The following is a 72,089-nucleotide window of genomic DNA, read 5'->3' on the forward strand; positions in this document are numbered from 1 at the left end:
AGGACTACAGTTACATCGCAGACCTCCAGAGTCTCCTCCTCCTCCTCCTCCTCTGACGGTTGTCCACTACTGAGGAGATGCCTAGAAGCAGAACCAGGAGAACCCGATGATCCCCGTCAACATGGGGTTCAGTCAGGTGTTCCTGCCCCAACTGTGTTGCTAGATACAGAAAAACGTACAACAAAAAGTAACATGGTTGGACCTTGTCTCTTCCTGTATATTCTTATTTTTAATGATTTTAATTAATGAAGTATCTATTTGTGATAAAGGTTGTAGTTTTAGTAGTATTTAATAACAATAAACAAGTCTTATAGCACATTTGGATGTTATTATAGGAGACATAAGACATAAATGTAGTTGCTTGATTGTTTATGCTGCAGGTGTAAAGAAAAGGCATTTATCATTTTCAATGTTTTATTTAAAAAAGAATGAAAATATCCAGAACAGGCAAAAATATATTTGTATTTTCTCTACCCTCCTGGGAATAAAACAAAAACAAAGTACAGGTTTTCATCCACACAGTGGACGGGATTATTTGTGTGTCAGTTAGTGACATTACATCTTCCACCCTGCTAGGATTAAACTCTGTATTGTCCTGGTGGATCAACAGTTGCATATCTTCCAGAAACAGCAACTCAGTATCACGACTCTGTGACCAAGTGCTCCACACTGCCACACTACAAACTGTCTGTATGCTGCCTGACTGAACTGTCTGTTACTCTGTCCTGGGTCTGAAGATCAGCCTTGTGTGGTGCATGGAAACACTGTAGTCTGGATGTTGTCCACAGTCCTCAGATTCTGGCCTGGAAAAGGAATATATAGTTGTTAGAACCCTAAATAGGAAAGATTGGTGTAATTGGAAAGAACATTCATCAACATGATCAGATATTTTTACTGAACAGGGGCTTGTTGTTCTCTAACAGGACTTCTGTGTCCACATTACACAGCAGGTCAATGTACATGACTCAGATGAACCGATGGCTGAAGCAGAGCTGCAGTTAGTTGTTGTAGTCAGTAAACGATAATAAAAAAGTAATAACAATAGTGATGGATTACATTTATTTTTGACACCCAAAGGGCTTCGGGGGAAACACCAGAGAAACTCTGAGACAAGCACACTGGGAAATAATGTACTAATATTATAATATTAACACCAATTAACACCAAGGGCAGTGCTGAGGGTGCAACTGGGTGCACACTTGACGAGTTTGTCACAGCCAGCCGTGTTTTTCGTCACTTCCGGCGCCACCGTGCACCTGGAACGCTTTGAGGCAGGAAGTCAAAGATTTCAACTCAGACATTTCACAGTTCCGAGCAGTCTGGAACGAGGCATTAGCACAGCTTCCTGTTGCTAACAGTTAGCAAACCAGCTTGGTACTGAATCAAAGTTAGTCTTTTTAAACCTGTCCAATAATAACATGCTAGCTTGACAGTGAGTACTAACAGCCGGGTTAGTTGTTTATTTTCATGATAAAGTTTGATGTGAGCAGCTGCACTGCGCTCCTCTCCGCTCGTCACACTCTGCTCATCCTCCAGCGGTGTCGGCAGCGCGCGTTCACGTGTTTTGGGGGCGTGGCTTTGGAAGGAGCCCATAAGGGAGGGGGTGGGAGTTTCTCTGTCTGATCTGTTGTGACTGTCCCTGTCACACTTTATCATTTCTTATCTAAAAAAGTCTGAAAGCTTTAAGAGCTGTGAGGAAACCTCATTTGGTCAGAAAGTGCAGGATGCCTCCCTGGTAACAGCAGGTTGGGCTTTATGTTCATATAGACAAGAGAGATTTGTCAACCAGCAGAGATTTTGTTGAACCTTCATTTGTCAGCTTTTAATTCACTGAGTTGCTCAAAGACAAACATTCACAGTTTGGTCTACAAACTCATTTTTATTGGATTTCCAGAAAAAGTACATTTTCATAGAAACTGTGGTTTAAGATTTTCTCCAGATTGCCAAAAACACAACAGCTGCTGCAAAACAGCTGCTCTGAATCCCATCCTAAACAGCAGCATGCCTACCACTAAAACAGCAGAAATTACACTTAAAAAGTACAAAGTGCTAAAGACATGTTGAGATGCTCTCCCTGTGTTAAACATCCAAACAACAGTCCAAATACAGATTTAGGAAGAAGACAGCGAGGCGGCTAGAATGAGCTCAGTTCATCTAAAATAATATCTGCTTTGCTTCTGAGATTAAAGGAGAATAATGACACACATCAACTTCCAGCTCCAAACTAATAAAACACATTTTATTTCCATGTGTTGAAGCCATCACAGTGAACCAGAGCAAGTTGACCAAAACATTTCCCAGCAGCCACTTCTCCCACAGCAGAGTCCAAACAGTGCTTCCTGTTCTCTACAGTTAGGTGTCTTATTTAAACTGAAACGTGCGAAACCCCCACACAGAAATATTAGTAATCTCTTAAGGATTAGGACAACTGCACCAACTCCAGCACCCAGAACAAACTCATTTAAAATGGCTCTCTTCAATGTGAGATCACTTTCAAGTAAGACTTTTATCTTAAATGATTTTATCTTGTCTGCAAATCTAGATTTTATGTTTTTAACTGAATCCTGGTTGCAAATGAATGACTATAGCCAGCTAGCTGAACTGTGTCCGCCTCAATATGATTGTTTTAGTCAACTGAGGGTCAGTGGTCGTGGTGGTGGGCTAGTGAGCGTGTATAGGAAATATTTAAAATGTCATCAAGTACGCTGTGATGACTTTAACTCCTTTGAAGTTCTCACTCTTAAAGTTGGAGGGCTGCAACCTCATATTTGTTATAATTTATCGCCCCCCAAAACCGCCTGGAGGATTTTTATCAGAACTTCCTGAATTTTTATCTACTCTGGTTTTAAATTATGACAGAATTGTTCTTTGTGGCAATTTTAATATTCATGTTGATGACCCCAAAAATGTTAATGCAACTAACTTTTTAAATATGGCCACTTCTTTTAACTTCAAACAACATGTCAAAGGGCAAACACATAACCGTGGTCATACACTGGACTTGGTTTTTACCCTGGGTGTCAGCATCTCCTCTGTGGAATTAGTGGACATGACCATATCTGACCACAGATGTATTGTTTTTAGCTGCGATTCGCCTGTTACTCATGCCGCCTCACCAAGCTCCGTGTGTTCTCGCATCTTTAATGAACAAAGTGTTTCAAAGTTTTGCGCATTCTTTCAGAGCCAAAGCCAACACCTGTCTGATTCCAACACCAACAATCTGGTCGATCACTTCAATCATATCTGCTTGTCGTCACTAAATATTACTGCTCCTCTAAAGGTTAGGCCTACGTCTAAAGCTAGTAAGCAACCCTGGATAAATGACAGCATTCGCAGCCTAAAAAGGGAATGCAGGAAAGCAGAGTGCAGATGGAAAAAATCCAGTCTCCAAGTCCATTACCTCAGTCTGAAGGATTTATTAATTAACTACAATAACATGGTTAAGGATGCGAGAACACACTATTTTTCTGAACTCATTACTACACATAAACACAATCCCAGGTTTCTGTTTAAGACTGTGGATCAGCTGGTAAACCCAACCCCTCCTTGTGCCTCAGCTGGAAGTATTGATGACTGTGAATTGTTTTTATCTTATTTTACCAATAAGGTGGTGTCAATCAGAGCCTCTATTACCCCCGTGGCCTCTTACTCAGAGGTTCCTCACCAGCAACAAGAGAGTTTTAACCAGTTTTATCCCATTGACTTGTCTGAGCTTTTAAAAACAGTATCACAAATGAGAGTGTCCTCCAGCCCACTTGATGTAATACCTACAAAGTTTTTATTGAAAGTAATGGATTCTGTTGGGCCCCATTTGATCTCTGTTTTCAACAGCTCCCTATCTACTGGTTGTGTCCTTGATTATTTTAAAACGGCTTGCGTGAACCCACTTTTAAAGAAACCTGGTTTAGATCCCTCCCTCCCACATAATTTTGGACCAATTTCAAAACTGCCTTTTATTGCAAAGATTCTAGAAAGAATTGTGTCCAAACAGCTGCTCACTGTGCTGGAAAATAACAAAATATTTGAAAAGTTTCAGTCTGGTTTTAGGAAGTACCACAGCACTGAGACTGCCCTGCTTAAAGTCACCAATGACCTTTTAATGTCTGCTGATGAAGGCATGTGCTCAGTCCTGGTACTCCTGGACCTTAGCGCTGCTTTTGACACCATTGATCACCACATCATGTTAGACAGACTGAGGCACTGGGTGGGGATCTCTGGTACTGCTCTAGAATGGTTTTCATCCTACCTGTCAAATAGGCAGTTTTGCGCGTCTGTAAACAACTATGCCTCTTCGTTCTGTCCAGTTAAATATGGTGTGCCTCAGGGGTCGGTCTTAGGACCCATTTTGATTTCCTTGTATCTGCTTCCCCTTGGACATATTATCCACGAAACATGGCATTTCTTTTCATATTTATGCTGATGACACACAAATATACTTGCCTGTCAGACCCACAGACCCTGGAATGCTGAGTTCACTTAACAACTGCCTTTGTGAAGTTAAAAAATAGATGTCAAATAATTTCCTCCAGCTGAACTCAGACAAAACAGAAATCCTGGTCATCGCGTCCCTCATCTTTGCAGTATAGTTAAACATTAGGAAACTGAATTATACACAACACCCTCTCTTTAAAACAAAGAACCTTTATAGTGAAGCGCTCACCCCCGGAGAGTGAAGGCAGGATCCTCTTCTTTTCTTAAGCTTTACTCCAGGACAAGGCTCAGTCCCCCCTGCACAGGGCAGCAGCCTGCTTTTGCAGCTTTGTTACTCAGTTTCAAGACACCTCTAATATCTCAGAGACACTTTAGCTTCTTCTAGTTTAACTCGATAAAACAAACATGGCACCATCTACCAGCCAGTTACTGGTAAAATATGCAAATGTCTGCTAGATTTACTTCATCAGCAGCTAAAAACAATGGTAATCTACTGAGTGGTAGACTTTGAGCGTTTACTGGCTGGTGGACAAAACAGTTCATTTAGCACCCTGCCTGTGTACAGACAGGAGAACCAACTACTGTTTTTTCTCCAGCCACGCTGTCGGGCGCCACGTAGCCTCGAGTATTCAAATACAACCTGGAACGAGTTCCTAAACTCCAGATCTAGAGAATAAGACCAGTGTGGCCCTCGGCTCAGTGTGTGGCAGTGTGGAAGAACCTTACCTTGCAGCAGGAGGAGGAGGAGAGGAAAAATAATCTTTGAGATTCTTTACTCAAAGTGTCTTTTATTAAAGCACAATCAGCAAAAAAGAAAAGAACAGAGCAAAACAGCATCGACCGGAGTTCTGCTTTTTCAAAATACCAAGAGCTGCTTCTATACAGACACAGACAGGATGTGACAGAATATCTCTTGATCCATGTTTGCTGATTGGTTGATCTCTAATGTCCATGCAGATGAGCCATGATCAGTCACCTGTAAGTGGTCTATTATTCATATCACACCAAATATAGTACACATGAACACAGAAGATATATCCGCCCACCTGTTTCTGTAAATGCATTGCATGCACATAGGGTGAAAAGAGGAGCTGACAAAAAATATGGTGTTTTTTTAAAATAAACCATGTAAAGCTGTTCTGGTACAACACCTGAATACAATGTTGAACCTGAAAATGAGCAGAATATGACCTCTTTAAGGTAAAAAACTTTTTCATGTTTTAATATCATCAAACTTCTCATACTAGGATCAAACCTTTTACACTAAAGCAAGGTCAATCACATAAAACTACTTAAACCAGATAATTATTATAAGTACTTAACATCACAGAGTACGGTCTAGACCTGCTCTTTTATGAAAAGTGCTGTGAGATAACTGTTGTTTTGATTTGGCGCTATATAAATAAAATTGAATTGAACTGAATTGAATAAATGCCCATTCAATTGCAAACAAGTCTCTTTTGCTCAGTGATTTATTTACTTCCAAAAACATGGACTTCATGTTGCTCACAGAGACTTGGCTACAGGATATGGATTAGTATAACTTGAATGAGCTCTGTCCTGTGGACTGTAATTCAGCACGCCAAGACTCACAAGTTTTTGCTGTGGTTTTTAAAAAACGTTTTATCTGCCAGTCAGGGAGTGCTGGCACGTACTCTTCTTTTGAACTACAGATGACTAAGGTTGTATTTTAGTCTACCGGCCACCTAGGCCAGCGGCCTCTTTTCTTACTGATTTCTCTGACTTCTTATCATCCATTATTAAACTGGACAGAGTGATCATTGTTGGCAATTTTAATATCCATGTGGATGATGATACTTGCAAAAATGCTTCTGAATTTGTAAATATTACTGAATCTTTTAACTTCACTCAGCATGTCTCTGGTCCTATGCACAGCAAGGGACATACGCTCCATCTTGTTCTTTATCATGGTTTAAACATTAATAATGTCTGCATCGAAGATGTATTTGTTAGTGATCGCATTTGACTCGAGCTCGGTTCTTATTTCGAATGACGCGGACACTTGTGCACAGGCGTTTTATGATCTTCCTGTTGAAGTGGTGCCTCTTAAAACCAGAGAAATTCCCTCTGTAAATACATCCCCGTGGATGAATGACACCATTCGCAGCTTGAGGCATGTCTGTCGGAGAACTGAGCGTTTATGGAAAGCGACTCAGCTACAAGTGAGCATCTTAAAGAGCTCTTAAACGAAATGATCAAGGATGCTAGAGCCTCTTATTTTACTAATCTAATATCTGCCTGTAAAAAAACCCCTAAAGCTCTGTTTGAGACCATTAACAACATTGTTTCTCCTGCTGCATGTATTGTCCCTACTGTTTTCAAATGTTGACTGCAACCACTTTTTGTCTCACTTTGTGGACAAGGTTAGAGGTATCAGGGCAGGCATTGTTCCATCAGTAAACCCCCATATAGTTAAACATCACAGACTTTCAATACTGGACTCCTTCTGCCCCGTTACCCTGAATGACGTCATTAAGTTAGTGGGAATGATGAAAATCCATACATCTACTTGGCCCATGTTTCAATTTTAAATTTATCTCTTCAGCTGGGCCAGGTCCCCAGCTGTTTTAAATCTTGAAAAAGAACAATCTTGATGCAGCTTCATTTTGAAACTATAGGCCTATTTCTAAATAGCCTTTTCTTTCTAAAATTCTAGAAAAGGTTGTTGCAAACGAGCTAAATAATGTTTTGGATTCACATAATATCTTAGATAAATTTCAGTCTGGTTTTCGTAAAAACTATTCAAACTGAGACTGCCCTCCTTAGGGTCTCAAATGATATTTTGATGGGGTAAATGTTCTGTGCTGGTCCTATTAGATCTCAGTGCAGCGTTTTATACTGTGGATCACTGCACTCTGATTGATAGACTGAAAACAACTGTGGGCATTACTGGATCAGCTCTGGACTGGTTTTCCTCCTATCTCTCCGACAGGAGTTTCTCTGTGTCCATAGGAACATATATGTCAGACTTTGCTCCTTTGTCCTGTGGTGGGCCCTAAGGTTCTGTGCTCAGCCCCCTGCTGTTCAGTCTATTTATGCTTCCTCTCGGAAAGATGATTGGTAGTTTTGAAGAAATATCTTACGATTTCTATGCTGATGACATCCTGTTATATTTATCTTTTAGGCCTGATAGGCAAGACAAACTGTCCTTGTTGCACAATTGCTTAGCCTACATTAACAAATGGATGGCAGACAACGTTTTGAAACTAAATTCAGACAAAACTGAGGTGCTGATTTTTGCCCCAGACAACATTACTCCTAAGTTTAGGCAGGCCATTGGGACTCTATCATCCTCTGACGGTAATGTTGTGGGGTTATGTCTGGGTGACAAATCTGTGTTTTAACAGTCAGGTAAAACCTGTGGTTCGTACCTGTTTTTCCATCTCAGGAACATTGCTAAGATTAGATCTTTGGTTTCTAAAGAAGAGATGGAGATGCTTGTTCGTGCTTTTATTTCTTCTCGTCTGGATTATTGCAATGTACTGTACACTTGTTTAAACAAATCCCCCATGGACAAACTGCAGGTTGTACAGAATGCAGCTGCAAGACTTTTGTCAAAGACCAGAAGGAGATGTCACATTACTCCTGTGCTTAAGGCTCTTCATTTGCTTCCAATTGGTTTTAGAGTGCATTTTAAAATTTTAACCATTACTTACAGAGCCTTGCATGGTCAAGCTCCCTCTTACATCCATGATCTGTTGCATGCACACATTTCTGATCACTCTCTGAGGTCTTCAGGCCAAGACCTTTTAACTGTTCCCAGAACTCGTTTTAAAACAAGAGATGATCGAGCTTTCTGTGTGGTGGCTCCAAGGCTCTGGAACACTCTCCCGTTAGCCTTGAGAGCCTTGGATTGAAAACTTTTAAGACACATCTTTTTAGACAAGCATTTAACTAGCCATATGGTTTTGTATTTTATGTGCTGTTGTTTTTCTTTGTTATATTTTATTTTATTTTTTACTTTGAAGCACTTTGTGACCCCTCTTGTCTGTGAAAAGTGCTATATAAATAAAGTTTACTTACTTACTTACTTACTTACTACACTGCTCAAACAAATAAAGGGAACACTTAAACAACACAATGTAACTCCAAGTCAATCACACTCCTGTGAAATCAAACTGTCCACTTAGGAAGCAACACTGATTGACAATCAATTTCACATGCTGTTGTGCAACTGGAAAAGACAACAGGTGGAAATTATATGCAAATAGCAAGACACCCCCAATAAAGGAGTGGTTCTGCAGGTGGTGGCCACAGACCACTTCTCAGTTCCTGTGCTTCCTGGCTGATGTTTTGGCGGTGCTTTCACTCTAGTGGTAGCATGAGACGGAGTCTACAACCCACACAAGTGGCTCAGGTAGTGCAGCTCATCCAGGATGGCACATCAACGCGAGCTGTGGCAAGAAGGTTTGCTGTGTCTGTCAGCATAGCGTCCAGAGCACGGAGGCGCCACCAGGAGACAGGCCAGTACATCAGCAGACGTGGAGGAGGCAGTAAGAGGGTGACAACCCAGCAGCAGGACCGCTACCTCCGCCTTTGTGCAAGGAGGAGCAGGAGGAGCACTGCCAGAGCCCTGCAAAATGACCTCCAGCAGGCCACAAATGTGCATGTGTCTGCTCAAACGGTCAGAAACAGACTCCATGAGGGTGGTACGAGGGCCCGACGTCCACAGGAGGGGGCTGCGCTTACAGCCCAACACCGTGCAGGACGTTTGGCATTTGCCAGAGAACACCAAGATTCGCAAATTCGCCACAGGCGCCCTGTGCTCTTCACAGATGAAAGCAGGTTCACACTGAGCACATGTGACAGACGTGACAGAGTCTGGAGACACCGTGGAGAACGTTCTGCTGCCTGCAACATCCTCCAGCATGACCGGTTTGGCGGTGGGTCAGTAATGGTGTGGGGTTGCATTTCCTTGGGGGGCCGCACAGCCCTCCATGTGGGACCCGATGACCAGGATTTCTGTTTTGTCTGAGTTCAGCTGGAGGAAATTATTTGACATCCATTTTTTAACTTCACAAAGGCAGTTGTTAAGTGAACTCAGCATTCCAGGGTCTGTGGATCTGACGGGCAAGTATATTTGTGTGTCATCAGCATAAATATGAAAAGAAATGCCATGTTTATGGATAATATGTCCAAGGGGAAGCAGATACAAGGAAAACAAAATGGGTCCTAAGACCGACCCCTGAGGCACACCATATTTAACTGGACAGAATGAAGAGACATAGTTGTTTACAGACACGCAAAACTGCCTATTTGACAGGTAGGATGAAAACCATTCTAGAGCAGTACCAGAGATCCCCACCCAGTGCCTCAGTCTGTCTAACATGATGTTGTGATCAATGGTGTCAAAAGCAGCGCTAAGGTCCAGGAGTACCAGGACTGAGCACATGCCTTCATCAGCAGACATTAAAAGGTCATTGGTGACTTTAAGCAGGGCAGTCTCAGTGCTGTGGTACTTCCTAAAACCAGACTGAAACTTTTCAAATATTTTGTTATTTTCCAGCACAGTGAGCAGCTGTTTGGAAACAATTCTTTCTAGAATCTTTGCAATAAAAGGCAGTTTTGAAATTGGTCTAAAATTTTGTGGGAGGGAGGGATCTAAACCAGGTTTCTTTAAAAGTGGGTTCACGCAAGCCGTTTTAAAATAATCAGGGACACAACCAGTAGATAGGGAGCTGTTGAAAACAGAGATCAAATGGGGCCCAACAGAATCTATTACTTTTAGTAAAAATTTTGTAGGTATTATATCAAGTGGGCCGGAGGACACTCTCATTTGTGATATTGTTTTTAAAAGCTCAGACAAGTCGATGGGATAAAACTGGTTAAAACTCTGTTGTTGCTGGTGAGGAACCTCTGAGTAAGAGGCCACGGGGGTAATAGAGGCTCTGATTGACACCACCTTATTGGTAAAATAAGATAAAAACAATTCACAGTCATTATTACTTCCAGCTGAGGCACAAGGAGGGGTTGGGTTTACCAGCTGATCCACAGTCTTAAACAGAAACCTGGGATTGTGTTTATGTGTAGTAATGAGTTCAGAAAAATAGTGTGTTCTCGCATCCTTAACCATTTTATTGTAGTTAATTAATAAATCCTTCAGACTGAGGTAATGGACTTGGAGATTGGATTTTTTCCATCTGCGCTCTGCTTTCCTGCATTCCCTTTTTAGGCTGCGAATGCTGTCATTTATCCAGGGTTGTTTACTAGCTTTAACGTAGGCCTAACCTTTAGAGGAGCAGTAATATTTAGTGACGACAAGCAGATATGATTGAAGTGATCGACCAGATTGTTGGTGTTGGAATCAGACAGGTGTTGGCTTTGGCTCTGAAAGAATGCGCAAAACTTTGAAACACTTTGTTCATTAAAGATGCGAGAACACACGGAGCTTGGTGAGGCGGCATGAGTAACAGGCGAATCGCAGCTAAAAACAATACATCTGTGGTCAGATATGGTCATGTCCACTAATTCCACAGAGGAGATGCTGACACCCAGGGTAAAAACCAAGTCCAGTGTATGACCATGGTTATGTGTTTGCCCTTTGACATGTTGTTTGAAGTTAAAAGAAGTGGCCATATTTAAAAAGTCAGTTGCATTAACATTGTTGGGGTCATCAACATGAATATTAAAATTGCCACAAAGAACAATTCTGTCATAATTTAAAACCAGAGTAGATAAAAATTCAGGAAGTTCTGATAAAAATCCTCCAGGCGGTTTTGGGGGGCGATAAATTATAACAAATATGAGGTTGCAGCCCTCCAACTTTAAGAGTGAGAACTTCAAAGGAGTTAAATTCATCACAGCGTACTTGATGACATTTAAAATTTTTCCTATACACGCTCACTAGCCCACCACCACGACCACTGACCCTCAGTTGACTAAAGCAATCATATTGAGGCGGACACAGTTCAGCTAGCTGGCTATAGTCATTCATCTGCAACCAGGATTCAGTTAAAAACATAAAATCTAGATTTGCAGACAAGATAAAATCATTTAAGATAAAAGTCTTACTTGAAAGTGATCTCACATTGAAGAGAGCCATTTTAAATGAGTTTGTTCTGGATGCTGGAGTTGGTGCAGTTGTCCTAATCCTTAAGAGATTACTAATATTTCTGTGTGGGATGTGCACATTTCGGTTTACTGGTCTATGCGTGATGATGACAGGAATAGAAGTCTGTGGAACAGCGCTGGGAGCAGACGGCTTTACATGCCAGCAGGTGGAGACAGTTGTTTGTGGCAGTGAGGCAGAGATCTGTTCAGTGAGTGGTGGTGTGTCCAGGTGTGCTGCATGAATTTTAAAGCCAAAGTTTATGATGAATGGCTCAGCAGCTGCCGGTGTTTGTTGTCCTCTTCACATGTGGCCGCGCGCAGCAGATGCTACGTGTTACGTGTGCAGATTATAGGTAACGGAGAGAGGGGAATAACGGCAAGCTCATCAAAAGTTTCCCGCGCCTCAAGTCCGAGTCGAGTCTGAAGTCACTGTGTGTACGATTTAAGTCGCACTCGAGTCACAGTCTCTAACTCGAGTTCCCATCTCTGATCCTGTCTCACCCCACACATCCCGGACAGCGCACTTTATCTGCCGGGATTTAATCTTTTCCGGGCAAGGTTGGTGCACAGATGTCTCACTTGAAGAAATCATACAGCCCTCATTTAGAGACATTTTTCATAAACCGTTTTATTTATGCCTGTGTTAGTGAGGCGTTAATACACCTGGCCCACCAGATAACTAACGTGGAGAAAAAACATCCAGACTCCCTGCTCGTTGTTCTCGGGGACTTTGATAGAAAAAACCTCAGCCATGAACTTCCAAAGTACAGACAGCATATTAAGTGTCCCATCAGGGACACTAATAAACTGGACCACTGCTACACTACATTAAAGGACGCCTATCGCTCTGTTCCCCGTGCAGCCTTAGGACACTCTGATCACTGTCTGGTTCATCTTATCCCGACACACAGGCAGCAGCTGAAATCTGCTAAACCTGTTGTAAAGACTGTGAATAGATGGACCAACAAGTCAAAGCTGGAGTTACAGGCCTGCTTTGACTGGAGTGTTTTTGAGGCTGCAGCCACTGACCTGGACGAACTAACTGACACTGTGACATCTTAGATCAGTTTTTGTGAGGACGTGTGTGCCGACCAAAACCTTCTGCACATACAACAACCAAAAACCCTGGTTCACAGCGAAACTCAGGCAGCTTCGTCAGACCAAAGAGGAGGCCTTCAGAAGTGGGGACAGAGTCTTGTACAACCAGGCCAGGAACACAATGACTAAAGAGGTCAAAGCAGCAAAGAGGTGCTACGCTGAAAAGCTAAATAACAACTTCACAGCCAACGATCCTGCGTCAGTGTGGAGAGGCCTGCAGACACTCACCAAACTACAGGAGACCATCTCCCAACACTGCTGGCACTCAACGACTGGCAGACGAGCTGAATGGTTTCTACTGTAGGTTTGCCACGGTCTTCTTTGCGGACCAGCTGGCCCCCATCTTCACTCAGATCACTGGAGCTGTGTGAAGTTCCCTCCTGCTTCAAACGTTCCACAATCATCCCGGTCCCCAAAAAACCCTCCATCTCTGGATAAAATGACTACAGGCCCGTCGTCCTTACATCTGTAGTCATGAAGTCCTCTGAAAGACTGGTGTTGGCCCACCTGAAGGACATTACAGGCCCACTGTTGGACCCCCTGCAGTTTGCCTACAGGTCTAGCAGGTCAGTGGTCACATCCTGCAACACCTCGACTCTCCAGGGACGTATGCAAGGATCCTGTTCGTGGACTTCAGCTCGGCGTTCAACACCATCATCCCGGACATCCTCAGCACCAAACTCACCCAATTCACTGTGCCAGCCTCCACCTGTCAGTGGATCACAGACTTCCTGACTGACAGGAGTCAGCAGGTGAGGCTGGGGAACATCACATCCAGCACCCAGACTATCAGCACTGGCGCCCCCAGGGGTGTGTGCTCTTCTCTCTCTACACCACATGTGTCAAACTCAAGGCCCGTGGGCCGAATCATGCGGCCCGACACATCATTTTATGTGGCCTACGACAGTTTTAAAGATTGATGATTGTCCTAAAACAAAAGTCTATGCTGCCATAAACTACATCTCCCACAATGCATGTCGATTTTGTGACCTGAGAATTGACGGCGTCCCGCCACTAGATTACGATGTTTCCACACCCACTATGGTAGTTTTCCAACAAGTGGAGATGAGAAATGTATACAAACAATCCCTAAATGCCCAAGACAAGAAAATTGATGCAGAAGGAAGGCAATTTTAAGGCAAAAACATGTTTGTGCTTCAAGGAGAAAAACCGGTAGGCTAGGCAAATGGCTTTTGTGTTATGAGGCAGTATCAGTGATGAAGGATCAACGTTAGTTAAGGCTCGTGCAGACTACACAACTTTCAGCGTCGGCCCATGGCCGTGCCATTCACACATCACAACTTGCCGTCTTGTGACTGGAGTGTTGAAGTCGTTGTGGCGTTCACATTACGTGACTGATCGGTGACAGGGGGTCACACACTACATGAACTGACAGTGGCTGTGTCACCCGAAGCTGGTCCAAACCACGTTTAGTCAAGAAAAAACACGTGAAATGTCAAAAGAATCTGGGTGAAAGGATGGATCAGCACACGCAGGTAGCAGGGATGGTCTGAGCTACAGAGAGAGCCGCAGGGGAGTAAAATGTGTTTTGCGGTGAAAAGTAGTAGACTGTGAAAAAGTGAAAAGTTACTGTAAAAGCTTATGTTTGATGATATTTGTTTTTGTTATTTACTTGAAATGTTTGATCTTTTCTATTGTTATGACCCCCTGTTGGTCTGGGGGAGTGGGGGCCATAAACATATAAGCAAAAACTGGTATAGTTCTTAAAAAGGTAACTTTTATTTGGTAACCGGAGATGCAGGCAGGTAACACCAAACAAAAGGAGGGTGGATGATGGTGCTGTGAAAATAACAAACCAAGTTAAAATAAAGAGGTCCTCAAAAGGAGGACTGTACCTAACTATATATTTAATATATATATTTAGTTAATTCTTACTACAAAAACACAAAGAGCACAACACCAACTACACCTGATGAAAACTAACACAAGATTACTACATGTGGCGGTCAGTGTGGACTCTGGCCCTAATTCCACCCTTTTTTTAACCACAAGCTGGTGAATGCTGTTGGGTTTTAAAAAGTTACAACAAACTTAATGTGTTCCAGTGTTTCAGTGTTTTTCTTCAAATGTAAAACTGCAGGATTTTAGGCCAGGCAATTGCATTAGAATGTTGATTAAACCATTGTTTGTATCCTCTTTGTAATGTGAAGAAAACTGACACCTTGTTTAGTGCAAGAAGGACTGTTTTGTTTTGACTGTTTCATTGACACTTAAGATAGGGTGTCAACCATTTTGGAGACACGCCCAGTTGTTCTCTATGATTAGTTTAGAGCAAAAGACTGTTTATTCCTTTTGTTCGACCAAAAGGTTGAACAGTAAGGTACACCCTTCCCAATTGGGTGACGAAGAAGTTAACCAAACGACCAATGGCTATGGACCTAAGCCATTTGGAGGAAAATGGACCCGCCCACATACCTGGAGGATATCAACAATTTATTTTGTGAGAATCAGGACTGTAAGCTGTGGATCTGAACGGAGGACCAACTTTCCAGTCCACTGCAGTGTTTGTGTTATTTGTTTGTTCTGTAATCTCTTTATTCACTAATTTTTGTAATTAAATCTTTTTGTTAATTTTCATTGGACTGAGCCTTTCTCAAAATCTGAAAAAATGCAACAATGCACACAAACCAAAAATACTCAAAGATACTGTGATTACTGGCTACTAAACATTACCACCAATAGACTATGGCAGACTTAAGGGAATTTCTCCACTAAACACAATGCAGAGCTAACTAACAAGGTACACAGTCAATACAAGCGGCACACAAGCCAATTGGTTGTGACAAGCTGCCTCAAGCAACTGGTGGGCTCTCCTTATGAGCAGGAGGTAATCCTGATGTGGTGACCCGCCATTGGTTGAGCGGGAACAGAGGGAACCAATGGGTGGGACTGAAGTCAGCACCCCAGAAACCAGGAAGTAGGCGTGTCTTCTTTCCACAGGGACACACAGCCTACTTGGTAGAGGTGAGACAGAAAAGGGGGAAACACAAAGGTGACAGCGACAGCCGTGACATTAGATTGATGGAGTAATGAGGGTTTTTAAATCTGATAAATTTATTTATTTATGTTATAATAACATAGAGAAATGTTCTTTCTATCTCACCCCGGACACAAGCTGTTCCAGCTCCTCCCCTCTGGTAGGCGCTACAGAGCACTGGATGCTAATCAGCCACCTGTTTACTGGTTTCCACTTATTATTTATTTATTCACCATTCTCTATTTCTGAGCTGTTCATACTGTTATATTGTCATATTGTAGATACTGTTTACCAAATCCACCTACCTCAAGTAAATAACACCTGCACATAATACTTATTTATTCCACGAATCCTTTTTGAATTTGTTAATCTGTCTATATTGTTCTGTTTTGTTTATAGTGTGTATATTTGTGTTCTCGATTCTGTAGCCTGTGTTTGTTTTTATTAGTTTTATTATAGTATTTTGTATGAGTAAGCATATTGTGAGCAATGTACAATCCAGAGTCAAATTCCTCGTATGTGCAAACATACCTGGCAATAAAACTGATTCTGATTTCTTGTTCCAAGCTATTTTTTAGAACATATTTAACCAATTATGCTTACCAAAAATGATGGGGATGTGTCCCCAGTGACCCTAGTGTAAATGACACCTATGGTAACAGATTTGTAACATTTCATATATGTGACTGTTACACAATGCTCACTAGTTTTTTAAGAGCACACGTTTATAACAAATTAGCACGTGCACTTTAAACAATGGCTGTCCATCTGAGTATGTTGAAGAATCTGTGAGCTCTCTGTCTGTTTGTCTGCTGTTGCTGTCCGTCTCTACTGCAGAGTTAATTAAAACCTGAACATTTGTGTGTCACTGTTTTCTTCCTTCCTTTACCACCCTCCTCCCTGAAGAGCAGCTGAGCTTTACAGTTGGGTTCCTGTTGAGGAACTCACTGTGGAGGTCGATCATGGAGTCAGTCAGAATCACTCGCTGGTGCTTTAGCTTCTTCCTTGTGATGGTGGCATTTTTATCTGCTGTTATGTGAGAAGAGTACACGAAGAACTCCTGAACAGTCTGGCTGATCCCCTGGAGAAATGTTGCCTTTTTTCTGCTCTTTGTTTCTTCTCACTGACTAACTTGACTAAGTCAAACCAAACTGGCAGATCTTATGAAGAAGGTGATATTTTTTCAGAATCTTGCCTGATAATGTCAGTTTGTGACCAAAGGAGTTCGATTGTTCATGTTAAATTCTCGGCAGAGAACACTGTGGAAGAGAAGAGCTCTCATCTTCTGTCTGTGGAGAGTCTTTTTGCATTTCATCTCTCTTTTGTTTGGGATCGGATTAGTCAATTATTTGAGCCTTCTTTTCTCACCATTTTTCTCAGTCGGTTTTGCTGTTTCATTATCTTCTTTATTTTCCATTGAATGCCTTTTTCTAGTTTTTCTTCTCTGCCTCTCATTTGCATGATCACGTCTGCTTGAAGATGGCTCTTCAGTACTCTGGTCTGGTGGACTTTCTTGGGGGGCATCTACTTGCTGCACTGCATTCTGCACTGGCCTGCTCTTTCTAGACCTTTTCTGAGCACCCTTCCAAAACCTTCTCTGATGCCTCTGCTCCCTTGTTCCCAAATCTCCTGTCTGTCTCACTTTTTTGTCTTCAACCCTCTTCTTCCACCTTTGTCTTTCCTTCTGTAGAATCTCACTTCTGCTGTCTGGGTCACTGTTTGCTTTCTCTCTTCTCTTTGTTTGATACTCCCTGTTTCTCTTACTCTGCTCTTCTGTCCTGCCACAAAACAGATAAAGGTTTTACATGTGAGTTTGTCTTTTTTGGGAGATGGACATGGAATGTTACTGTTGTATTTTTTTCATGAATGACTTGCTCACACAACATTTCTTATACATATAAATAGTTTTTGGGAGAACTTACCAACCCCATCAGCATAAACGTCAACTCCGTCAGACATAAAACCTTTTCCATCTTAACCATGTCTTGTACACTGGAGCCATCTTGTTTTTTCCACAGCTTCCTATATAACCTAAACTAAAATGCCAAAATTTATTCCACAATTCTGAACTAGGACTATCATAATGATAAGACGGTGTTGACATGTTAAAGCTACCTAGATTGTTTAAAATATCATAAAATGGAAAACTTAGCAGACCAAGTGCCCTACAGCTGCATCCAACTAGAGCAGGAAGTGGAAAAGGGGTCCTCAGGGTTATAGCTGACCATGACATTTTCCTGATTTTTTGTAGAACGACAAAAAATCTGACGAGTTGACGAAAAGTGAGGACGCAACAGTTCTTTATGGAAAACATCCATATTTTGTGTGATATCTTATATAACCATTCGTTTCATTTGATATTCATGTTTATGCATTTGTAGCATTTTTAACCACTTTTTAGGCAGTTTGACATTGTTACCTCTTGCTGAGGACAGGTTAACTTACAGAGTCTGCTTTTTAACAAATTGCAATGAAATTATTAATTTTATGACTGTACACAGGTCCTTTAAATTTAACTTTTGAAGTATTTTTATTATTATTAATTTCTTGATTTGTAACGCAAATTAAGTACAAACTAGAAGTACTTGTACTTTACTTGAGTATTTTCTGCTCATACCAGTTTTTACTTCTCCATCTCAGATATTTTTACTTCACTCATTTATCTGACAGCTTCAGTCAGATTTTTACACACAAACACAAAAACTGATATACTATAAAATCTGATGTTTAGTTATAAATTAAACTTACAGCTGGTACATTAGTGGACTGTGAAGGAGTCACTTTAGGCTCTGGGTAACCATGACAACATTTTTCACTATTTTCATTTTCCAATCGATTAAGGACAAAAGAATTAGCTGATTGATCCAGAATGTAAATAATCATCAGCTGCAGTCTGAGACTAAACAGTAGAGTATTTTTACTTACAGGACAGGAATGGCTCACAAATTCATTCATGTCTACTACTGAATCCTAAAAAAACTGTTTGTGTGATGTTTGCTAAGTGGACACACTCAAATGCATTCCTGAAAGAAGAACTAGAGATTTTAAACAAATTCAAATACCTTGGCATTTTACTGGATCCCACACTGTCCTTTCAAAAACTGTTAAATTTAATCTTTCCAACTTCAGACACATTAGACCATCACTCTCATGCAATGCAGCCAGAATGTTTCTTCATTCAATGATCCTTTCTCATATTGAATACTGTTTCACAGACTGGTCACTTACAAATGCCACAACTCTCAAACCAATAGAGCCTTAAAAATCTTCAATAGAAAACCGTTTTCTTTTCATCACTGCTTAATCCTGCAGAAACATAACCTGCTAAGCTTTGAAACTTTTTCGAAGTTCAAATATGCCTGTGCTATATAGTTCCTACGTGGACTGGCCCCACCCCCACTAAGTGAGTACATTAAATTGAAAACAACTGGAGGTGGCAGAACTGTGACCAGGGCCTCCACGAGAGGTGATTGTTTGGTGCCTTACAGACGTACAACATTTGGACAATTTGTAGTGTCAGTTAAGGGGTCAGAGATCTGGAACAAGTTACCGGCTGCCGCGAGGGAATGTCCAACCTACCCCAGCTTTAAAAACAACTCAAACAGTGGCTCAAGACACATCAAATTTGTGACCACTAACGGACTTTGTTATATGTGTATGGGTTTGTTTACTGTTGTACTGTAAGTGTGAGTTTACCATACCAGACCCAGCTCTTTAACAAAATTTATTGAACATTATTTCATAGAATGGCACTTTACTGCATAAACAGCACCTTAAATTACATAACCCTGCCTGCTAACTGTGGTGTTGTTGAACATTGTGGCATCTCTTAAACTGTGTTGTGTTGTATCCAATTTCAATGTTTCGCTGTTTTACCTTGTACTGTGATGACCTGACAGATGTAAAATAGCCTTTGGGCTAACTCTGGCATATTTACATTGCTGAAAAGCTAAGATGTCCATTAATATGCACTGTCCCTTAAAAAAACCCCAAAAACTTTAATTACATTTTCCTGAGTATTTCTACAGTGAGGTATTAGTACTTACCCTGAATGCTCCCTCCTCCTCCTCTGATAAGAACAGCAGATACTGAGAGATTCATCATCCTGCATGTTTCAGTGCAGTCCTTTCAATGAATGCTGCTTCTGCTGAGTCTAATAAAATACTGATGACTCTAAACTCTCAGAAAATATTGACTTTGATTCATTGATCACCTCTGATGAACTCTACAAACATATTCTATGGTTTATAAATTGTAGAGATCATTCCAATGTCTCTGTGTTTGTTTCCACACTGTGTTCAATCCAGATCCAGATCATTCTGCAGAAGAGTCTCCATCATCCAGTCCTGCTGATCCTCCTCCTCCTCTCTGTTATTTTAAGAAGCTGGATCACATTTCAGGATGTCGGAGGACCAGTCTATTATATTAAAACCTTTATTGATCTATCAGTAACGTATGGGCGGGGCTCAGGTGAGAAAAAAACCCTGAATGTCCGTGATAATAATAATATTAATGTTCAACACCTGCCGTGTGAGATGAAGCCCCCGGTGTGGAATGACTGGAGTTACCTGTACCTGTGCAGCTCTCCGGTAGCTTCACACCTGCTCTACGTCACATCTGAGCACCTTCCGGCCACTAAATGACGTTAGCTGCAGCTCAGGTAACCTCCGTGCTAAGTTAGCTAACAACAGCTAGCCAGGTGAAGCTCCAGCTGTTTGTATGCTGGTTACAGGTGAACAGTCTGCAGGTAAACTTCACAGCGCAGTATCATAGTCTACTGTGAGCCAGGTGACTCATTTATGACACCGCACACACCGGAGTGACTCTCTAAAGTAGATGTGTCTGTCACACACCTGCAGCAGTGACACCTTACAGACACGTCCACTCGGTATCTACGGCTGAGTCTGTTGTTTACTGTAGCGGCCAGACCAACATCCCGCCCAACAAACAGGGGACGGCCCCTCTTGGTCCCCTTAGGGACCGGGACGTTAGACTCCAACATGCTGTGGTTTGGTGCCGGTGAGACAGAAATCACGATGCTGAAGTTTCGTTTCTGAATTGGCTGTTAAGGGAAACTCAGGTCCAGATCACAAAACATGTAGCATGTCGGGGAGAGCGGGGTGTGTCTGACTTTACTGGGCAGCGTTGTAATGATATTTTGTATTCATCACATCTTCATATCTTATCTCTTTACGGAGCGGTAGATTGTTGAATAGAGAGTGCACTTTGCCCCATCAGCAGGTAAGTTGTCACACTGGATTATCAAACAATTAGAACACTTAATTGTGAATATTAATATATCAAAGACATGCATGCTAAAATTCATAATTCCGCCAAAGTAATTGTTCTTTTTCTACCACAGGAACCACAGGGGGATCATATGCGAGACACTTATAGAGCTAGGTTCCTAGCCGCTCCGGCCGCCCCCTTCATCCCTTCCTTCTTGACCCCTCCATCCTTTCATCCCCGAACCTTCTCTCTAACCAAGTAAACTACATGTTATACCTTAATTGGTGTGGTCTTAGTTAGTGAAAAAACAATTACAACCCTTAATTGTGTAATATTATTATTATCAGTGTAATACTGATATCAATTTTAAATTCAAGCCAGAACTAAAAATAACAATCAAGCCCAGAGAATTTGGAAAAGAAATAATTCAATTCAAAACAGAAATGTTGGCAGAGCACACATTAAGTGGCACAACCTCAAACGTTCTCTGGAGTGCAAACAGATCGATGGTGACTGAATGTAATGCTGCAGATAACTTAAACGTGTGACTTCTTAACTACACAAATGTGTCCACCATTGTGTCACAAATGTGTCCACCATTGTGTCCCTGAGCAAGACACTTAACCCCTCGTTGCTCCAGAGGTGTGCTCTGACATGTATAGCAATTGTAAGTTGCTTTGGATAAAAGCGTCAGCTAAATGAATAAATGTAAATGTTTGTTCACAGTTCTGGCCATTTGTTGTTGATTTGTTCCTCAGCTTCACCTGCCTGACTGCCTTTAACATTATGTCAGGAGGTGTTCTGCCATTCTCTGTCTTCTGTCTGTCCTTCCTTCAAAAACACATTCGTCCTTGCAATTACAAATAAATTACAGATTTATTTGTCTACTACCCTTGTTGCCTAACTAAGATAATAACTATGATGTAGTGTGTGTGAGTATGAAGTAGCACACAAACTATTTCATTCAGGCATATGGTTGCTGCTGTAAACTACAGTGTATAATATTATATTGACAGTATCATTTAATACTGGTGTCAGAGGTTAATACACAAGTTCACATTGTGTTTTTGAGCATGTTCTATGTCAGAGTATATACAGGAATCCTTAAGTAAAATTCAATACTTTTTAAGACCTCTTAAGACCTTTTCAACACATTTTAAGACTGCCACGCCACTTTGAGCTGTAACCAGTTAAGTCAGCAACACACCTTTAAAAGAGGACTTGTGGAGTTTTTAAAAGGAATTTAAATATATATTAGTGCTGGGCAACGATTGAAATTGCATTGTTACGCGTAAAATTGAATAATGAATTCTAAAGTAGTGTACTGCACAATTTTAATTCAAATGTCCTGCTATATACACAAAAGTGCAATAACATGTGGTTTGCAAACATTTTAAACAAATAAGGAGCTTTTCCCAGCAGTCCACTATTATATATAAATATTAGTAATAGTCAACATTGCAAGTAATGATCAATATGAAGTAGAGAGAAAATAAATCCAGAGAAGCAGGAGTAATTATCTAATGTACAGAATGAACTGCCGTTTTTAGGAGTAACAAATTTCTTTCAACTGAAATGTTTTTTGACAGCAGGGCATTTCTAAGTCTCAGATTAAATAAAGAGAAACAAATAATGTGGAATTTTTTATAATAAATAAATAATACATAGCAGAACAAACACAGTTTTGGGTAAAAATGTAAGAACAAAATTAAAATGTGCGAAAGTAAAAAGTGCTAAAGATGTGTTGAGCTGTTCCCCTTCTGTTAAATGTCTATGAAGATTCTCAGTCATCCAGGTCATAGTTATAGTTGAGGGAAACTCAGCTATTTAACCCAGGAACCCCAGGAAACTCAACAAACGTAACCTATTGGCCTCAGGTGAAGATACCAACGATAGTCGTTAAGTCTTGGCCACAGGTAGTCTTAATGACTGTAACGACTGTCGTCACAGCAACAAGGAACACTAACGAACCAGGGGTATCGATGACCCGGGCCAACGACCCCACTGAGGTTAAATAGCTGAGTTTCCCTGCCAGTCAGAACTGAAGAAGTCCTTTGGATGAGGGACGAAATGTCTTCCAGTATCTTCAACCAAGTCCAGTTGCCCTTCATTTTAACCTTCTGTTAAACATCCAAACAACAGTCCAAATAAAGATTTAGGACATAAGATATCTCCTCCTGTTTCCTCCCCTTTCTCTCTCTCCCTCTTTCTCTGCCTACATGAAGCTGACTGTGGAAATGTTGTCATCATTCATACTGATGGACTGCTGATATCATTGCTGTCCATTCTGCAGCAACACACAGAGGCCAAAAGCTTGTCTATGAACCCTTTCCTCATGAACACATACAGGAACAAGTCTGCAAGAGGACTCAACCTCAGGAAGATGAGAGACAGGAGGTTGAGGGTCGGGTCATAGTTTTCTACCAGCAACCAAATGATGATAGGCAGGAACAGCAGCGTGTAAATAAGCAGCACCCGAACCAAAATTCCCACAATTCATCGTTTTTCATCAGAGGGGACCGAGATGGAAGCAGACAGGGCTTTGAGGGTCCCAACCAGGAAGAATATTAACAGAGGAAAGGGAAGGAGGAGGAGGAGGATGGGGAAGAGTGTGTCTGTGACCAAATCATGACTACAGAAAGATAAAAGGACACCACAGACAGCAGAAAGGACCCAGACCAGGACACAGACCACTACAGAGGTCTTGATGGTTCGTCTGCAGCGGTACCACAGTGGGTGGGCGATGACCAAATACCTGTAATACAAGATGGACACAAAGTCTTTGAGGAGCTTCAGAGTTATAAACTAATATAATGTTCAGACACAGAAGGAGCTCCACACATACTGGATAGACAGATAGATACCTTTCCAGGGAGATGCAGACCATGAAGTAAACACTGGCAATCAGAGCAGAGAGGTAAATACGATGGATGAAATATCTCATCCGATCCACATTTGGTGCCACCCGAATGATCATGCAGCAGAACTGAAGGATGTCAGTAATGAGGAGGTTGATGAGGTAGATGGGAGCAACATGATCTCTTCTCACCTGCAGGAAAACATTGGTAAAAGTCAACAAGCAGTTGGAAACATGTTGTGAAGTCCACCTCCTCCCAAATCTGTCATCTTGCTCTGCCCAGCAGCTGCAGTCAGAGCCATTTCTGACTTTTTCATCCAACAGAAATCTCAGATATGACCCACTGGCCAATCAGTGCAGGAACAAGACTAAGGGCCAGATTTCCTGCAGCTTCTGCAGCAGTTTTTCAGCCACAGATATGAAGCATTCTGGCTCAAACACATGAGCTGGATTTATCAGACAGACGCACCAGACTGGAGTCGCAGTTTGAGCCTCATGTTTGTGTTTGCAAGGTGAGCCTCTCTCCTCCTTGAATTGCATTTCAGGGAGGATCGCACAAATAAGAACTGGAGGCAAAGAACTTGATAGAGTCATTAAGCTCAACAGTTTAAGAGAAGGCTGGAATGGAGCCACAAATGGAAACTGCATGTGTTTAGGGTCCAATCAGCTTCATGGACATTTGAATTCTGGAGTCAATTATTCCTGTCAGGTTATAGATCATTCCAAGCCTTTGTCCCAGCCCCCTGACACCTAGCCCCCAAACCAGATCCAGATCCTTTACAGACAGACAGACTGTAGGACAGACACACCACACAGACAGGAAATAAATAACTCTCAGTCAGAATGTACATACCATAGAATAAAGAGAATAGATGGCCACCAGGTTCAGAGGAAGGCCGAAAGTAACGATTATGTATGTGACCACATCTCTGATGAAATAAAGTTTATCACGATACTCCTCAAGCTTGTTGTTATTCTGGTAGTTGGAGGTGATGTTGCTGTAATTCTGGTAGTTGGAGGTGGTGTTGCTGTAATCGTAGCTTTGGTCCTGTGAGCTGCTGTTAATGTAGAGACCTTCCATTCTTCAGAGTGAAACCTGTTCAGTGACATCACTAAAGCTTCACACAATAGTTTACCCATCGTAACCCCACATACCCTGAAAACTCCAACCTGTTTTACTTTCTGCGTCACTCACCTGTTCCCTCTGCCAAGGACAAGAGACAAGAAGAATCAAAACAAGAAGAAGACATAACACAACATGCCAGAAACTTTGAAGGAGAGCCACCTCAGCCCCTGCCGGAAGAGAGCTCTGATCACGGGAGACATCTGAGCCAATCCACCACTCTCACTGAAAACCAACAGTGGGGATTCAACATCTCTACCCGCCCCAATCCCCATCCAGGTCACCCTTATCTCCAGACACCCTTTCTCCCCTCTCCCCCCTGTTGAACTTCACTGATCACATGGAAGACCTGGTTAGACCAAATTTACTCACTGCACCTTCCCTTGCCTCACTCCCATTTTCTCTACGCTAAACCCCCCTCACCGTCCACCTCCACCACTGGTTTTAAGTCCTCCAGATTTGACCCGTGTCACAAATACAGCACACAACCCGCCTTCCCGCTTCGCAATGGCGAAAAAGCATTTAGCTGACGCTTTTATCCAAAGCGACTTAGTGAAAAATGTATTGAGGCTTTCTCCTCGACATCCGCCCTCTCACGGGTCTCAGTCAATGACCTTGTAGATAATTTCAGTTCTAAAATTACAAATGTTATTGATGCCATTGCACCAGCCAAGGTGGTCTCTGGTAAGAGCAGATCTCCATGGAGAAATGCCACGCTGGTTAGAACTCAAAAAAGAGAGTGTCGAGAAGCTGAACGCAGGTGGCGGAAAACAAATCTCCAGGTTCATTATGACATCTATAAAGAGAGACTTTGCATTTATAATTTAGAACTGAGAAATGCAAGGCGGTCCTTCTTCTCTGACATCATCACCAAAAACATTAATAATGCACGTGCCCTGTTTGCTGCTGTGGACCGGCTAACCAACCCTCCTGTGTCTGTAGCCTCTGAACTTCTATCCACCAGGGCCTGCAATGAATCTGCTTCCTTCTTCACAGACAAAATTCAAACAATTAGACAAGCAATCAGAGCCTCCATGTCAGTAACATGATATGTCTTGTCCCTATGTCCACTTAAAAACAAGTCATATAGCATGAGACAATTTGATTCTATGAACCATAAAAACCTGGAGGACATAATACAACATCTGAAATCTTCCTCATGCTGCCTTGATATTCTGCCAACAGGTTTTTTTCAAAATTGTTTCTAAATGCATGGCCTCAGATTTACTACAAATTGTCAACATGTCTCTTCTCTCAGGTTTTTTCCCCACAGGCCCTGAAAACTGCAGTCATTAAGCCACTCTTAAAAAAGATTTTACAATATTGGTAAGCATGAGAGAAGTTCTCACCACTTAGTTAAATTATAATATCCCTGACATAAGTGGCATGTAACACAAAATAAATTAAACACAAACACAATTAAGGCAAATAAAACAGAAGCCTTTTAACTACATAGCCTAAATACTTAGAAGAAATTACTAATTACTTGAAATACGTAGAAGCACAAAAAGCAAGGACGAATGACCAAATCATCAAAATCTGAGCAAGACAATAAGGCATTATGTTGGTTCTGAAACAGGCTGTAGGTAGCTCCACCACTACACTTAATGTATGTAATTGAAGTAAGTTTAAATTCTATCAGAAGAGAGTGACCTTGAATTTGAATGACTATGAATGCCTGGTTGACATTCATTGTAAGCCTCACATATTAAATGATTAATTATCATTTCAATTATTTGTCCACAGGAGCCAGACATTCTAAAACTAATATACCTTAATCACCTAATTTAGTATTTAAATTCCATCTCTGTGACTTTCCCACTGCTTGTAAACCTTTTCAGTGACTTTAAGCATTGTTGATGATGTGTCAGACCAATCAGAGAGACCATCAGTCTTCCTTCTTTTGAGATAGATTTCAATCCAAATACACTATATGGACAAAGGTGCTACCCCTGTCCTAATAAATTTGGTAGGGGCTGTGTTTTCATGGGTTGTTAAGGGAAATCTTGCCTATGGATTTAGAATGGGATGTCATAAAAGTAATGCGTAGGTGTTGCTGTATTTTTGTCCATACTAGTGTAATAAATTAACTGCATATTATACACAATCGCTTTAAAAGTTATTCACCCCAAATTTTTGGGGGGTGTACTAAATCGCACATACGTATGGTTATTATGCCAATTCTTAGTAGATGTTTTCTGGTGTAAAACACCTTATTTAGCTACTTTTTGTGAGTAGCTTGTAACATAGGGTACAATTTTCAACAAAAGTGGAGTATTGTACATCCGCTCCTTACAGTTTCAAAATATCTCCCACAAGACTCCAGAGAAGTTGCATTACCAAAGGCCACGTCACTGGTTAGCGATCTTGACGCCCTAACGACCATCGTCAATGTCTGTTTTCAGTCACTGACTGAAACTTCACAACCCTCACCCAAGATGACTTCTCAGAGACAGCTCTCAACATTTCAACCTTAAAACATTTGTGAATCACATAGGCTCTAGTCACTTAAATGTAGAGGATTCTTTTAAATCTACATCATTAACTGAAGACATGTGTAACTCTTTCTAAAAAATCCACAACAATACCTTCAAGCAGTATGTCTGACATGTCTACCACAGTAAACAAAAGTAAATCAAACCTATATCTAATTGCCAGAGAACATTTGCATTACTATGCCAGCAGTAGTTAGCATTTGATGTCTTATCCTAAGAACCAATCACTGTCCAGATAGCTAGTCAGGATTGTGTATATATTCTGGGCTCCTCAGAGAAGGTGCATGGCAGTCTTTGGTGTCTTGTGGAAGTGTTGACAAGTATGCAGTTTTTTGAAGGAGAAAACCAACTTTAAAATTTCTTTACTATTCTTACTAATCGTTTACCAGTCATCCATTTATCTATCTGTCTATCTTAACGGTATGTAGACATATTTCACCTGTGTTGTTCTTTTGAAAAACTTTTTCATCTTTCCATCCTGAAGACCAAAGCGAGAGGTAAGTTGAACATTTTTACCAATACCCCTTGTATGTTTTCATCAAGGCTGTTTGTAACTAAACTATCAAATTTAAATATAAACATGTACATATATATATATATAGTATTGTATAACATAGTATATTCTGACTGTATCAGATTGTACAGATAGTTTGTTATTGTATATTGATTGCTTAGTGTGTAAATATTTTTACACCTATGTAGAATGTTACCTGTATATTGTATATAGGGTGTATATAGTATGAATATTATTTATACTAATACATAGAATTTTAACTGATTCTACTTTTATTGTATTTTATTCCTTACATTCCTATATACATATATGTACACAGAAAAAGTACTGATAGCTTATATTGTTTTACAAAGTCACCCAAGTTATCATGCTGTTCTTCTCATTGTATAAACAATAATCTTAAATTAACTTGTTATAAGTCAAGACACCATATGATGTATAATATATTGTAAAACATTTCACTGGAAAATGAGAACCAGAAGGGTTTTTCCTAAAAAGGAAGCCTTGCAACTTCACTGCATCTGAGAAAGAAAAAGCCAAATTTCAGAAAGGATTCATCTACAAGGAGAAAGGTATTAGATCAGAACATAAGATTCTCTATTCAATACTGTATTTAACTACAACTTTCTTGGTTGCTAATGAATTATAAGGAAATGGAGCATTGTTAAGTGTGTGCATAGTATACACTATATATAGTTATATGTTGCCATGTAAGGTGCAACCTGAAAATGGTTTAAAGGCATAGCTTGATTTTGTGTTCAGATATGAGAACAATATTGATCTTGTCATTCAACTCTCAGCAAGTCAGTCAAGCTAAGCAGGCAACAATTAAAATAAGAAATACCCACTGCCATCATACATAGAGTACAATTTTGATGTGTATTATATAAATGTAGATACAAATCCAAACCCTTAGGGTGACATTGCATAAGATCCTCATCGAGTGTTAGAACTGCTGAGATAGTGTTGGTCGTTCATGGAATTTGATGACAGACAGACTGACAGATAATTCATTTATTCAGTATAAAAATCACCACCAAAAACACTGAGCCAGGAGAATTCTTGCAGGAATATATTTGAAGACACATCACTGACTCCAAAGAAGGGGCCTGGTTCTGAGAGTACTCCTTGTTATGGTACTAAAGAAGTCCTCAACGATTACACAGTGGCATTAAAGTACTATAAAACAAATGTCTGGGTTTGATAACAAACCGATTCTCTATTCCCTCAACAGCCCAGGACCTCCACATCCAGCATCTTCACCACCAAGATTGTCTGAGACCAGCCAGCCGGACAGCTGCTGCAAGAATTGTTTAGCATCCTCAAATAATTTCTGCACAAACTGTCAGGGAATCTCATCTGCATGCTCGTCATCCTCTTTGGGGTCTCGACCTGACTGCAGTTTGCCATCATAACCGACTTGAGTGGGCAAATGCTCACATACGATGGCGTCTGGCACTTTGGAGAGGTGTTCTCTTCATGGATGAATCCCAGTTTTCACTGTGCAGAGCAGATGACGTGTGTATGGCTTCGTGTGGGTGAGCGGTTTGTTGATGTCCTAGTTGTGGATCGAGTGGCCCATGGTGGCGGTGGGGTTATGGTATGGGCAGGCGTGTTTCATGGACAACAAACACAGGTGCATTTTATTGATGGCATTTTGAATGCATAGAGATACCATGACGAGATCCAGAGGCCCATTGTTGTGCCATTCATCCACAACCATCACCTCATGTTGCAGCATGATAATGCACGGCCCTATGTTGCAAGGATTACAATTCCTGGAAGCTGAAAACATCCCATTTCTTGCATGGCCAGCATACTCACCGGAGGAATTGGGGCAAAAACAAAAGTGTTGCGTTTATAATTTTGTTCAGTGTAAGAACACAGAAGAGGGTGGGCACATGAGGAACTTTCAGTTTAGGAGTTTGTGTGTGTCTTAGCTTAAAAGCACATTCAATAAAGTTTGCTTCAACATAGTTCTGTATATTTTGTACTGTTTTCTATTTGTGGTTGAACAACTTGTGTTATGAATAGCCATCCAACGTTGTGATGGTTCTGAGATGATCTATAGGTAACTCATCACTATTTCAATGGCTATTAAAATCACTAACACACATTTAAACTGTACATGCTAAAGAAAGAAGTTGAAAATACTGAGATGTAAAAATCTATAAAGACAAATACCTGCCAAATATCAGTGTGAACTTAATGCAGCACTGGTTGTGTGTTCTCCAGTTGATGCAAACTCTAAGTTCCATTGTTACGATGCTGCACCATTTGACAGCCCTCAAATATGCTTCTCTATTCGCCAACAAATGTTTAACCCCACATTTCAAAAAGCTACAATGAGAACATTGCTGGTGACACTTTTCTAAAAAACAAAAACAACAACACTACAGATTATATATTTGGTTTAGATTATAATTTTCGAATTGTCCATTTTGCTTATTTCATATTATTTGTAAAGTGTGTCTGAATGTCTCTGTGGACCTTTCTCTAAGGCTAAGAACAAATGTACTGCCGAAGCATTTTAGAAAGATTTTCAATTTTTCAGAGACAGGCTTCATTTAGCCCCTTAATTACCACATCATAAAACCTAAACACGCACATATGAACTTGTTCATTTGTAGCTAAACTAACCTTTTCAACATTTCACACTTTAGTTTCGACATGATGTGATTTCAACTGTACAAAAGTAGCTCATCTCGGCCACACCTACTGACTACCAGTTATGCACAGCGTTCTAACTTTGACAGCTGTATTCTAAAACTAACATAGCTATCCTTATTAGCTAGGCTCCTTACATGCTTGCTGATAACTTTTTTGAAGGTGGGTCTCCGACATTGACAACATTGTGTTGGATAGATTTGTGCAGCGGTGTTTAGGAAACTAACTATTCAATTGACAGACAGGTCTGTTGTCAATGTGTTTGCGAGCAACAACTTCCTAAATATAGATTTAGGACACATACAAACACTGGTCATGTATCATGATAATTAACAGCATTAAATCCATTGATTAAAAATGAAGAGATCTTGTTGCTGACCTTTGTATTCATTTTGTTTTTACTTTCACTTTTTGTGCTTTTAAAATACTCATTCTGCTGTCTACTGGGTAGTCTATCATTTTAGTATCTGAAGCTTGAAACAATTTAGGAATTTCACTAAAACTCAACCTTTGTATTTTGTTGAAAATAACTTCAATAAAAACTCAGGCTTTATATTTTCTTACAATAACAGATTATACCAAATAAAGACACTCTGTAGTTAGTTTCTTCTCATAAGTATGATTAAATTTGCTTATTTATTTTTTTCTCACAAGTTGGAGTGTGATTATCGCTCCATGCTATCTAAGAGGGAACTTGTGTCATCATGTACAAGAGAACAGTGGACTCCTGTCGTTCCACACAGTACAAGTGTGGTCCTTTTTCTGTAATTCAAATCAATAAATAAAATGCATTTCTGTAAGTGTAGACTAAGCACATAGATATGATGACAAAATGTATTGACATTCAGTGGTTATGAAAACTGGTCAGTTTAGTGTTTTAGGACTGAACAAGTTTAAAGCTGTAGTCAAAGTCTGATGTGAAATACTTTTTAACAATTAATTAAAACTGAATAGAAAGTATCTTACCTCTAATCATTTAATTTATAATTCAACTCTGGTTGTTTTTCTATTTTTGTTCCTTTTTTTGGAATCTAAAATCCATTTTACTCTCCAGGCCTTCAGTGTAGCCCTTTATTTTAATACATGTTGATCTTAAAACACAAGACATCCACTAAAACTCAGCCTTTATATTTTGTTTCAAAAGAATGTATAGAAAATAAAGAGACTATTTAGTTAGTTTATTTTGTCTCAAAAGTATGATTAAATTTGCTTATTTATTATTTTCACACAAGTTGGAGTGTGATTATCGCTCCATGCTATCTAAGAGGGAACTTGTGTCATCATCTACAAGCGAACAGTGGACTCCTGTCGTTCCACACAGTACAAGTGTGGTCCCTTTTTCTGTAATTCAAATCAATAAATGAAATGCATATCTTTAAGTGTAGACTAAGCACACAAATATAATGAAATTTTTTTTTATTGATGTCCAGTGCTTGTGAAAGCTGGCCAGGTTAGTATTTTGGGACAGAACAAGTTTAAAGCTCTAGATGTCAAATGTCAAATATTTTTTTATTAATTAATACATTTTTTTTATAATTAATTAAAACCGTAAAGAAAGTATCTTTATACTGACCATTTTATTTCTAATTCTACCCTGGTTGTTTTTCTATTTTTGTTCCGGTTTTTAGAATCTACAATTCATTTTACTCTCCAGGCCTTCAGTGTAGCCCTTTATTTTAATACATGTTGATCTTAAAACACAAGACATCCACTAAAACTCAGCCTTTATATTTGTTTCAAAAGAATGTATAGAAAATAAAGAGACTATTTAGTTAGTTTATTTTGTCTCAAAAGTATGATTAAATTTGCTTATTTATTATTTTCACACAAGTTGGAGTGTGATTATCGCTCCATGCTATCTAAGAGGGAACTTGTGTCATCATCTACAAGCGAACAGTGGACTCCTGTCGTTCCACACAGTACAAGTGTGGTCCCTTTTTCTGTAATTCAAATCAATAAATGAAATGCATATCTTTAAGTGTAGACTAAGCACACAAATATAATGGGGGGAAAAAAAGTATTGATGTCCAGTGCTTGTGAAATCTGGTCAGGTTAGTATTTTGCGACTGAACAAGTTAAAATCTCTAGATAACAAATGTCAAATAATTTTTTATTAATTCATTCATTTTTTATAATGAATTAAAACCATAAAAGTATCTTTATACTGACCATTTTATTTATAATTCTACCCTGGCTGTTTTTCTATTTTTGTTCCCTTATTTAGAATCTAAAATTCTCCAGGCCTTCAGTGTAGCCCTGTATTTTAATACATGATGATCTTAAAACACAAGACATCCACTAAAACTCAGCCTGTATATTTTGTTAGAAAAAATTAAGAAATTGTGTTTCAAGTGACAGCTTTCTTTACTGAGTAGCTTGTATAATAGCCCCTCTACAGTCTGATAGACTCCCTGGGGCTGCAAGCCATTCACTCTATAGGGGAGTGTTAAGAACGACGTGTGTGAATGAGTCGTTAAAATCTTTGCTTGATCCACTAGAGGCACTGCTGAGTATGGACTTAAACACTCACACACCTGCAGGTCCCCTCTTGACAATAGTTTAAAAAATTTACCAGATGGTTTTAGACATGATTTTAGCATGATTTAAAGCATGTCCAACAGGGGACCTAAAAAATGTCCCCTGTTCACTTTTTAGTCCCCTCTTAGTGGGTGTGTAACGACGTCGAGGTCCACTGTTAGATAGGTTGGTAAGTGCACACACACACACACACACACACACAGTAACAAATCCTTGTTCTTCTATCTTTGTGAGGACCATCATTGACATACTGCATTCCCTGGACCCTTACCGTAATGTTGCTGACCCTGACCTAAACCTAATCTAACTATAAAAACCAAGTCTTAACCTCCAAACAGCCCTTTGAAGTTGTGAGGACCGGTCAAAATGTCCTCACTTTCCAAAAATGTCCTCTTTCTGTTGGTTAAAGTCTTGTTTCTGTCCTCACTATGCAGGAAGTACAAGTACAAAGAGTGATTCAGCTTTAATAAAATTATTTTTTGCCAACAGGTCCTTTGGATGTATTTCATTATAAATCTTTAGTTTGTGTGACATTAGTGTTTAACTTTGGTTGTGTTTAGGTGTAATTTTAGTAAGAATTACCGTAAATAACTCGAAACAAAGAAATAATAAACAAGTAATCTCACTCATTTCTAAACCCTGGTTACGGCCCTGTTTATTGGCCAAGACATTCTTAGCCTGTTAACATACACATCCAATCTAAATCTGAAAGCTGCCGACCCTTCAAGCTGATCTTTACTGAATCTTTACTGCACCTCACATTACAACAGGCCATTTAGCTTGTGGCTTTTCAGTTCTGTCTTCATATGAGCAGACTTCCAGTTAGGACTGTATGTCTGTGTGACGGGTTTTTATCCATCAAGTTAGCCAAAAGTTTTTCAGTAAAGTGTGCAGAGTTGATGAAATCCTATCACAGTAAAGTCTAAGCAGTCAGAGATCCAGCATAAAATATAAGATGTTAGTTTGGAAGGGATCAGTGGAACAACCAAACGGGTATTTCTGTCTGAGGAGAAGGAAATTACACCTGTGAGCTCTGAATGGAGCTGAAATACTCAATACTGAATTAAGGTTTTATTTTCTATTGTTATCATGTATGATTTCAAAATTAATTAATTTAATTCATCATCATAACTTTGTTCACTGTGCAGCTTATTAAGTCATTACTTTAAGCTTTTAGCAGTTTGGGAAATCTGCTTGTTCTTGTTGGATCTCAGCTAATAATGAGCTAAAGTTTAAAAAGGGGAAACATACAGTAGACTTTACTAACTTCTACTGAAACATGTTGGTCTGATCTCTTGTGACTGTCCCTGTCACACTTTATCATTTCTGCCCCAAATTATTATCTAAAAAAGTCTGAAAGCTTTAAGAGCTGTGAGGAAACCTCATTTGGTCAGAAAGTGCAGGATGCCTCCCTGGTAACAGCAGGTTGGGCTTTATGTTCATATAGACAAGAGAGATTTGTCAACCAGCAGAGATTTTGTTGAACCTTCATTTTTCAGCTTTTAATTCACTGAGTTGCTCAAAGACAAACATTCACAGTTTGATGTACAAACTGATTTTTATTGGATTTCCAGAAAAAGTACAATTTCAATTTAAGATTTTATCCAGATTGCCAAGCACACAACAGCTGCTGCAAAACAGCTGCTCTGAATCCCATCCTAAACAGCAGCATGCCTACCACTAAAACAGCAGAAATTACACTTAAAAAGTACAAAGTGCTAAAGACGTGTTGAGATGCTCTCCCTGTGTTAAACATCCAAACAACAGTCCAAATACAGATTTAGGAAGAAGACAGCGAGGCGGCTAGAATGAGCTCAGTTCATCTAAAATAATATCTGCTTTGCTTCTGGGATTAAAGGAGAATAATGACACACATCAACTTCCAGCTCCAGACTAATAAAACACATTTTATTTCCATGTGTTGAAGCCATCACAGTGAACCAGAGCAAGTTGACCAAAACATTTCCCAGCAGCCACTTCTCCCATGTTGTCATCATTCATACTGATGAACTGCTGATATCATTGCTGTCCATTCTGCGGCAACACACATAGGCCAAAAGCTTGTCTATGAACCCTTTCCTCATGAAGACATACAGGAACAAGTCTGCAAGAGGACTCAACCTGATGAAGATGGAAGACTGGAAGTAGAGTCTCAATTTATATTTTTTTAGAAACCAGGTATTGTCATTGTTCACTTTCAGCAACCAAATGATTTTGGGCAGGAACAGCAGCGTGTAAATAAGCAGCACCAGAACCAAAATTCCAACGATTCGTCGTTTTTCATCAGTGGGGACCGAGATGGAAGCAGACAGGGCTTTGAGGGTCCCAACCAGGAAGAATATTAACAGAGGGAAGGGAAGGAGGAGGAGGACGGGGAAGAGTGTGTATCTGATCACATGATTAGAGAATTGTAAAAGGACAGCAGAGACAGCAGAAAGGACCCAGACCAGGACACAGAGCACCACAGAGGACTTGATGGTTCGTCTGCAGCGGTACCACAGTGGGTGGGCGATGACCAAATACCTGTAATACAAGATGGACACAAAGTCTTTGAGGAGCTTCAGAGTTATAAACTAATATAATGTTCAGACACAGAAGGAGCTCCACACATACTGGATAGACAGATAGATACCTTTCCAGGGCGATGCAGACCATGAAGAAAACACTGGCCAACACAGCAGAGTGGTAAATAAATATGAAGATGAAATTTATCTTCTCATCCACATTTGGTGCCACCCGAACGATCATGTAGCAGAACTGAAGGATGTCAGTAATGAGAAGGTTGATGAGGTAGATGGGAGCAACATGATCTCTTCTCACCTGCAGGAAAACATTGGTAAAAGTCAACAAGCAGTTGGAAACATGTTGTGAAGTCCACCTCCTCCCAAATCTGTCATCTTGCTCTGCCCAGCAGCTGCAGTCAGAGCCATTTCTGACTTTTTCATCCAAAAGAAATCTCAGATATGACCCGCTGGCCAATCAGTGCAGGAACAAGACTAAGGGCCAGATTTCCTGCAGCTTCTGCAGTTTAACTGGAATGGAGCCACACATGGAAACTGCATGTGTTTAGGGTCCAATCAGCTTCATGGACATTTGAATTCTGGAGTCAATTATTCCTGTCAGGTTAAAGATCATTCCAAGCCTTTGTCCCAGCCCCCTGACACCTAGCCCCCAAACCAGATCCAGATCCTTTACAGACAGACAGACTGTAGGACAGACACACAACACAGACAGGAAATAAATAACTCTCAGTCAGAATGTACATACCATAGAATAAAGAGAATAGATGGCCACCAGGGTCAGAGGAAGGCCGACAGCAACGATTATGTATGTGACCACATTTAAGATGAGACGAAGTTTTTTCTTTTGCTCATAATCCTGGTAGTTGAAGGTGGTGTTGCTGTAACCGTAGCTTTGGTCCTGTGAGCTGCTGTTAATGTAGAGACCTTCCATTCTTCAGAGTGAAACCTGTTGTTTGACAGGTTATTAAAGGGAGCAGGTTTTTAATATCTACCCAACATTATTCAGTGACATCACTAAAGCTGTGAGTTGAAGTTCACACAAACACAGTGTACCTATAGTTTAACCACAATCATATCAAATCACAAACTGCTGTCTTTCAGTTTCAATCATCATTCCTCAACATTTCTTACGTTTAACTTTTATTTAATCAAATACAAAAAGAAGAACAAATATCTGTACGTGCTGATGTGAGGTCGTTACTGCAGCCACAGAACATCGTCCAGCTGTTTCAGTAGCTTAATGTTTAATGTTAATGCTCATTGGTTTAGGACATCCTGCCTGTCTCCTGTACTCGATGGCCAGGGCTGGACTGGTAATGTGGTATATCGGGCAAAAGCCCGGTGGGCCGACGCACCTTTGGGGCCGGTGTAACGTAAATTAGCTGCAGTACCCTGCGTAGAGCAGGCAAAGGCACTTGATGGAGTAAGGAGAGCCGTGGCCACTGCCAGTCTATGGTGATAGCAAGAGACAAAGTGACTGAGGGAGAGAGAGAGCAGGAGTGGAGGTGAAGCAGTAAGCATGGAGCAGCTCAACCTGTAGGGAGGGTCATTTACACTGGGGACGCTGGGGACATGTAGGCTACCCACAACTATTTGAAAGCATTTGTTCTGAAAAATAGCTTGAACCAAGAAATGTTACTTAACAAATAAAAATGCTTTGAAAAAGGTTTATTTGCACAGCAAGCCTGTAATGCAGTGGAAGTATAGAAGTAACTTGGGCTAAAAACAATAATAAGCTACAGATTACTGTATTATATTCTATTATATTTTTATATTCTGAATTTTTACCTGCCACCTGAATTTTGTGCTTCCCTTGGGCAGAAAATGTCTCCAGAATGCAGGAAATTAAGTGTTTAATGCTCAAAATCTTCTTTTTCCCCCTAAATAGTCGGCTTATTAAAATGTATTCTTGTCTTGTTGTCATGGCCCCAATCTTGCACAATGTTACGACTCATGGGCTAAGTGTTTCATCACATCCTTAAATGGAAGGATGGTGTGTTGGTGAGGGGTGTCCAAACGATTTACCCCGCCGCCTGGACCAAAATGCCAGGGCCGATCTTTTGTCCTGGGCCAGCCCTGTCGATGCTCCAGCACTTGTTGGACGCCCCTCTGCCCTCTGAGTTTGGATCAGGAGGTTTACATGATGATTAATCCACTTGACAGGAGACAGACTGTGCACTCTTCCTTGTTGGTGTTTGTTCTGACATTATTTCTGGAACAAACACTTGTTGCATATTGTTGGGATCACAGGGACCTCACAGATGAAGCTGTTCATTTGTGATCATAACAGAACTTTTATCTTTTTCGTAGATGAACTCAGATCCCTGAACTCAGCTCTCAGCTACGATTGGCTGTTGACCTGTGACCTATGATGTCACCTCATTAATAAAAACTCCAACGCAGTGTCGGTGTCTTCGCTTCTCTTCTGGATGTGACGGCTGAAGCCGCCAACCTGACGGCGCAGCGGCCTCCCAGCGTGGCCCGCTTGGAGCAGAACATAAAGTCCTGCTATAGATCCCTGCCACCAGCTGAGTTAGCCAAGCTGCTAACTCTGAGGAGAACAGACGAAGGGCCAGACCCTCTCACCTGGACGATCCAAACACGACACAGCAAAAGACTGTGAACGGACCTGCCGGCTAACAACTAGCAAGACAACCAAATGTCTTCCTCTACGGATCGCTAACGTAACTGGGATTATACAGCTTCACACAGCTTCACTTAGCGGGGATTGATATATCTGTCACAAACATTTTGGACATTCTGGTGAAACATGGTCCGGGGGCTGCTTTTTAGGGGGCGCTAGTGAGCCATTTTGCCACGTCCATGCATCAAAACCATATGACACATGAATTTTGTGCAAAGGTTAGTGAGTTGTTGAGCTTGTTTCATACTCGGGCCCTAATTAATTAAGATAAAATACTTTTTAAATTTCATAATATCATCAAACTTTGTACAAACTAAAGCAGGTCACTCACATCAAACTACTTAAACTAAATAATTATAAAACAATTAATACCAGTGATACACTTTCTGTATCCTGATCAGGGTACCCCCAGGATTCTCAAAGTTAAATTTAAGACTTTTTAAGACCTTTTTATACCTCCTTGGAAATAATGCCAGAGCTTGTGCACCGCGAACCCTTATTATTTATGTATATATTACGTTCATAACTTGTTAATACATTTTACAGAGCTGATTTCATCATAACCAACAAACACTATCTCTGCTGGCAGTTTGCGGACTTCCTCTTAGTCTTCAGTGGAAGGCTCCTGTGGTTAGTGTGGTTAGTCTTAAAGTGTTAAAACCAAAAATTGTCTTCTGTAATTCTAAATATTTTGTAATAACAGTACATAAAGCATTTCAAAACATTTTCAAATTTCAAAAGCACATTTCAAAATAATTTTCATCAAATACACTAAAGCAACACTTTGATTTAACAAGCATATAAGCAAATACACTCAAGGAATAAACTTTGATATAAACTGACTGTCAAGATATACTTCCTGTCAGAGTGAAGAGTAAGAGTTAAAGTAAAAATACATCCCTTACTTACAAAACATCATGAGTCCACAACATTATAATCATGGTGATGAAGCAATGAGTTTCAGCAGCTACACAGCAACATACGTTTATAAGGTGACTTTAGCAATGTGTTCAGCAATTTTACTTCAAGTAATATTATCTTATGAGATGAAGAAATAAAATGAAGAATAATCTTTAGATGATTTCTCTTGTTATATTTTCTGTCCGAGTGAAACACAGTTAAACACATGTCCTGTCCAATTCTATCAAATACTTTTTATATGCTAACTTTATGACGCTCATCTTTGCAGTATAGTTAAACATTAGGAAACTGACACTTTAGGTTCTTCTAGTTTAACTCAATAAAAAAAACATGGCACCATCTACCAGCCAGTTACTGGTAAAATATGCAAATGTCTGCTAGATTTACTTCATCAGCAGCTAAAAACAATGGTAATCTACTGAGTGGTAGACTTTGAGCGTTTACTGGCTGGTGGACAAAACAGTTCATTTAGCACCCTGCCTGTGTACAGACAGGAGAACCAACTACTGTTTTTCTCGAGCCACGCTGTCGGGCGCCACGTAGCCTCGAGTATTCAAAGACAACCTGGAATGAGTTCCTAAACTCCAGATCTAGAGAATAAGACCAGTGTGGCCCTCGGCTCAGTGTGTGGCAGTGTGGAAGAACCTTACCTTGCAGCAGGAGGAGGAGGAGAGGAAAAATAATCTTTGAGATTCTTTACTCAAAGTGTCTTTTATTAAAGTACAATCAGCAAAAAAGAAAAGAACAGAGCAAAAAGCGTTGACCGGAGTTCGGCTTTTTCAAAATACCAAGAGCTGCAACTTGCATACAGACACAGACAGGATGTGACAGAATATCTCTTGATCCATGTTTGCTGATTGGTTGATCTCTAATGTCCATGCAGATGAGCCATGATCAGTCACCTGTAAGTGGTCTGTTATCCATATCACACCAAATATGGTACACATGAACACAGAATATAAATCCGCCCACCTGTTTCTGTAAATTCATTGCATGCACAGCAGTTTAGACATTAAAGGCTGTGTGGTATGTTATTTTTTAGGGGACAGGAAAATTCAACAAGCTGTACGCTCACTACTTTACACTGTTATACAAGCTGTATGCTCAATACTTTACACTGTTATACAAGCTGTATGCTGACTACTTTACACTGTTATAAAATACTTTACACTATTATACAAACTGCACGCTCACTACTTTACACTGTTATACAAGCTGTACGCTCACTACTTTACACTGTTATACAAGCTGCACGCTCACTACTTTACACTGTTATACAAGCTGTACGCTCACTACTTTACACTGTTATACAAGCTGCACGCTCATTACTTTACACCGTTATACAAGCTGCACGCTCACTACTTTACACTGTTATACAAGCTGCACGCTCACTACTTTATACTGTTATACAAGCTGTACGCTCGCTACTTTGCACTGTTATACAAGCTGTACGCTCTACTGTACATTACACTGTTATACAATACTTTACACTGTTATACAAGCTGTGCGCTCACTACTCTACACTGTTATACAAGCTGCACGCTCACTACTTTGCACTGTTATACAAGCTGTATGCTCTACTGTACATTACACTGTTATACAATACTTTACACTGTTATACAAACTGTGCGCTCACTACTTTACACTGTTATACATGCTCGCTACTTTACACTGTTATACAAGCTGCACGCTCACTACTTTACACTTTATACAAGTTGTACACTCACTACTTTACACTGTTATACAAGCTCGATACTTTACACTGTTATACAAGCTGCATGCTCACTACTTTACACCGTTATACAATCTGCATGCTCACTACTTTACACTGTTATACAATAATTTACCCTGTTATACAATCTGCATGCTCACTACTTTACACTGTTATACAATACTTTACACTGTTATAAAAGCTGCACTCTCACTACTTTACACTCTTATACAAGCTGTACGCGCACTAATTTACACTGTTCTACAAGCTGCACGCACACTACTTTACACGGTTCTACAAACTCGCTATTATACACTGTTATACAAGCTGCACGCTCACTATTTTACACTGTTATACAAGCTGTACCCTCACTACTTTACACTGTTTTACAAGCTGCACGCTCACTACTTTACACTGTTTTACAAGCTCGCTATTTTACACTGTTAAACAAGCTGTACGCTCACTACTTTACACCACTATACAAGCTGTACGCTCACTACTTTACACTGTTATACAAGCTGTACGCTCACTACTTTACACTGTTCTACAAACTCGCTATTTTACACTGTTCTACAAGCTGCAAGCTCACTACTTTACACTGTTATACAAGCTCGCTATTTTACACTGTTATACAAGCTGCACGCTCACTACTTTACACTGTTATACAAGCTGCACGCTCACTACTTTACACTGTTATACAAGCTGCACGCTCACTTTTTTATATGCTAACTTTATGACGCTCATCTTTGCAGTATAGTTAAACATTAGGAAACTGACACTTTAGGTTCTTCTAGTTTAACTCAATAAAAAAAACATGGCACCATCTACCAGCCAGTTACTGGTAAAATATGCAAATGTCTGCTAGATTTACTTCATCAGCAGCTAAAAACAATGGTAATCTACTGAGTGGTAGACTTTGAGCGTTTACTGGCTGGTGGACAAAACAGTTCATTTAGCACCCTGCCTGTGTACAGACAGGAGAACCAACTACTGTTTTTTCTCGAGCCACGCTGTCGGGCGCCACGTAGCCTCGAGTATTCAAAGACAACCTGGAACGAGTTCCTAAACTCCAGATCTAGAGAATAAGACCAGTGTGGCCCTCGGCTCAGTGTGTGGCAGTGTGGAAGAACCTTACCTTGCAGCAGGAGGAGGAGGAGAGGAAAAATAATCTTTGAGATTCTTTACTCAAAGTGTCTTTTATTAAAGTACAATCAGCAAAAAAGAAAAGAACAGAGCAAAAAAGCGTTGACCGGAGTTCGGCTTTTTCAAAATACCAAGAGCTGCAACTTGCATACAGACACAGACAGGATGTGACAGAATATCTCTTGATCCATGTTTGCTGATTGGTTGATCTCTAATGTCCATGCAGATGAGCCATGATCAGTCACCTGTAAGTGGTCTGTTATCCATATCACACCAAATATGGTACACATGAACACAGAATATAAATCCGCCCACCTGTTTCTGTAAATGCATTGCATGCACAGCAGTTTAGACATTAAAGGCTGTGTGGTATGTTATTTTTTAGGGGACAGGAAAATTCAACAAGCTGTACGCTCACTACTTTACACTGTTATACAAGCTGTATGCTCAATACTTTACACTGTTATACAAGCTGTATGCTGACTACTTTACACTGTTATAAAATACTTTACACTATTATACAAACTGCACGCTCACTACTTTACACTGTTATACAGCTGTACGCTCACTACTTTACACTGTTATACAAGCTGCACGCTCACTACTTTACACTGTTATACAAGCTGTACGCTCACTACTTTACACTGTTATACAAGCTGCACGCTCATTACTTTACACCGTTATACAAGCTGCACGCTCACTACTTTACACTGTTATACAAGCTGCACGCTCACTACTTTACTGTTATACAAGCTGTACGCTCGCTACTTTGCACTGTTATACAAGCTGTACGCTCTACTGTACATTACACTGTTATACAATACTTTACACTGTTATACAAGCTGTGCGCTCACTACTCTACACTGTTATACAAGCTGCACGCTCACTACTTGCACTGTTATACAAGCTGTATGCTCTACTGTACATTACACTGTTATACAATACTTTACACTGTTATACAAACTGTGCGCTCACTACTTTACACTGTTATACATGCTCGCTACTTTACACTGTTATACAAGCTGCACGCTCACTACTTTACACTTTATACAAGCTGTACACTCACTACTTTACACTGTTATACAAGCTCGATACTTTACACTGTTATACAAGCTGCAGCTCACTACTTTACACCGTTATACAATCTGCATGCTCACTACTTTACACTGTTATACAATAATTTACCCTGTTATACAATCTGCATGCTCACTACTTTACACTGTTATACAATACTTTACACTGTTATAAAAGCTGCACTCTCACTACTTTACACTCTTATACAAGCTGTACGCGCACTAATTTACACTGTTCTACAAGCTGCACGCACACTACTTTACACGGTTCTACAAACTCGCTATTATACACTGTTATACAAGCTGCACGCTCACTATTTTACACTGTTATACAAGCTGTACCCTCACTACTTTACACTGTTTTACAAGCTGCACGCTCACTACTTTACACTGTTTTACAAGCTCGCTATTTTACACTGTTAAACAAGCTGTACGCTCACTACTTTACACCACTATACAAGCTGTACGCTCACTACTTTACACTGTTATACAAGCTGTACGCTCACTACTTTACACTGTTCTACAAACTCGCTATTTTACACTGTTCTACAAGCTGCAAGCTCACTACTTTACACTGTTATACAAGCTCGCTATTTTACACTGTTAACAAGCTGCACGCTCACTACTTTACACTGTTATACAAGCTGCACGCTCACTACTTTACACTGTTATACAAGCTGCACGCTCACTTTTTATATGCTAACTTTATGACGCTCATCTTTGCAGTATAGTTAAACATTAGGAAACTGACACTTTAGGTTCTTCTAGTTTAACTCAATAAAAAAACATGGCACCATCTACCAGCCAGTTACTGGTAAAATATGCAAATGTCTGCTAGATTTACTTCATCAGCAGCTAAAAACAATGGTAATCTACTGAGTGGTAGACTTTGAGCGTTTACTGGCTGGTGGACAAAACAGTTCATTTAGCACCCTGCCTGTGTACAGACAGGAGAACCAACTACTGTTTTTTCTCGAGCCACGCTGTCGGGCGCCACGTAGCCTCGAGTATTCAAAGACAACCTGGAACGAGTTCCTAAACTCCAGATCTAGAGAATAAGACCAGTGTGGCCCTCGGCTCAGTGTGTGGCAGTGTGGAAGAACCTTACCTTGCAGCAGGAGGAGGAGGAGAGGAAAAATAATCTTTGAGATTCTTTACTCAAAGTGTCTTTTATTAAAGTACAATCAGCAAAAAAGAAAAGAACAGAGCAAAAAAGCGTTGACCGGAGTTCGGCTTTTTCAAAATACCAAGAGCTGCAACTTGCATACAGACACAGACAGGATGTGACAGAATATCTTGATCCATGTTTGCTGATTGGTTGATCTCTAATGTCCATGCAGATGAGCCATGATCAGTCACCTGTAAGTGGTCTGTTATCCATATCACACCAATATGGTACACATGAACACAGAATATAAATCCGCCCACCTGTTTCTGTAAATGCATTGCATGCACAGCAGTTTAGACATTAAAGGCTGTGTGGTATGTTATTTTTTAGGGGACAGGAAAATTCAACAAGCTGTACGCTCACTACTTTACACTGTTATACAAGCTGTATGCTCAATACTTTACACTGTATACAAGCTGTATGCTGACTACTTTACACTGTTATAAATACTTTACACTATTATACAAACTGCACGCTCACTACTTTACACTGTTATACAAGCTGTACGCTCACTACTTTACACTGTTATACAAGCTGCACGCTCACTACTTTACACTTATACAAGCTGTACACTCACTACTTTACACTGTTATACAAGCTCGATACTTTACACTGTTATACAAGCTGCATGCTCACTACTTTACACCGTTATACAATCTGCATGCTCACTACTTTACACTGTTATACAATAATTTACCCTGTTATACAATCTGCATGCTCACTACTTTACACTGTTATACAATACTTTACACTGTTATAAAAGCTGCACTCTCACTACTTTACACTCTTATACAAGCTGTACGCGCACTAATTTACACTGTTCTACAAGCTGCACGCACACTACTTTACACGGTTCTACAAACTCGCTATTATACACTGTTATACAAGCTGCACGCTCACTATTTTACACTGTTATACAAGCTGTACCCTCACTACTTTACACTGTTTTACAAGCTGCACGCTCACTACTTTACACTGTTTTACAAGCTCGCTATTTTACACTGTTAAACAAGCTGTACGCTCACTACTTTACACCACTATACAAGCTGTACGCTCACTACTTTACACTGTTATACAAGCTGTACGCTCACTACTTTACACTGTTCTACAAACTCGCTATTTTACACTGTTCTACAAGCTGCAAGCTCACTACTTTACACTGTTATACAAGCTCGCTATTTTACACTGTTATACAAGCTGCACGCTCACTACTTTACACTGTTATACAAGCTGCACGCTCACTACTTTACACTGTTATACAAGCTGCACGCTCACTTTTTTATATGCTAACTTTATGACGCTCATCTTTGCAGTATAGTTAAACATTAGGAAACTGACACTTTAGGTTCTTCTAGTTTAACTCAATAAAAAAAACATGGCACCATCTACCAGCCAGTTACTGGTAAAATATGCAAATGTCTGCTAGATTTACTTCATCAGCAGCTAAAAACAATGGTAATCTACTGAGTGGTAGACTTTGAGCGTTTACTGGCTGGTGGACAAAACAGTTCATTTAGCACCCTGCCTGTGTACAGACAGGAGAACCAACTACGTTTTTTCTCGAGCCACGCTGTCGGGCGCCACGTAGCCTCGAGTATTCAAAGACAACCTGGAACGAGTTCCTAAACTCCAGATCTAGAGAATAAGACCAGTGTGGCCCTCGGCTCAGTGTGTGGCAGTGTGGAAGAACCTTACCTTGCAGCAGGAGGAGGAGGAGAGGAAAATAATCTTTGAGATTCTTTACTCAAAGTGTCTTTTATTAAAGTACAATCAGCAAAAAAGAAAAGAACAGAGCAAAAAAGCGTTGACCGGAGTTCGGCTTTTTCAAAATACCAAGAGCTGCAACTTGCATACAGACACAGACAGGATGTGACAGAATATCTCTTGATCCATGTTTGCTGATTGGTTTATCTCTAATGTCCATGCAGATGAGCCATGATCAGTCACCTGTAAGTGGTCTGTTATCCATATCACACCAAATATGGTACACATGAACACAGAATATAAATCCGCCCACCTGTTTCTGTAAATGCATTGCATGCACAGCAGTTTAGACATTAAAGGCTGTGTGGTATGTTATTTTTTAGGGGACAGGAAAATTCAACAAGCTGTACGCTCACTACTTTACACTGTTATACAAGCTGTATGCTCAATACTTTACACTGTTATACAAGCTGTATGCTGACTACTTTACACTGTTATAAAATACTTTACACTATTATACAAACTGCACGCTCACTACTTTACACTGTTATACAAGCTGTACGCTCACTACTTTACACTGTTATACAAGCTGCACGCTCATTACTTTACACTGTTATACAAGCTGTACGCTCACTACTTTACACTGTTATACAAGCTGCACGCTCATTACTTTACACCGTTATACAAGCTGCACGCTCACTACTTTACACTGTTATACAAGCTGCACGCTCACTACTTTATACTGTTATACAAGCTGTACGCTCGCTACTTTACACTGTTATACAAGCTTGATACTTTACACTGTTATACAAGCTGCACGCTCACTACTTTACACTGTATACAAGCTGCACGCTCACTACTTTGCACTGTTATACAAGCTGTACGCTCTACTGTACATTACACTGTTATACAATACTTTACACTGTTATACAAACTGTGCGCTCACTACTTTACACTGTTATACATGCTCGCTACTTTACACTGTTATACAAGCTGCACGCTCACTACTTACACTTTATACAAGCTGTACACTCACTACTTTACACTGTTATACAAGCTCGCTACTTTACACTGTTATACAAGCTGCATGCTCACTACTTTACACCGTTATACAATCTGCATGCTCACTACTTTACACTGTTATACAATAATTTACCCTGTTATACAATCTGCATGCTCACTACTTTACACTGTTATACAATACTTTACACTGTTATAAAAGCTGCACTCTCACTACTTTACACTCTTATACAAGCTGTACGCGCACTAATTTACACTGTTCTACAAGCTGCACGCACACTACTTTACACAGTTCTACAAACTCGCTATTATACACTGTTATACAAGCTGTACGCTCACTATTTTACACTGTTATACAAGCTGTACCCTCACTACTTTACACTGTTTTACAAGCTGTACGCTCACTACTTTACACCACTATACAAGCTGTACGCTCACTACTTTACACTGTTATACAAGCTGTACGCTCACTACTTTACACTGTTCTACAAACTCGCTATTTTACACTGTTCTACAAGCTGCAAGCTCACTACTTTACACTGTTATACAAGCTGCACGCTCACTACTTTACACTGTTATACAAGCTGCACGCTCACTACTTTACACTATTATACAAGCTGCACAAGCTGTACGCTCACTACTTTACACTGTTATACATGCTCGCTACTTTACACTGTTATACAATACTTTACACTGTTATACAAGCTGCACGCTCACTACTTACACTGTTATACAATAATTTACACTGTTATACAATCTGCATGCTCACTACTCTACACTGTTATACAATACTTTACACTGTTATAAAAGCTGCACTCTCACTACTTTACACTCTTATACAAGCTGTACGCGCACTAATTTACACTGTTCTACAAGCTGCACGCACACTACTTTACACGGTTCTACAAACTCGCTATTTTACACTGTTATACAAGCTGCACGCTCACTATTTTACACTGTTATACAAGCTGTACCCTCACTACTCTGCACTGTTTTACAAGCTGTACGCTCACTACTTTACACTGTTCTACAAGCTGTACGCTCACTACTTTACACTGTTATACAAGCTGCACAAGCTGTACGCTCACTACTTTACACTGTTATACAAGCTGCACGCTCACTACATTACACTCTTATAAAAACTGCACGCTCGCTACTTTACACTGTTATACAAGCTGTACGCTCACTACTTTACACGGTTACACAAGTTGAACGCCTCACTGTTATATAAGCTGTACCCTCGCTACTTTACACTGTTACACAAGCTGTACGCTCACTACTTTACACTGTTATACAAGCTGCACGCTCACTACTTTACACTGTTATACAAGCTGCACGCTCACTACTTTGCACTGTTATACAAGCTGCACGCTCACTTCTTTGCACTGTTATACAAGCTGTACGCTCTACTGTACTTTACACTGTTATACAATACTTTACACTGTTATACAAGCTGCACGCTCACTACTTTACACTGTTATACAATAATTTACACTGTTATACAATCTGCATGCTCACTACTCTACACTGTTATACAATACTTTACACTGTTATAAAAGCTGCACTCTCACTACTTTACACTCTTATACAAGCTGTACGCGCACTAATTTACACTGTTCTACAAGCTGCACGCACACTACTTTACACGGTTCTACAAACTCGCTATTTTACACTGTTATACAAGCTGCACGCTCACTATTTTACACTGTTATACAAGCTGTACCCTCACTACTCTGCACTGTTTTACAAGCTGTACGCTCACTACTTTACACTGTTCTACAAGCTGTACGCTCACTACTTTACACTGTTATACAAGCTGCACAAGCTGTACGCTCACTACTTTACACTGTTATACAAGCTGCACGCTCACTACATTACACTCTTATAAAAACTGCACGCTCGCTACTTTACACTGTTATACAAGCTGTACGCTCACTACTTTACACGGTTACACAAGTTGAACGCCTCACTGTTATATAAGCTGTACCCTCGCTACTTTACACTGTTACACAAGCTGTACGCTCACTACTTTACACTGTTATACAAGCTGCACGCTCACTACTTTACACTGTTATACAAGCTGCACGCTCACTACTTTGCACTGTTATACAAGCTGCACGCTCACTTCTTTGCACTGTTATACAAGCTGTACGCTCTACTGTACTTTACACTGTTATACAATACTTTACACTGTTATACAAGCTGCACGCTCACTACTTTACACTGTTATACAATAATTTACACTGTTATACAATCTGCATGCTCACTACTCTACACTGTTATACAATACTTTACACTGTTATAAAAGCTGCACTCTCACTACTTTACACTCTTATACAAGCTGTACGCGCACTAATTTACACTGTTATACAAGCTGCACGCTCACTACTTTACACTGTTATACAAGCTGCACGCTCACTACTTTGCACTGTTATACAAGCTGCACGCTCACTACTTTGCACTGTTATACAAGCTGTACGCTCTACTGTACTTTACACTGTTATACAATACTTTACACTGTTATACAAGCTGTGCGCTCACTACTTTACACTGTTATACATGCTCGCTACTTATACTGTTATACAATACTTTACACTGTTATACAAGCTGCACGCTCACTACTTTACACTGTTATACAATAATTTACACTGTTATACAATCTGCATGCTCACTACTCTACACTGTTATACAATACTTTACACTGTTATAAAAGCTGCACTCTCACTACTTTACACTGTTATACAAGCTGTACGCGCACTAATTTACACTGTTCTACAAGCTGCACGCACACTACTTTACACGGTTTTACAAACTCGCTATTTTACACTGTTATACAAGCTGCACGCTCACTATTTTACACTGTTATTCAAGCTGTACGCTCACTACTTTACACGGTTACACAAGTTGAACGCCTCACTGTTATAAAAACTGCACGCTCGCTACTTTACACTGTTATACAAGCTGTACGCTCACTACTTTACACGGTTACACAAGTTGAACGCCTCACTGTTATAAAAACTGCACGCTCGCTACTTTACACTGTTATACAAGCTGTACGCTCACTACTTTACACGGTTACACAAGTTGTACGCCTCACTGTTATATAAGCTGTACCCTCGCTACTTTACACTGTTACACAAGCTGTATGCTCACTACTTTACACTGTTATACAAGCTGCATGCTCACTACTTTACACTGTCATACAATACTTTACACTGTTATACAAGCTGCACGCTCACTACTTTACACTGTTATACAAGCTGTACGCTCGCTACTTTTCACTGTTATACAATCTTGATACTTTACACTGTTATACAAGCTGCATGCTCACTACTTTACACTGTTATACAAGCTTCACAAGCTGTACACCCAGTACTTTACACTCTTATACAAGCTGGACGCGCACTAATTTACACTGTTATACAATCTTGATACTTTACACTGTTATACAAGCTGCATGCTCACTACTTTACACTGTTATACAAGCTGCACAAGCTGTACGCTCACTACTTTACACTCTTATACAAGCTGTACGCGCACTAATTTACACTGTTCTACAAGCTGCACGCACACTACTTTACACGGTTCTACAAACTCGCTATTTTACACTGTTCTACAAGCTGCACGCTCACTACTTTACACTGTTATACAAGCTCACTATTTTACACTGTTTTACAAGCTGCACGCTCACTACTTTACACTGTTTTACAAGCTCGCTATTTTACACTGTTAAACAAGCTGTACGCTCACTACGTTACACCACTATACAAGCTGTACGCTCACTACTTTACACGGTTACACAAGTTGTACGCCTCACTGTTATATAAGCTGTACCCTCGCTACTTTACACTGTTACACAAGGTGTACGCTCACTACTTTACACTGTTATACAAGCTGCACGCTCACTACTTTACACTGTTATACAATACTTTACACTGTTATACAATACTTTACACTGTTATACAAGCTGCACGCTCACTACTTTACACTGTTATACAAGCTGTACGCTCGCTACTTTACACTGTTATACAATCTTGATACTTTACACTGTTATACAAGCTGCATGCTCACTACTTTACACTGTTATACAAGCTGCACAAGCTGTACACCCATTACTTTACACTCTTATACAAGCTGTACGCGCACTAATTTACACTGTTATACAATCTTGATACTTTACACTGTTATACAAGCTGCATGCTCACTACTTTACACTGTTATACAAGCTGCACAAGCTGTACGCTCACTACTTTACACTCTTATACAAGCTGTACGCGCACTAATTTACACTGTTCTACAAGCTGCACGCACACTACTTTACACGGTTCTACAAACTCGCTATTTTACACTGTTCTACAAGCTGCACGCTCACTACTTTACACTGTTCTTCAAACTCGCTATTTTACACTGTTCTACAAGCTGTACCCTCACTACTTTACACTGTTTTACAAGCTGCACACTCACTACTTTACACTGTTTTACAAGCTCGCTACTTTACACTGTTATACAAGCTGTACGCTCGCTATTTTACACTGTTCTACAAGCTGCACGCTCACTACTTTACACTGTTATACAAGCTGCACGCACACTACTTTACACTGTTCTACAAACTCGCTACTTTACACTGTTATACAAGCTGCATGCTCACTACTTTACATTGTAGCAAAGTGTAATTTCTTCTTTCTTCTTCCACACTCACTCTTACAGATGCCAAAAAGCTTGTCCACGCTTTTGTCTCCTCCAGGCTGGACTACTGCAATGCACTCCTCATCTGGATCCCTGAAAAGCCTTCAGAAGCTGCAGCACATCCAGAACAGCGCTGCAAGGATCCTGTTGAAGGTGCGCAAACACAACCACATCACCCCCATCCTCAAATCACTCCGCTGGCTTCCTTACCCACCAGTGCCCATGGTGAAGCCCCCCCACCTCACTGAACTCCTCACCCCACAGACCTCCACACGTACCCTCTGATCTGCCTCAGCATATCTCCTTAAACCTCCCAGGACCAAGCTCCGTACAACGGGAGATCAGACATTCTGCCCAGCTGCTCCAGGTCTGTGGAACTCTCTCCCTGACCACCTGAGGACACCACAGACTATGGATGCTTTCAAACGTGGCCTTAAAACACACCTTTTAAGGAGAGCTTTTGATTAAACCCTTGCCTCTTTCCTTTGTTTTATTTTCATGCTCTTTATGTGTTTTTTTTAGCACTACCTGTTTTATCTTGTAGCACATTGGGATTTGCTTCAATATAAAGTGCATTACAAATTAAATGTATGTATGTAATCATCACCCTGTGGTCTCTGCTGGCAGGAAGCTGACTTCCTGTTACTCTTCAGCAGAAGGCTCCTGTGGTTAGGCCACAAACTGCGATGTGTCAGACTTTACACCACATCTTTAAGTGTTAAAACCAAAAGTCATCTTCTGTCATTCTAAATATACATGTATATTTAAAGCATTTCCAAAACATTTTCAAATGTTCAAACATTTGCAGAACATTTTGCCCAGATTCAGCCTTTAAAGATGCCTATGTAATAAAAAAATGGATAACAAATACTATTAACTGAATGAAACTGAAGTAACAATAAGTTATGCAAATTATTACCAACTAATTAATAACCTTTAGCCATATTACCAACTGACAGTAGGCTCCAGAACAGTGAGAACACTGAGGACATCACAACAAAAACAGTGTATTTCATAAAGAACGTTTCAGATGGATTTGTGGATGAGATGGTAGCCTACTCTGACTGGCTGACCTGTAAAGCCTGGTAGAAGTCCAAACAGGACGTTGGGATGCTGCCACTTGAGTACAGTGTAAGTCTTTTTCTCACAGCAGTGATCTGAATAACTTCTGAATAACTTCCCAGATTCCTGTCCATGATGTCCTCTGGTCTCCTGTTTTCCAACTTCAAGCATTTTAAACGGTCAGACAGTTCATATTTGATCTGAACACCTTCTGGATCCTCTTTTGTGTAGCGCAGCCACTTGATTTTCCCCATCTTTGGTTTAGTTTGGGACAACGTGGGAGGAAAAGGACTTGAAATCCATAAAGTCACTGTGAATCAGCTCAATCAGCTTGTATGGCATGGTCTTCCTCGCCATCCTTACTAGAGTGTAGCACAGGCACATTCTTCCTGGCTGTCTGAAGAGCTGCATGGACACGATCACATTCCATCTGTGGCCAGACTCCATGAGTTTGTGGGCAGATTGTTGACTGCATGAAGGCACAGGGCACTAAAACCAGCATTTCTGTTCTGACCTCCACATGAGTCAGAATACAGCAGCACATGCTCAGTGTCTGAAAGAGAGGACAAATACTTGAACGTGCATGTGCTGGTCTCTGACGAGCCTCGACGCCCTTCCCCTTCATGCCCCATGTAGCAGTTTGCCCCTTTGCTGCCTAATTAATAATAATTAAAAGACTGTCAGGTTGTAGGTGCTCAACTTCCTGCTCACATCACTCCACCGAGTGTTCAGCGCTGGTTCAAGCTTTGAATGAGGACTCTTCTTGGTGTCTCTTAGCTTGTCCTTTATGTTCTCAGGCCTGTGTCTGTCTGTTTTGGTGGCCATTGTATTTGTTTGTCCTGGTATTTAAACGCTGGTACCACTCACAGTACTTGCATGCATCTTTTGTGGGTTGGTGAAAGCCTAAATTGAATCTGTATTGAATATCTGCCTGTAGAAAGTGAGTTTCTCAGGTCTACTTCCGGTTGCTGGTCGCAACTTGTTTTGTTTGTTTCCTGCACTATATTGTTACTACGTTTGTCAACAAATGTTGTGTCTACTGCATGGGTGTACGATCAACAATGCTGTTGATCCGATCCTCCATGGCGGAGTGCGGTGACAGATGTACCTGGAGTATTATACAAGCTGCATGCTCGCTACTTTACGCTGTTTACACTGAAATAAAAATGTGAGGGGTGTAAATAGTTTTGTGAGATACCAACGCGTTCTCATCTCATTGCATCATAACTGATGCTTTCAGACAGCGTGACAAAGCCTAATTAGTTGACGCTAAAGGTACCCGTATGAAACGCCACCGTTTGCTACGTCACAGCAACACAAAGGAGGCTAACCGTACCTGGGAGCACATCTGGGAGCGCCTCATAGAGACGCTGAAGGTACCTTTAGCGTCAAACAACTACGCTTTGTCACTTTTTCTGAAAGCATTGGTATTAGATGTCCTGAGATGAGAACGGTCTGGAGATACTGTACATATGTTATTAAAAACTGCTGGTAGTTTAGCATCCTCAATCATTTATCAATTATTTATTTTCAATTCAATAAAATTTTATTTATATAGCGCCAAATCACAACAACAGTTATCTCACAGCACTTTTCATAAAAGAGCAGGTCTAGACCGTACTCTGTGATGTTATTTACAGAAGCCCAACAGTTCCCACCAAGAGCAGCACTAGGAGACAGAGGCAAGGAAAAACTTCCTTTAAGAGGCAGAAACCTCGAGCAGAACCATGACTCAGGGTGGGCGGCTATCTGCCTCCACCGGTTGGGGTGAGAGAGAGAGAGAGAGAGAGAGAGAGAGAGAGAGAGAGAGAGAGAGAGAGAGAGTGAGTGAGGGGGGAGGGATCATCCTTACATTCTTAAAACATCGAATTTATTACATGTTAATACATTTCACACCTTTTCTAGAGCTGATTTCATCATAACCAACAATCATCACCCTGTGGTCTCTGCTGGCAGGAGGTTGACTTCCTGTTAGTCTTAGGTGGAAGGATCCTGGTGAGGCCACAAACTGCTGTGTGTCAGACTTTACATCACATCTTTAAGTGTTAAAACCAAAAGTCATCTTCTATCATATTAAATATTTTGTAATAACAGTACATAAAGCATTTTCAAAACATTTTCAAATGTCCAAACATTTCCAGAACATTTAAAAAGCCTTTACAGATGCCTGTGTAATAATAATAATAACAGTGGTTGTCTGGCCATCAGGACAATCGGGCCAAATCCCAGTGGCCTGCAATTAATCATCTAGCAAACTTGAGACTCCGCTCCAACAGCTGTTTGGCAGCTTCACCTCTTCTTATCAAATGAAACCGTATTTTATTTTGAAAATCGACCAGATTCTTGCTGTTTTATGTCTGACTTCCTGCCCAGTGCATCTGCTTGACGGAAGCTGCGCAAAAACACACTAGTTGCTTCTCTCTGGAGCTGAGCGAGAGACACTTCTGGAACGCACTGCAGCGCTTCTGGGGTGACCACAGACTAGAATGGCTGCGATCCGCTCCGACAGCTGCGACGCAGATAGACTCAGTGAGTCTGGGGTCGAGTAAACGTGGTATTAAATGACTTGGTAGCAGGTGGGCACTGTGATGAAGCTCCGCCCTGGTCTCAAAAACTCAGTGTTCACGCTACTTTAATGGTCAGTCCCAAAAGTCAGTAGATGAACATGGTAAAGACTAGACCTGCTTTGGTATAAATAGGGTTTGTCCCATAGACCAGGGGTTTTCAAAGTGTGAGGCAGGCCTCCCCATGGGGGCTCCAAGCAGTTTCAGGGGAGGCTCAGTGAATGGAAATGAAACAATATTACATTACTTATTTTAAGTAATCAAAGTAATTCTCAAAAGGAGATCACATAGAATAGCCTACATGTATGAGAGTTCAGAGATACAGTAGTTTAGGGGAACAGTTTCCCCCCATCAGAGTCAGAAACTAATAAATGCCTTAGGACAGACCTTTTTTAAAACTATTTGGTGCAGGCGGAAGTTACATCAAACAGCAATATCAGGCTATTATGGCTCAATGTTGAGGTTCTATGGGATCAGATCATATAATCGTGATCTTATAGCCATCCAGGAATTGGGCGAAATTTACAAAGTAAACTAAACATATGACTGAACACTCCTGCCATAGACTGTATAAAAAAATGTTAGTCCACAAAAATGACCGTTTTGGTGGTTTGTGTGAAGAAGGTGGTCTGGGGTCGAGTCAAATTCCCGGCCTGAATTCTTGTGCCAGTCCACCCCTGGATAACAAATACTATTAACTGAATGAACTGAAGTAACACTTAGTTATGCAAATTATTACCAACTAATTACTAACATTTAGCCATATTGCCAACTGACAGTAGGCTCCAGAACAGTGAGAACGGTAGCATGACTGCTATGTTGATTAATATGTTGTTAAAATATTAATCCATAAATCTCTCGTTTCGGGGCACCACCGGAGTTTTAATTAGTCTACCCACTACCCAGAGTCTTCGGATCTCTGGGTAGTGTTTTAATAATTATACAGTTATTCACTAGTGATCAGTTAGTTAATAATCGCTCAATTATCTTAAATCAATCAGTCAATCTCATATCGAAGGGGTAAATTCTCATGGCAGGGACATGGAGACAGGCAATACACACACAATTCCTTTGGTTACAGTGAAATTTATTAACTAATTAAGGTAGATATAAAAATGCCTTTAAAATATACATCCAAGAAATAAACAATGGCTAAACAATGAGAATGTCGGTTCTGTTGTGGGGAGAATTTGACTCATACGGCAGAAGAGAACTAATGAAAGTAGTTATATGATACTAACTCGATTACATTTGTCTAGGAGTTTAAGGACTAAAGATAATGGACTGACAAACTATTGGAGATCACTGACCACAGAACGCAGGGTTTTGGTCTTACTGCGTGTCGCTTCTCCCAGCCGGGTTGCTGGTGAACGGCCTCCCTCTGGCAGAGATCCGTGCGTTCTCGGTTAGGACAGTTTAAAGGCCTCGGCTGGTCGCTTTCTCTGCCAGGAAATTGCTCCGGAGGTCCGCCTTTTGTCGGCTTATTGAAGAAACTTGCAGTGGGGGCCTTTACAACCCTGACTCGGGTCAGAGGTTTGGTCGTCCTTTGTTACTGCTGGCTGGCCCACGTGGCTGGGTCCGAGGAGGGATCAATGGAAGTTAGCTCAACGGATAAAGCTTAAGAAGAACTTAGTCGTTCTTGAATTAAAACTAGTGTAACTTAACGGACTGATAACTTTTGACAAAACAAAACCAGGGGCAGTCCTTTGTTCCCCTGAGGGAGGGCTTGTCTTCGGTTTGCCTGAGAGACTGTCTTCTTAACTTTAAATATGTCTAATTGAAAATCTATTTGTGCGTATTTTAATCAAAGATCTTCCCACAATCAAACCTTAATTGCCAAATGGTTATACCATTCTTAGTTTAAGCACTCGATAAAAGGTCAGTAGTTAGACCTTAAAAGGTTAGCATTTCAGAATGAATAACATCAGAGGAGAAGAATTTAACTAGCTTTCTGGATATATTGGCAGTTACATATATGGCATCAGATTATGGACAAGTAAATACAGAGCGACATTTATACATTAACGGCATTTCAGACGATGGCATGTAATACTTATTTTGTCCACTTGGGGGAGCTCTGGTTCCATGACGATAGCTTTAACCCTAAAACAATCTTCTGCTCAGAAGCTGGGAAATTTAGTTATTTAACATTAAATTCGAGCTGGAAAATGAATCGAGTATAGGATGACATTTATTTATCATTTCTAAAGGAAGTGTCAGAAAGTGTTGGGAACAGAGCATTGGTTACAACATAAAATGAATAAAGGTCAGGGGTCCTTGCTGAAAATTAAAACACTGCAAAATTAACTTATTTAGATTCTTTTCAACAACAAATAACACCAACATGGCAACATAACTGTTGTGGTGGCAGCCCGGCTGACCCAGCCAACGAACCGCACCTGCATCCCATCAGCAACCTCGTCAGCTTGCCACACCTGCCAGTAATCACCTCATCCCTGCCTGTATTTCAACCCCGGTTCTCCACGCCACTCTTGCTTGATTGTCGTTGCTCCTTACCCGGTGCCACCTCTGTGTTCAGGCTCTCATGTTTCTTGTCTTCTCACATTTTCCCTGTGCTTAGTCTCCGTTATCTCTAACTCTGTCTCTCTGTCTGTTTCCCTCCCAGGTTCACTCACCCCCGTCCTCCGTTCAGTCGGCTGGGCTCATCCTCCGGTCCTCTCCTCCTCGGACTTCCCCCACGGCGTCCTCCCTGTTCTCCCTCGCCTCCTCACTTACTCGGCCCCAGTGTTCCCCGGCTCCCTGGTCCCAGTCTCCTCGGTTCCCCGTGCCTGTGTTTCCCTGGCTTCCACCTCTCCCTCCACTCCAGTTCCTCTAACGCTTTTTCCCCTCAATAAACCTCCTTCCCTCTGAACGTTGCATTTGGGTCCTCTCTGTCCCCACATCACACGTAACATGTCTTTACTGCAAACTATGCACGGAGCATCTCCATCTCGGAGAGTGAATATTATTAAATCTGCATCACCAGACCTTTTGGTAGCGTTATGCGAAATAGCTTACAATGTTTTAAAAGGTAAAATTCCTTTAAATAAGACACAGTATCAAAAATTTAAAAAGAAGACCTCCGGCACACGAGTCAATTCGAGAAAATGTCAAATGACCTGGATCGTACTCTAAAAGACATTCTGGATCAAAAGACTGAAGATCTTCATGAAAAAGCAAAAAAATATTCCATCGCATTGCAGAGATTTCTCACCATGGTAAAACAAGGAGAAAAAGACCAGAACACACTAACTTTGCCAATGCCGGTCGCTGAGGATTTTCAGTCTTCAGAGCAGAAGAATCAAGCAGGAAGAGACTTTTTTTTTTTGAAGAACAGCAGGAATAAAGCTCAGAATATTTTGGATAAAATGTCCTCCTCAAAAAACATATCTGCATGGACTGAACGTGTTTAACGGTAATGTTATTAAAGGGTCTCATGTGTATGATTTGATAAGAGGAGTAACTGCTTCTCACAACGTGTCTGACAGCCAGAGACCTACAGGTTGGAATAAATATCTGCAATCGTTGGCTATATTGAATATACCTTTATCAGTTGTACCAAATCAACAGGTCAAAAGAAAACTTTAGAAAAATTGAGACTTTTGGAGAATCTTCTCCTCTTATTACTGGTCCACCATCTACACCTCTTGTTACCAGAGGGCATCGATTAGCAAACCATGAAACAAGTCCCTTTTTTATCTCCTGAAATGCGACTGAGTGATTGGATAACTTTTTAATTGTATATCGTTATCAGTTTTAAATAAATACATAGAGACATAACTTTATCATTTCAAAGTGTTTTTATTTATATCACCAGAATAACAAAAAAGCTTGTCGTACACGTTTCAATTTATAAATCATTTTGATAATGAATGGCACACAACTTCTAATATTATTATACACATTTAAAAGAATCTGATACTTGGACACACTGGTTACATTCTGCATAATTATTTTGACCACATACAACCGAGGGTCGTATTTTTTTTCACAAATTTGCACACCATAAAATCATTGCATGACCGTTTATTACTACATTTAGTCATTACATTGTCATAAGATAACCCTCTATCCATGTGGTAAAGAAATAACACACAATGCTGACCGCACACTACAGAATCCACATCTTACAATTACTGTTGAGAAAGATAGAAAAGGATTCAGGAAAATGTGAGTATACCGGAGAGTTCCCAAAACTGTCAAAGAATGATCCCACACCCTGCTTGTCGATATAGATAGTGACCCAGTGTTGTCCACCCAGGTGGGAGGGGTCTGTGTTTACCACCAACATGGCAGGTCTCTTTTTAATAACTGATTTAGGAAGCTGGTCACTAGCAAATACTCAAAGAAAGACGCCTTGCTTCACTACCTTATCAAGTACTTTTGACATTTCTATTGTATTCATACTATCGTTTGTTAAAGTTAGAAAAAGTCACTGAGAACCTGTCTTCTTGATGATATCTCAATTATAGAATCATATGTGGCGTAAATAACCGCATTTATTGTGCGTTGAAGCAGATTTCTAAAAATTTTTAATGCGCAATATATGGTCTCCTCCCTCCCCTGTCTCTCTCCTTCCATCCCTCTCTTTTTCTCTCTGTTCCTCTCCTGCCTGCCTCTCTCTCTCTCTCTCTCTCTCTCTCCTTCACCCCAACCGGTGGAGGCAGATGGCCGCCCACCCTGAGTCATGGTTCTGCTCGAGGTTTCTGCCTCTTAAAGGAAGTTTTTCCTTGCCTCTGTCTCCTAGTGCTGCTCTTGGTGGGAACTTTTGGGCTTCTGTAAATATCATCACAGAGTACGGTCTAGACCTGCTCTTTTATGAAAAGCGCTATGAGATAACTGTTTTTGTGATTTGGCGCTATATAAATAAAATTGAATTGAATTTCTTTACAAACAGGCTTGCTGACATAATGTTAACCCGAAAGTCGTCTACAGTGTTGCGCATTAAGCTAAATTTGTTTTTAGATCTTATGAATTTTATCTTGAGGTCTACTCCATTTATCATTAACTTGTCTTGAAAAAACAAGTCAGAATGTAAAGGGGATATTAGCTCCACTACACGGCCGCATTGTGTGTACTCCATTCTTTTAACTAGTCCCTCATTGCGTCCTCCAGCCGTACAGAAACGTATTGTTTAGATCCAGGTTGTCCTCTGTACTAGCTGGAATGAAAAATTCAAGGGGTGCAGTCTGATACCGCTGCTAGAGGAGGGAATTTGACGTAGACGCATTTCCCAATACTTGTTTGTGTTAACGGCACCATAAACAGGTCTAGCTCCGACTTGACGCACTCTTGTGACAGGTTATGTACCAACGACATTCTCTTAGAAAATGTCTCTTGTCTTCTGACGTTTAGTCGACTTGCTTCTCCTTGCTTGTTTATTTTTTCTAGTCTTGGTATGAGTCTTCTTATTTGTTGTCTACGCCTCTTTGGTGGGGAGCACTCTCTTTTCCCAGGAGGTCATTTTATTGGTTGGGGGTCCACGGCCACTGTACCCGACCCCTCTTGATGTCTGTTCATGATATTAGTAATAACATCCGTAGCTATGTTCTTAGCGGCTGTCTAAGGGGCAAATGTAAATCCTTTCTTGAATAAGGGGAATGCTAATCTAAACAATCCCCTAAAGATACCCCCTAACCCTGCACCATACTGAGCACCGAGCCCGCTGTATCCTGGTAAATCACCACCTGCTTGGGCTATAGAATATGCAACGTACTTATCCGCATTATGAGCATATGGATGGTACATGTTTGCTACTTGTCTAATTCTGATATTTTACGGGTCGAAAGTGTAGCTTTATTTTCACTTTGCTGTACGTAAAAGGGATATGTTGATTCTGATCTGTCTTGAGAGAAATCTCGATACTATCAATGTGTTTTGCAGAGCCTCAGGTAGTGTGGTCTGTCATAAGTATTTGTGATCATATGGTTGTTTGGCCCCGATATATGTACTATTCTTAAAAGAGGGACGTAAATATCCCCTACCGTTTGATGATCAACAATATCGGTATAAACAAAAATATTATACATCCCTACGTTAACATCAGCAGGATGTGGTGCCAAATACGGCATCTTTGTCAACACTGTGTTAGTTCGCGGCTGAGATCTAAATGTTGCAATTCCCTTGTGAGTTTTAAAAGCCACTCTGGGGATAAATCCCAACATTTGTGCAAGTTTTCCTTGAAACATTAATTCTACGTCTCTTGTTGGTAATATGCTTACTCTGTTGGTAATGTTGTTGTAATCAAGCTCAATGTGACCCATGTCATTTTCAGATAAACAAGTGTTTAGTTCAGCTATTATCTGTGACATTGTTGTATAGAACCCCTGTGTCGCTGATAGAACTACCCTCTTGTTGGATTTTTTTATCAAACACAACACATTTTTAGACTTCTGATGAAAACGATTTCCATGTTTTTGGATATTGTATTTCTATCAAACCCACCTCATATGCTGATTTAAAGTGTAGGCTTGGATAGTTTCGTTCTAAAGTTTGCTATTGTATTGATTGGGTAAAATAATGCAGACGAGTTGCTGGGCAGGGTGAGAAAAAAATCCTCTGTATCCATTTATACGTGTGTTTGTAAGCTGCTAAGGTAGCTGAATGACCTGTTTTTCCAAAATCCACAAGTTAAATTTAACTGGCCATACGACCCATTTGACTAACACCATGTCCCTGCCTTGTCTTTTCTTTCTAGATAAAATCTTTTCTATTTAAAATGTTTTTATATATAATAACTTTTTGCATCTCTTGCTCATAAAATGTCCCCTGTAATATTTCACCATCATAGTCTTTTAACCTGTAAACAGGAGGGTCCCTTGACAGGCATTCCTTCACAGTGAAATATTCATCAGTATAATTTTGCTCATAACCTCTTTTAAACAAGTGAGAGTGTGAGCGTGAGTGGTTGTTTGTCTATGTGTGGCCCTGCGATGGACTGGCGACCTGTCCAGGGTGTACCCCGCCTTGTGCCCAATGTCAGCTGGGATTGGCTCCAGACCCCCCGCGACCCTGTATGCAGGATAAGCGGTTGACGATGGATATCTGTCCAGAGGTGCCAATTCAGGACATCATACTGCTAATGGGGAATGACTCATGCACTTCTTTTGGCCAGGGATGAAATCAGATGTAGCTAGGTTTTGTCGTAGTTGTAATGTATGTCAGATGGTAGGTAAACTAAACCAGGTTATTCGGGAGGAATAACAGCTGGGACCTGAAGACTACTCTGTCTCAACCTCATCAGGCTGAGAACTCAAGTCGGGGATCTCCACTTCCTTTAAGTCAGCTTCAGGGACATAAGGGCGCGGGGGGCGATTCCAGTGATGGATTTTGATCATGTTTTAATTGACTGGGTAGGCCCCTTACTAAGAGCGGAAATCAGTACCTACACAGTTATGTGCACCTCTACACGTTTTCCCGAAGCCATTCCACTTCGCATCTGCTAGCGTCATAGTAAAAACCCTAACTAAGTTCTTTTCTACATTTGGTTTACCGCGGGTAATACAGTCCGACAGAGGTACAAACTTCCAGTCCAACCTATTTAAACAAGTGTTCAAAACACTGAACGTGCAGCATGTTGTTTCTGCTTACCATCCTGAGTCGCAGGGTGCATTAAAACATTGGCATCAGACGATAAAGTCCATGCTTCGGAAATGTTGTGAAGAGAATGAGACAGATTGGGATGAAGGGGTTCCCTTCGCATTGTTTGCCGCTCGTGAAGCTGTACAAGAATCATTAGGTTTCAGTCCTGCACAGCTTGTGTTTGGTCACACACCCCGTTGGCCACTTAAAGTGCTACAAGACCAGTTCTTGTCTCTCGCATCATCGCCAACCAAAAATGTGTTAGACTATGTTATTCAATCTTTGGGTCCACTGAAACTCCAAAAACCCTCGGACACTACAGAGAAACCAGGACATGTCTGTCCGCAGGCCACTTTGATCCAGTTATACTCTAGACCCACCTGCGCGTTTACAGGTGGACACCGTGTAAATATTAGCTAAAAACAAAGAAAAAGAAAACAGGACAGTCAAAGTTACATTGCAGAGTAAGTTATCAATCTACTAATTAAAGAAAGTGATAAAAAGAAAAATCTTAAATATTTAATTAAAAGCAGTGGTAAAAAGAAAAGTATTGAGTCTCAATTTAAAAGAACTGACAGTTTCAGCAGACCTGCAGTTATCTGGGAGTTTGTTCCAGATATATGGAGCATAATAACTGAACGCTGCTTCAGCGTTTAGATTTAACTCTAGGGACAGAAAGCAAACCTTCCCCAGACGACCTGAGAGGTCCGGATGGTTCGTAACAAAGCAGAAGATCAGAAATGTATTTTGGCCCTAAACCATTTAGTGCTTTATAAACTAACAGCAGGATTTTAAAATCAATTCTTTGACATACAGGAAGCCAATGTAAAGACCTCAGAACTGGAGTGATGTGATCCACCTTTTTGGTCTTAGTGAGGACTCGAGCAACAGCGTTCTGAATCAGCTGCTGCTGTCTGATGGATTTCTTAGGGAGCCCCGTAAGGACACTGTTACAGTAGTCGAGTTGACTAAAGATAAATGCATGGATAAGTTTTTCCAAGTCCTTTAATCTGTGATATATTCTTCAGGTGATAGTAGGCTGACTTTGTAATTGTCTTAATATGGCTCCTCAGATTCAGGTCTGACTCCATGACTACACCAAGATTTCTGGCTTGATTTGTGGTTCTTAACATTACAGATTGAAGTCGAGCGCTGACTTTCAATCGTTCCTCCCTGGCTCCAAAAGCAATAACTTCAGTTTTATCTTTGTTCAATTGAAGAAAATTCTGGTACATCCAATCGTTGACCTGCTCAATACAGTTACTCGGCACCCGTATGGGATCATAGTGCCCTGGTGAAATGGTTATGTAAATCTGTATGTCATCTGCATAATTTTGGTAACATATTTTGCTGTTTTTCATAATCTCAGCCAGTGGAAGCATGTAAATGTTAAACAAAAGAGGCCTCAGAATGGAGCCTTGGGGAACTCCACATGTCATTTTTGTCAGCTCAGATGTGTGTTTACCTATAGACACAAAGTGCCAGAAAGTCCAACCCAGTTTTCAAGTCTGTCTAGTAATATGTTGTGGTCGACCGTGTCGAATGCAGCACTGACATCCAATAATACTAAGAAATTCTGCCACTGTCAGTGTTTAAATGGATGTCATTGAAGACCTTAACAAGAGCCGTCTCAGTGCTGTGGTGTGGTCGAAAACCTGACTGGAAGACATCAAAACAGTTATTTAGTGCCAAGAAAGCACTAAACTGTTGAAAAACAGCCTTTTCAATGATTTAACTTAAAAATGGGAGATTTGATATGGGCCTATAATTGCTCATTAGTGACCTGTCTAGATTGCTCTTTTTTAAGAGTGGCGTAATGACTGCAGTTTTCAGGGTATGTGGGATTACAATGTTTAAACTGTATTGTGTGAACTTCACGTCACAGCTTTAGTGATGTCACTGAGCAATGTTAGGTAGATACTAAAAAATCTGCTCCCTTTTATAACCTGATCTCTCAAACAACAGGTTTCGCTCTGAAGAATGGAAGGTCTCTACATTAACAACAGCTCACAGGACCAAAGCTACGATTACAGCAGCACCACCTCCAACTACCAGAATAACAACAAGCTTGATGAGTATCGTGAAAAACTTGATTTCATCTTAAATGTGGTCACATACATAATCGTTGCTGTCGGCCTTCCTCTGACCCTGGTGGCCATCTATGCTCTTTATTCTATGGTATGTACATTCTGACTGAGAATTATTTATTTCCTTTCTGTGTGGTTTGTCTGTCTACAGTCTGTCTGTCTGTAAAGGATCTGGATCTTGTTTGGGGGCTAGGTGTCAGGGGGCTGGGACAAAGGCTTGGAATGATCTATAACCTGACAGGAACAATTGACTCCAGAATTCAAATGTCCATGAAGCTGATTGGACCCTAAACACATGCAGTTTCCATGTGTGGCTCCATTCCAGCCTTCTCTTAAACCATTGAGCTTAATGACTGTATCAATTTCTTTGCCTCCAGTACTTATTTGTGCGATCCTCCCTGAAATGCTGATTCAAGGAGGAGAGGGGCTCACCTTGCAAACACAAACATGAGGCTCAAACTGCAACTCCAGTCTGGTGCGTCTGTCTGATAAATCCAGTGTGTTTGAGCCAGAATGCTTCATATCTGTGGCTGAAAAACTGCTGCAGAAGCTGCAGGAAATCTGGCCCTTAGTCTTGTTCCTGCACTGATTGGCCAGTGGGTCATATCGGAGATTTCTGTTGGATGAAAAAGTCAGAAATGGCTCTGACTGCAGCTGCTGGACAGAGCAAGATGACAGATTTGGGAGGAGGTGGACTTCACAACATGTTTCCAACTGCTTCTTGACTTTTACCAATGTTTTCCTGCAGGTGAGAAGTGAACATGTTGCTCCCATCTACCTCATCCACCTTCTCATTACTGACAGCCTTCAGTTCTGCTGCATGATCGTTGACGTGACACCAAATGAGGATTCGAATATAAAGAAAATCTTCTATTTTATTTACCTCTCTGCTGTGTTGGCCAGTGTTTTCTTCATGGTCTGCATCTCCCTGGAAAGGTATCTATCTGTCTATCCAGTATGTGTGTAGCTCCTTCTGTGTCTGAACATTATATTAGTTTATAACTCTGAAGCTCCTCAAAGACTTTGTGTCCATCTCGTATTACAGGTATTTGGTCATCGCCCACCCACTGTGGTACCGCTGCAGACGAACCATCAAGACCTCTGTGGTGATCTGGGTCCTGGTCTGGGTCCTTTCTGTTGTCTGTGGCTTCCTTAATTTTTTCATTGAGCGTGTGGTCAGATACATACTCTTCATCATCCTCCTCCTTCCCTTCCCTCTGTTAATATTCTCCCTGGTTGGGACCCTCAAAGCCCTGTCTGCTACCATCTCGGTCCCCTCTGATGAAAAACGATGAATTGTGGGAATTTTGGTTCTGGTGCTGCTTATTTACACTCTGCTGTTCCTGCCAGACATCATTTGGTTGCTAGAAGCTCTGAAAGTAAACTATGACGAGACCCTCTACTTCCTGTCTTTCATCTTCATCAGGCTGATTCCACTTGCAGACTTGGTCCTGTATGTCTTTATGAGGAAAGGGCTCATAGACAAGCTTTTGGCCTCTGTGTGTTGCTGCAGAATGGACAGCAATGATATCAGCTGTCCATCAGTATGAATGATGAAAACATTTCCACAGTCAGCTTCATTTGACAGAGAAAGAGGGAGAGAGAAAAGGGGAGGAAACAGGAGGAGAAATCTTATTTCTTCTTCCTAAATCTTTATTTGGACTGTTGTTTGGATGTTTAACAGAGGGAGAGCATCTCAACACATCTTTAGCACTTTTTACTTTCTCACATTTTAATTTAGTTCTTTACTGATATATTTTTACCCAAAACTGTGTTAGTTTTGCTATGTATTATTTATTTTATAAAAAATTCCACATTGGTTGTTTCTTTATTTAATCTGAGACTTAGAAATGCCCTGCTGTCAAAAAACATTTCAGTTGAAAGAAAAATTTGTTATTCCTAAAAACGGAAGTTCATTCTGCACATTAGATAATTACTCCTGCTTCTCTGGATTTTTTTGGAATTTTTTTTCTCTCTATTTCATATTGATCATTACTTGCAATGTTGACTATTATCACCCTTTTTAACCTGTTACCTTAGTGACAACCTCTGATAAGAGTGCTATAAGTAAGCATAATGAACTAAAACTTCCTGCTTTCTTACAGTGCAGACGCTTTGCTGCTTGCTCTTGCCTCTCCTTACATTCTTTTGCTTAAATTCTTTTTTTTCTCCCGCTAGAAATCAGCAGCTCTTGGATACTTTTAAATCACTGGGACTGTCAGATAAAGTTGTCTCTTGCCATACTTTAAAACCTTTTATGATCTTAGTGCTATGCGAGTGTGGCCTATCAATAGCACTAGCCTGTACTGCAGTGACTGAAGTTATAGCTAATGCTAATTAGCAACAAGATGCCACGGACGACTTCTACAAACTTTTACAGAAAACTGCAGTGCTGGAAACCAAGATCCACAGGTTAGAAGTGAATGTGGAAGTGAATGGACTATGTGGGAATGACACCACTTTACCGTGGACCCAAAACAGTGGAAGTAGTGGAACATAATTTAGGATAATAAACACAAATGTTCTATTTCTGCAAAGAACGCCTCATATGTTGGATAGTTCAGGAATCATATTTATTAATACTTTCATACAGTGCAATTTATTCTGATAAATAAGGCGAACAGGAGACAAATTACATTTAAATTCATGCCGTTTTCAATGCGTCAATCGAGCAAATACGAGAGCATCGATTTGACCCAGAGTTCCGTCACTGAAGCATCCCCAGCTGAATGATGGTCCACAATGGCTTTATTCAGGGGAAAATAGGATGATACTGTAGCTCCATAAACCTGAATACACTTTACAACTGGAGCTACACGGGTTGATCTAACACGGGTTCTCAGCCCCTCGACCCACAAGCTGGCAAGGTGCTTGACCTCGTTCTTGTCTGAAACTGTGCCACAGAGTGGCACACCTCTACATGTGTCTGACCACTATTTTATTCAGTTCACGGTATGGCTACAGGAAAAGCCCATTCTTCCAACACCATTGGTTTCACACCACCGCAACCTCCGCAACCTGTCTCCCGCTCACTTTGCCTCAGATGTAGCTTCCGCTCTACCCTCCCTCAACACATTTTCCTCACTTGAGGTCAGTGATGCCACACAATCTCTGTGCTCTACACGAAGCTTGTGCCTGGATAGCCTGTGTCCTCTATCAACCAAGCCTGCTCGCCCAAACCAGCCCCACCCGTGGCTAACTGATACCATCCGTGGGCTCCATACTGATCTCAGAGCGGCTGAAAGAAAATGGCGAAAAACCAAAGACCCCGCTGACCTTAAGGGCTACCAATGGCTCCTATCCTCCTTCTCAACAAGCATCAGTGCTGCCAAAACTGCGTTCTATTAAGACAGAATAAGCAGTGCCACTGACTCAAGGAAATTATTTTCCACTTTTAAAGCGCTACTAAATCCTCCTCCACCTCCACCACCCACAAACTTGTCTGCTGATACCTTTGCTGCCTTCTTCACAGGCAAAGTGGAGGCTATAACTAGCTAATTCTTTGAAACACTCAAACTCAACCATTGTAGCAGTCCTACTACATCTTTTCCCCTGCCCTTCAAGGTCATTGGTTGTTCCCTCTCCTCGTTTACTCCTCTCACAGAGAGTGAAGTATCAGAACTCTTGACCAGTAGCCGTCCAACTACATGAATTCCTCTCAGGGAATGACCTCCTAGATCCATATCAGTCTGGTTTTAAGAGGGCCCACTCTACTGAAATGGCTCTTCTGTCTGTAACAGAAGCCCGAAGGTCAGCTAAAGCTCCAGCCCAATCCTCAGTTCTTATCCTGCTTGACCTATCAGCTGCCTTTGACACAGTTAAACACAGGATCCTGCTATCCGCTCTCTCAACAATGGGCATCTCGAGTAAAGCACTCCTGTGGTTCGAATCCTACCTCTCGGGGCGTTCCTAGAATGCTTTGTGGCAAGGACAATTATCCTCCTCCCACTGCCTCTCCACAGGGGGGCCCCAAGGCTCAGTGCTTGGGCCCCTTCTCTTCTCATATACACCACCTCACTGGGGCCGATCATTCGCTCGCACGGCTTCTCTTACCACTGCTACGCAGACGACACGCAACTCTACCTATCCTTCCCGCCAGGCGATCCCACTCTCTCGATGCAGATCACGGACTGTCTATCAGACATATCTGCATGGATGAAGGCTTGCCACCTTCAACTAAATCTCTCTAAGACTGAACTCTTGGTCATTCCAGCCAAGCAATCTATCCACCATAACATCAAACTACATATTGACTCCGCAAGCATCACTCAAACCAAGGTGGTGAGAACTTGGGTGTCATGATTGATGACCAGCTGTCCCTTTCAGACCATGTTGCTAATGTCTCTCGGCCATGCTGCTTTGCTCTATACAACTTAACCCTTGTGTTATCTTCGGGTCAATTTGACCCTTTTGAAATTCTTTTGTATGAAAATATGGTTTTATTTCATAAAATTACACCAAAATAACATGGATGCTTCCACACTACGCTCTAAACAACAAACAAAATGATCACTACTTTCACTGAATTGTGGGTATTTTATTCAAATGTGTTCCATATTTGGTCTTCCCGGGTCAGATTTGACCCGTGTTGCAAAAGGGTCAATAAGTCACGGTTTTTGGTTTTCAGCAGATGAAATCCCCCCCCCCCACACACACACACACACCCACCACACACATACACATACACACACCCACTGATTCTCGCTGGAGTATATCCATCCAATAAAGATCCACTGGAATCCTCTGGTCAAGCAATTTTTGGGGCCACAATGTCCCTCAAAATGTTCCACATTATCTCATTCGGTTTGACGATCGAGATAGAAGACAGCACACCGTGCACTGACAAACTCGCTGCCATTCGTGATGTATGGACAAGTGGGTGTGTCTCCTGCAGCAGATGTACAACCCGGGAGCTGATGTGACTGTGGAAGAGTGTGAAGATCTGGACAGCGTGCAATGCCAGGACCAGCTATGCATTCAACATGCAAGTGTACACTGGCAAACCTGCTGATGGACAGCCAGAAAAAAACAGGGCAAGTGTGTGGTTCTTGAGATGGCAGAAGGTCTCCGTGGAAATTTTTTTTACATGTAAATGCTCCGTACTTGTATAGCGCCTTTCTAGTCTTTTCGACCACTCAAAGCGCTTTTACACTACCTGCATTCACCAGTCACTCACATTCATACACTGAGCCTAAGTGCTGAAACGGAAACTAACATTCACACACTTCATACACTGGCGGAACAGCCACCAGGGGAAATTCGGGTTCAGTATCTTGCCCAAGGACACTTCGACACGCAACCAGGGGAGCCGGGGATGGTACCACCGACCTTCCGATTACACGGCCAACCCGCTCTACCTCCTGAGCCACAGCCAAGAAATCCAGACAGATGGACCCTCTACCTCCGCAGCAGCTTCTACTAACCCAGCTGCAGCCACAAGGAAGAGGTGCCGATTCTGCACTGGCAGAGTGATCTCAAAACCTGCATCAGGTGCCAAAATTGCATGGCAAACATTTGCAAAAAACATGCCATTACCACCACACACTGCCTATCATGCAAATGATAGCACATTCACACAGAGACACACACCTGCACTTACACATGTAAGTAATAAACATGTATATTATACAAGTTTTGAAATGTTGAAGTTTTAAGTTTTAGAAATAAATGTTGACTGTTCTATGTAAATGAATTTATTTAGCTCTTTATTTACTCTGGTATTTGTGAATAAAATTCCATCAAATGTTGACCTAGGAATATATATCAGTCTGTGATTATCCAAAATATATATATAAAATTTCTGCTGGTTTCCTAAAAAAATTTAAAATTTAATGTAATGAGGTTTATTGAAGTGTAAATGAATTGGTGTGAGCTGGAATAAAGTTTGCTGACATTGTGTAACACAGAATTGGGTGATCATTTTTTACATTATGCTTTAGAAACAAGCAAACCAGACCGGGTCAGTTTTGACCCATAAGGACAACAGGTGTGTATATGTGCTACCATTAAAATAAGCAATGCTTCTAAAACAGTATCCTGACTCAACTTTGACAAATACCAGTCTGTGATAGTCCATCAACTTATAGTCCTCTGATTTATACTATTAGTCAAGATAACTTAGAGTTTCTGCATTTTTTAACTAAAAAATAAGATAAATGAGATTGATTGACCATGAATTCCAAGAAGAAGTGTAGAAAGTGGTAATGAGTTAGAATGGAGTTGGCTAAGAAGGTGTAACACAGAATTGGGTGATAAGTTAAACTGGATGCTTTAAACCAAGCAACTGGACCGGGTCAACTTTGACCCGGGAGGGACACAAGTGGGATTATTTGCAGTCATTAAAAATAATGAATTGGTTTAAAAACACTATCCAGACCAAACTTGACATATACTAGTCTGTGATAATCCATCACATAGTCCTCTGATCTTAACTATTATTCAAAAGAATTCATAATTTCTGCTTTTTTTAGCTTATAAATTTCGTATAGTTTCATAAAAATGAGACATATTGACCATAAATTCCATCAAGAAGTGTAGAACTAGTGGTAATGAGTTGAATGGAGTTGGCTAAAGGTTAATACAGAATTGGGTGATAAGTTAAACTGGATGCTTTAAAACCAGGCAAACCGGACCGGGTCAACTTTGACCCGGGAGGAAAAAAAGTGCATGGTTGACGGGAAGAAAACACAGGGTTAAGGAAAATCAGGCCCTACCTCACTCAGTACGCCCCCAGCTTCTGGTACAGGCCATGGTTATCTCTCGCATCGACTATTGCAATGCCCTCCTAGCAGGTCTCCCAGCTTGTGCAGTGAAACCTTTACAAATGGTTCAGAACGCAGCAGCGCTGTTTTTGATCAGCCCAAAAGGACTCATGTCACTCCATTACTCAGTGAACTCCACTGGCTCCCCGTGGCCCCAGAATCAAATTCAAGTCACTAGTGCTTGCACACAGAGTGACTACTGGTCTGCACCCATCTACCTTAACTCCATAATACAACTTACGTTCCTTCTCGACCGCTACGCTCCTCCAACGAACGCCGCCTGGCTCTGCCATCCCTTCACACAAAGCAATCCCAGTCCTGGCTATTCTCATCTGTGACACCACGATGGTGGAACGAGCTATCACCGCCACAGAGCAGGGGCGTCCCTCTCTAACTCAAGAAGCTCTTGAAAACTCATCTC

At 40.8% G+C, this 72,089-nt stretch overlaps 1 protein-coding gene across 2 annotated transcripts; it reads right to left on the bottom strand.

Annotated features, from left to right (window-relative positions):
• Window positions 1–23,018: 23,018 nt before the first annotated feature.
• LOC119911383 (G-protein coupled receptor 4-like) lies at window positions 23,019–39,865 on the bottom strand. 2 transcript variants are annotated; one of them, XM_038730269.1, is made up of 5 exons: window positions 39,759–39,865; window positions 36,289–36,489; window positions 35,654–35,841; window positions 35,032–35,544; window positions 23,019–23,090 (listed from the first exon to the last, which is right to left on the bottom strand). In XM_038730269.1, exons 2-5 carry the CDS (start codon window positions 36,472–36,474, stop codon window positions 23,078–23,080), a joined length of 900 nt encoding a protein of 299 aa, XP_038586197.1. In that variant the 5' UTR covers window positions 36,475–36,489; window positions 39,759–39,865; the 3' UTR covers window positions 23,019–23,077. The 2 variants fall into 2 exon arrangements, with proteins under 2 accessions (XP_038586197.1, XP_038586196.1); XM_038730268.1 differs by having other exon boundaries at window positions 23,019–23,066; window positions 35,008–35,544.
• Between the last annotated feature and the right edge of the window lie 32,224 nt (window positions 39,866–72,089).

This window comes from Micropterus salmoides, unplaced genomic scaffold, assembly GCF_014851395.1.
Source record: "Micropterus salmoides isolate LMB-PRFRI ecotype aquatic unplaced genomic scaffold, ASM1485139v1 Ms_hic_scaffold_2, whole genome shotgun sequence".
Classification (NCBI taxonomy): domain Eukaryota; kingdom Metazoa; phylum Chordata; class Actinopteri; order Centrarchiformes; family Centrarchidae; genus Micropterus; species Micropterus salmoides.

Coding starts and splice junctions, on each gene's coding strand:
- LOC119911383 (XM_038730269.1), bottom strand. CDS start 36,474: ATGGAAGGTCTCTACATTAACAGCAGCTCACAGGACCAAAGCTACGGT. Junction 35,842..36,288: donor TCTATTCTCTTTATTCTATG/GTATGTACATTC, acceptor GTTTTCCTGCAG/GTGAGAAGAGATCATGTTGC. Junction 35,545..35,653: donor GTCTGCATCGCCCTGGAAAG/GTATCTATCTGT, acceptor CTTGTATTACAG/GTATTTGGTCATCGCCCACC.